Source organism: Notamacropus eugenii, chromosome 2 (assembly GCF_028372415.1).
Source record: "Notamacropus eugenii isolate mMacEug1 chromosome 2, mMacEug1.pri_v2, whole genome shotgun sequence".
NCBI lineage: Eukaryota > Metazoa > Chordata > Mammalia > Diprotodontia > Macropodidae > Notamacropus > Notamacropus eugenii.
Window position 1 is genome coordinate 221,178,682 of NC_092873.1, and position 72,089 is coordinate 221,250,770.

Consider the following 72,089-nt stretch of genomic DNA (forward strand, 5'->3'; position numbering starts at 1 on the left):
TCTTCACAAGGCTTCCTATCTTTCAGTCTTCTCTTTGTACCCCTGTCTATTCTGCAACCCAGGCATACTGGCCTATTCATCATAGAACACTTCATTTCCAGCCTCTGTGTTTTCATATCTCCTTACCTCCAACACTTAATATCTCTGGTTTCTTTCAAGACTCTGACCAAATTACACCTTCTTTAAGAGGTCTTCCCCTAAAGAATTTTTACGGCTAAGCTCGGGGATAAAGGCCTCATTTCTAGAATATATAGATAACTGATTCAAATGTATAATCATACAAGTCATTCCCCAATTGATAAATGGTCAAAGGATATGAACAGGCAATTTTTGGAAGAAGAAATTAAAGATATCTATAATCATATGAAAAAAGGCTCTAAATCACTTTTGATTAGAGAGATGCAAATCAAAACAACTCTGAGGTACCATATCACACCTATAAGATTGGCAAACATGACAGAACAAGAAAATGATAAATGCTGGAGAGGATGTGGGAGAGTTGGAACACTAATTCATTGTTGGTGGAGCTGTGAGCTCATCCAACCATTCTGGAGAGCAATTTGGAACTATGCCCAAAGGGCTACAAAAATGTGCATACCCTTTAACCCAGAAATATCGCTACTAGGACTGTATCCCCAAAAGATTATAAAAATGGGAAAGGGTCCCACATGTACAAAAATATTTATAGCAGCACTCTTTGTAGTTGCCAAAAACTGGAAGTCAAGGGGATGCCCATCAATTGGGGAATGGCTGAATAAATTATGGTATATGAATGTAATGGAGTACTATTGTGCCATAAGAAATGATGAACAAGAAGACTTCAGAGATGCCTGGAAGGACTTATATGATCTGATGCTGAGTGAAAGGAGCAGAACCAGGAGAACTTTGTGCACAGCAACAACCACAGTGTGTGAGAGTTTTTTCTGGTAGACTTGGAATTTCGTAATAATGCAAGAACTTATTAAAAAAAAAAAATCCCAATGGTGGATTTCTAAGGCAAAATGCCTTCCAAACTCAGAGAAAGAAATATGGAACTCATTCGCAGAATGTAGCAGATCATGTTTGTGTGCATGCGTGTTTTTATGTATCATGTTTTGATTTGTTATATGATTTCTTCCATTTATTTTAGTTTGACTACATAGCATGACTATAGTGAAAATGTACTCAACAGGAAAGTATATGTAGAACCTATACAGAATTGTATGCAGTCATGGTGGGGGAGGGAGGTAGTGGGGGGTAGGTGTGGGGGGGAATAAAATCTCAATTGCCTGGCAGTGATTGTTAAACATTAAAAATAATAATAAAAAAAGTTAAAAAAAAAGAGGTCTTCCCCTGTCAGATCTCTCAGATTATTTGTATGTATTTTGTATTTACACATATATTATATATATTTATACAAACATACACTCTCTCTCTATATATACATATATATACATATATAATGTTTCTCTAATTAGCATATAAAAATGCAGAAGGGAACAAACATTTATTAAGTACCTACTGTGTTCCAGGTACTATGTTAAACACTTTACAAATATTATCTTATTTGATTGTAACAACCACCCTATGAAGCAAGGTACTATTATCAATACCACCACCACCATTTTACAGATGAGGAAACTGAGGCATACAGAAGTTGAATGACTTGACCAGTCTGAAGCTGAATTTGAACTCAGGACTTCCAGGCCCAGTACTCTACCCATTATACTACCTAGCTGTCCTAAGTAGCTTTGAGCTTCTTGAGGGCAGGAATAGTTTTAATTTGAATCCCTTCTGCTTAGGACAATGCTTGGCACATAGTAACAGTTTAATAAGTGGGTACTGGTTGAAATTTCAGTAATCCTTGAAAGATTGATAAGGGCTTGAACTAGGACAGGAGTGGGAAACCTGTGGCCTTGAGGCCACATATGGCCCTCTAGGGCCTCAAGTGTGGCCCTTTGACTGAATCCAAACTACCCAACAAAAGTATTTGTTCTGTGAAGTTTGGATTCAGTCAAAAGGTCACAGTTGAGGACCTAGAGGACCACATGTGGCCTCGAGGCTGTAGGTTCCCCACCCCTGAACTAGGATCTTGGCCATTTGAGTAGATAGAAAAGAGATATTGTGCAGGTAGAATCAACAATACTTGGAAACTGATTACATATTGAGGAGGTCCATGAGGGAGAAGAAAGATTTAAAGGTGACTTTAAGGTTGTGAACCTGGAGGGAAGATGACAGCATTCTAGGACGCAGAGAATACTAGATCTCCCAAAAACACTCCATCAGGGTTTACAGACCCATCCCTCTGGTAAGAGATAGAAAGAATCACTTCTAGACTCCCCTACTCCAACCAGACATCCACAGATGGATCCTTGAACTGCTGGAGAGATCCTGGGATAGATTGACTGTGGCAGATCTAATGCAAAATGCAAAGGGTACAGTGCAGAGCCCAGCCAGTCAGCCAGCCATTCCCTAGAGTCATGGGATAATTCTAGGTCTCTGAGTGTAGCTTAGTAGAATGCAATGCCAATCCAGCCAGAGCCTTATGTAAGGCTGGAACTATAAGAGAGTGGTTTGGGGGCATTCTGGGCCAGTCTAGTGAAGCACTCCCTGTCTGACCCATATAGCAACAGAACTTAACCTTCCCCAAACATGGATTATTGTCTGAGTGGAGAGAGAGAGAGAGACAGAGAGAGAAAAAGAGACAGACAGAGAGACAGAGATAAAGAGAGACAGAGAAAGAGAACAGCCTTTTAAGTTGAGAGGAAAAGGGCAGACCAGGGCAGTGTTTCTGAACCAAGTCAAATGAACCTAAGACTTACCTAGTGCAACAGCAGTCAAACTCAGTCCTAACCTAGCACAGAAAGCCACCTTGGAGTATTCTGGATAGGATCCTGTATGACCCCTGTAGCCTGAGCTCAGTTGCAGGAGAAAGGCTCTAGGTGAAATCTAGCCCAAACAGTCCCTGAAGCCTGTGGAGGGAACCCTGAATAAATATCCGTAATCCTAGCAACAGAAGGAAAGACCCCAGTCTGAGTATATAGCAGGGAGATTTCCTGAAACATTGTAACAATAGAGAGCTCCCAGAAAGAACCCAGAATTGGAGTAGCCTGAGTCCTTACTATTCTTAGACCTAGATAAGCTTTGATCATGCTATTCAGTTGTAGAGGCAGATTCAATCTCATCGGTTAGAAAACCAAGGAAAACTGAACACAATAAGGAAATACAGTGAATTAAGAGATACTTAGAGGACAAATCCCTGAAGAAGACGGAGACCCCATGACAAATACAGATAAAGCTTCAGAGGAAAAAAAATACCCTGGACATAGAGGCTGCAGGAATACCTGCAGAAAATGGAACAGGAGATAGAGAATGGAAAAACAGAAGAGGAAAAAATAGCAAAGAAAAATAACTTGTTAGAACAGCGGATGGAAAACCTCTCTCAACAAATGAATGCCCTGAAAATCAAAAGGGAATAGAGAAAAAGCAACAATTCAAGAAGACAACAAGATATATCAAAACAAAACCAAGAGATTGAAACAAAAATTATAAAAATCTAAGAAATACAATATAAAATAAAACATCTGACCTCAAAAACAGGTGAAGGATAGAAAATTTAAGGATCATTGGACTACCTGAAAACAATATCAGAAAGAAGTATGGATATCATGTTACAGGAAATTAGAATCAGAGAACAAAAGGAGAATAGAAAGAATTCACTAGTCACTTCAGGAAAGAAACTCAACAATGAAACCCCCTGTTATATCATAGACTAAATCCAGAGTCTGAAAGCAAAGGAAAAAAAAATACTTCAAACAACCAAAAATAAGAAGCTGTACCAAAGAGCCACAACAAGGACCGCCTAAGACTTAGTAGTTGCCGTTATAAAAAAGAAAACTCTGAATACAAAGTCCTGAAAGGCAAGAGATAAACCTAACTGACAAAGTTAAATATAATCATATAGGGGAAAAATGGATATTCAATGGAAAAGAGGATTTCCAAGTATTTCTTATGGAAAGGGCAGAACCAAGTAGACATTTTGATATGGAAATGCAAGTCCTAGGAGAAAATACAAAGGTGCACATATGTGTTTAATTGAAAAAGAACATCTGTGGATTAACTGTTTATATGTTAATATGAGGATAAGAAGCAAATGTCTTCTTAGAACCTCAATATCTTTAAGATTCATTGAAAAAAGTTAAAATGACAGAAACATCCATAGATGGGTTTGTTATGTTTTAGTGTTCTTATAAGAAAAAAAATTTGAGGACAGAGTACCATACTGGGAAGTAAAGAAGGAAGAAGATTATGGAAATCGCTATTCTATAATAAAAATGCATAAGGTAAATATATGTTAATAAAGAAAGGAGGGGGGATTGGCATTCCACAAACCTCACTTTCATCATAGTTGGATAAAGAAAAATTGAACACAATTATACACACACATACACATGAAATTTTAAGTATAAAAACATATTAAATTCAAAAAGAAACCACGAAGTAATAGGGACAAGGGAGGGATAGAGAGGTGTATAAGATGGAGGAAAAGATAGGTAAGGAATCAGTCATCAGGCAAAAAAACCTGAATGCTCATAAGAAGAACATGAAGGAATAATTAAAAGAAAGGAAGAAAGAGTAAAATTCTTGGATAAAGGGCATAGTGAGAGAAGAACTGTAATAGAGAGCAAACAGCCTATGTTACTTATAAGATCACAAATATTAGGCAAACCTCCTCTCTTCTACTACCTTCCAGTTTATAAGGAGGAAGCTCTGAGTAGAAAGAGAGGCACAGGAAGACAAAATGAAGGAAAATACACAATTACATAAATGGAATGAACTCACCCATAAAATGGAAGAGAACAGCAGAATCTGATATTATGTTGTTTGTCAGAAACTCACTAGAAAAGCATAGATTTAAATATAACTAAAATGAAGGACTAGAATAAAACTGTTTATGCTTTAGCTGAACTTCGGCTTAAAGGTATCATAGATAATGAATCAATACAAATAATATGTGCTAGTGCTTTCTCTCTGTTATTTCTTATTTATTCTGAATAAAGCTTGCTTTATTTATATTTGTTTACATATCTCCTCGATTACATTGTTAGATCCATGAGGATAGGGACTATCATTTGCCTCCTTTGTATCCCCTGCGCTCAGCACCATGTTTAACACATAGTAGGGACTTAATAAGTGTTTATTGATTGATTAATATATACGCCTAATGGCAGAGCATCTAAATATGTAAAGAAAAAATTAATCAAATTGAAGGGGAAAAGTAGATAGCAATACTATAATAGTGAAGGAATTTAATATACTTCATTTCAGACCTTGACAAATTTAGGCAAAAGGTCAACAAGACAGAAATTAAATTCATTAATAGAACTTTTAAAAATTAGAGGTTATAGCTCTCTGGCCATTATTGAATGGGAAAGGAAATGACCCAGATATACATGACACTTTAACAGAAAATGACCATATATTAGTCCATAGAGTTCTCCCCCAAAATATAAAAAAGAGAAATACTAAGCACATTACTTAGTGATCACAATACAAAAATTCTTACAAGAATTCTTAAATAAAGAATTTTAAAGTAATTAGTTAAATAATATTATTCTAAAGAAGTGGTGTGTCAAAGAACAAATTAAAGAAACAATAGCAAATATAAAAGAAAATGGCAATGATTTAGATAATATATAAAAACTTATGCCATGCAGCTAAAGTAGCTTTGAGGGGAAAATTTATATCTTTAAATATTTTAATAAATAAAAATTTATGAGTCAATGAATTGGGCATATAATTTTGTAAAAAAAAAATGAACAACAAATCAAAAATCTCCAACTAAAGTAGAAATTATGAAAATTAAAGAACAGATAAGCAAAACTGAAATCAAACAATGATTAGACAGATAAATAAAATTAGAGGGGTTTTTTTGGGGGGAAAACTAACAATATGAAAAAATTGCTAGTATAATTTTATCTCTATCCAGGAGCAAACATTTTACATAATTCAGAGAAGTTAGAAGCCTTTCTAATAATATCACTGGTGAGGTAAGCATCTCCATTGCGATGATAATATCTCCACAACTGTTTAACATATTGCTAGAAATGCTAGCTATCACAATAAGATAAGAAAAAGAAACTGAAGAAATAAGTAAGGGCAAAGTGGAAACAAAATTATTGCTTTTTGCAGGGGACATTAGGATTGACTTAGAAAACCCTAGAGAGTCATCTAAAAAATTAATGGAAATAGTTAAAAACTTCAGCAAAGTTACAAAATATAAGATAAGTCTATACAATTCACCAGAATTCCTATATATAACCACCAAAACCAAGCAGGAAGAGCTAGAAAGGGAAATACTACTAAAAATAACAACAGAAGTCTTGAAATATTTGGGAGTATTTTTATGGATATTCATTCAGGAACTTTATGAAATTAATTACAAATAACTCTGTGTAAATACAGACTTAGACTATCTAAATTAATGTACTTGTTCAGGATTGCAACAATTATACTCCCCAAACAATAGTTTATAGACCTAGAAAAATAATTTTAAAAATTCATATAGAGAAACAAAATCTCAAGAATCTCAAGGGTAATAGTGAAAAAAGTGGCAAGAAAGGCAGTTGATAAGTAGAAGATCTCAAACTGTACCACAAAGGAGTAATCATTAAAAACCATCTGGTGAGAGAGAGAGATCAATGGAGCAGATTAGGTAAACAACATATAGGATCAAGCACAGTATAGTATCTGATTAACTAAAAGATTATAGTTATTGAAAGATTCACTATTTGACAAAAGCTTTAGGGAAAACTGGACAGAAGTTTGGGAGAAACTGGGTTTAGACCAACAACTTATACCATACATCAACATAAGCTCCAAATGGATGTTTGACAAAGCCACATCATAAACAAATTAGAAATCAAGGAAGAATTATCTTTCATATCTTTGACTAGGGCAAGACTCCATCATTAAAAGTGATCAAAAGACAAGATAAAATGGGTAATATTCATGATACAGGATTTAAAAGATTTTGCACAAATCTACTGAAATAAAAATTTGGAAAGGAACAAGTAAGCTTAAAAAAAAAAACTTTGCAACAAGTTTCTCTGTTGAAGGTTGTATATTTATGATAGATTTATCCTAATTTCTTAATCTCAATTTATAAGACTAAGAGGCATTCCCAATAGATAAACTGTCAATGAACGTGTACTAGTAATTTTCAAAGGAAGAAATCCAAGCTATCAACAACTACATGAAATAATGTTCTAAATACTTGATCATTAAAGAAATTCATATTAAAAGAACTTTAAGGTTTTTTTCACATCTATCAGGCTGGCAAAGATGACAAAAGAAGAAAATCATAGATCTTGGAAAGATTGTGGGAAAACAGGTATACTAGTGCACTATTGACATATCTATGAATTAGTCCAGCCATTCCAGAAAGCAATTTAGAACTATGCCCGGAATGTTATCAAACTGTGTATTCCCTTTGACCCAAATAAACCACTACTAGGTCTATACACCCAAAAGAAAGAAAATAAAGAAGCAAAGGATCTAGATATACAAAAATATTTGTAGCAGCTCTTTTCATGGTGGTATGCCCTCCTACTGAGGAATGGCTAAAGAAATTGTGGTGTATTAATGTAATGAAATATTATTGTGCCATGAGAAATGGTCAAATGGACCATTTCAGATGTAATTGGGAAGATCTATATGAACTTACACAAATTGAATTAAACAAAAATAAAACAATTTATAAAATGATAACATTATGGACACCTTTGAAAGACTTTAGAATTTACATCAGCACAATAATAAACCACAGGGCCTAAAGAATGGAGATGAAATATGCTACTCATCTCCTGACAGAGAAGGGATTAATTTAAAATGGAGAAAGAGACATGTATTTTCAGTTATGCCTAATGTGGGAATTTGTTTTCAGACCATGTAGCTATGTATTGAAGGCTTTATTTTGGGGTGGTTTTAAAAACAAATTGTTCAGTGACCAGAGGTGGGGGTAATGGGATAGATTACTTAAAAAAGAAACTTATTAATTTAAAAAACAAAAATAATAAACTGTTTTTAAAGGTTTTGAACCAAAGTGACTAGAAGGATGTCAGTTCTCTCAATAGGAAATGGGGGGGGTTATTCCATTTCGAACCTATTGAATTTGATAGACTAATGGAATCTAGATCTATGTGTCTAGCAGACACATAGGGGGTTTTTTCCATTTTGAACCTATTGAATTTTATAGACTAATGGAATCTAGATCTATGTGTCCAGCAGACAGCTTGCAATGTATGATTAATTTTCAGTAGAGAGATTAAGTTTGCATATATATATGTGCAGAGATAATCACTGAGCACTTGAAAGCAGATTCAATCCCAGAGAGCATAGAAGGACCAGGACAAAGCCTTGGGAGACACCTACATTTACCGTATGGTAGCCAGCAAAGGAAACTGATAAGGAGCCATCAGACAGTAGGAGCACCAGGAGAGAATTGCATCAAAAAAGTCAGAAGCAGAAAGAGAAACCAGGAAGATGGAATAACCTACAATGTCAAGAGCTGCAAAAGTCAAGTAAGATGAGGACTGAGGCAAGGTCATTAGATTTAGCAGTTAAGACAGCAATGGTAAACTTGGAGAAAGTGGTTTCAACTGAATAGTGAGAAAAATCAGTGTAATATTAAATCAGTGGGGCAGCTAGGTGGTACAATGGATAGAGTGCCAGGCTTGGAGTCAGGAGGACCTAAGTTCAAATTCAGCCTCATACACTTATTAGCTGTGTAATCCTGGGGAAGTAATTTAACTTTGTTTGCCTCGGTTCCTCATCTGTAAAATGAGCTGCAGAAGGAAATGACAAACCACTCCAGTATCTTTTGCCAAGAAAACCCCAAATGGGGTCACAGAGTTGGACATGACTGAAATAACTCAACAATAACAACGGTATTAAATCAAAAGGGTTCAGGACATTTAAAACAACATAATCACCTAGAAATATTCAATTCAATAACTTAAAGGTAATATTACATTGCCAAGCTATGTTACATAAAAATAACTTTTTGAACTATTATTTTAGGATGACTTTCTAAAATGATGAAAAATTGTCTTTCTATTCTCACATATATAGGGTTTCTCAAAAGTTCCAGGCTATTATTAATATAATATCCTATAAATATGTTCTGAAAGGTGTTTCAGATGATCCCTTTATTCCAGCATACTTTTTCTTTGAGAATTTCAGAGGTCTTGAAAAAATTTTAGATTAACCATTACCAATCACATGCAAGGACTCTCTGAAGGTATAAGGCAGAGATAGAATATTAGAAACTTAATAGAATAAATTTTGCTCCACCCTCCTTCCAAAGAAGGAAGAAAGACATGCACTCCTATGAAGTGAGATGCTGAAAGTGGTTATAACAGGAGATACTCTGGCAGATAAACTTGCTACTATAAGGCTAATACACACACATGTATATATGTTTGTATAATTATACCTGCTTAGTGACTATTTTTTAACAAACTTTTTAAAAAGGCACACCAATTTACCACTGTCCTCTTATTATAAAGTAATTTGAAGAACTGATTTTTCTTACAATCTAATTAAAAGTTAACTTTGGAGTAAGAGGACTTGGAGGTCTAAGCTCACCTCTACCGTTTATGGTTTGTGTGACCTCAGACAAACTTTCCTTTTCTGGGCCTTTGTTTCCTTATCTGTAAAATAAAGGGATTAGACTAATTGGCCTCTGAGATCCATTCTATTTATGACCTTCATCCTATTTTTAAAAATGCTTAACTTTTAGCCAGATCCATAATAACCTTTGTTTCTTCTTTGTATCCTTAACAATCTCTTTCTCTTTCTCCTGCCTTGTTAAGGTAAACATTATCCAAGTGCATGTCTTAGACCTTTTTTTTCTTTCTCTACATGTCAGGTAAATGGTCTCTATCTCTATTTTTATCCCCACCTCACATGGTTGTTGGGAGGAAATCATTCTGTAAGCCTTGAGATGCTACAAGAATGATCATTAGCCAGAGATTGCCATGCCAAAGAATTGGTCATTAAACCAGAAGAAGTTGAATGACAGGCATTCAGTCTATTTTTCAAAGCCCATAGTTAAAGCCTTTCTAGCTTAGTAGAATACCTTTTACTCTCATGACATAGGCTTCAGAAATGAAGGGTTACCTCCATGTTATGATGAGGCATCAGAGTAGGTAGGATGTTGTAGAGAAAAGCTCAAACCCATGATCCTAGGATTAAAAGTCTTATGTTCTTCTGACATGCATGACTGGAAAGGGAGGTAGGCTGGTCATGAGGTAGATATGAGGGATAATAGATGGACAGAATTATTGTTCTGATAGCTAACAAATATGAAAAGATCAAGAAGGCTTTCAGTATGTTGGATGGATTCTCTGTGGAGGGAAGTGGACAAGAACTACAAAGGATGAGAAGGCTCAGACAGCTGACCAGTGGAGGAACATCCACGCTACTACCATTCAGAAAGAGCTTGTTGTACATATGCCATATGTATGGCAATGATCTAGGGTCCATGGGGTAGGTAGGTGGTGCAGTGGACAAAGTACCAGGCCTGGAGTCAGGAAGACTCATCTTCCTGAGTTCAAATCTGGCCATAGAAACTTTCTAGCTGTGACCCTGGACAAGTCATTCAACCCTGTTTGCTTTAGTTTCCTCATTTATAAAATGAGCTGGAGAAGGAGATAGCAAACCACTCCAGTAACTCTACCAAGAAAACCCCAAAGAGGATCATGAAGAGTTGGACACAACTGATATGACTCAACAACAACAGCAAAAGACTCTGTGGGGATTCAAAATACATGAAATAATAATAATAGCATTTATGTAGCATTTTTAAAAGGTTTACAAAGCACTTTCAGGTGATCTAATTTTAATCCTCACAACAATCCTTTAGGATTCAAAATTAGGTCTTCTTGGTTTCAAGTTCAGCGCTAACAAACTGCTACAATTCAGCTGAGGGTAGGTGAGGGAGAGACATTCAAAAAGTTTGGGTACCAGGGTAAGTGAATAAAAGTACCGGCAAATATACTCAAGGACTGAGGAAATGTCAAATAAAATGACCAGGGAAGACTTTTCAGAGATGAATCTATGTGGAGCCTTGAATATTACATTAAGGCAGGGGTGGGGAACCTGCAGCCTCAGGGCCACATGTGACCCTCTAGGTCCTCAAGTGTGACCCTTTGACCAAATTCAAACTTCACATAATCAGTCAAAGGGCTGCACTTGTGGACCTAAAGGGCCACGTGTGGCCCTAAGGCCTAAGGCTCCCTACCCCTGGACCAAGGTGGTACAATTTTAATTCAAAGAGCATAAGGAGCTACTGAAAGTTCTTGATTATGAGGCTAAGATGCTGGACATAGAGCTTTCAAAAGTTAAGGTCTGGTGAACTGAAGATGAGAAAGCTTGGAGACATGGAAACATTCTGAAGAATGTTATATATTGAAGAAGTATGAAGTTGTGATGCTCTATAGTACTATGAAAGTGACTATGAAAACAGAAGGACTGAATCTGAGAGATATTTGAAGGGAAAGAGTTATAGGATATGTTGACTAAATATGTAAGAACTATTGCTCCATGAAGCACCATCGTTGGCACCCTTAGATGCATCAGTCCTACTGGGTTAAAATGGTTAGCAAGAAAGGTTGAAGTCATTCCCTAACATGAGTTGATAACGCATTTCAATTGTACAGACCATATATATTCTCCTTTTTCAGAGATGATAAAAAAATCACTATTTATTAGTTCTCATAATCAGTTTTCACTTCTACCTGTTTTCAAATGGGGTGGCAGTGGAAGTGACAGAACTAGGAAGGAAATTATATAAGCATACAGGTGCCATCTTTGGCAACATTCATTCATCTTTGATATATTTGCTCTAGTTGGGGCAGCTAGGTGGTGCAGTAAATAGAGCACCAGTGCAGGAGTCAGGAGGACCTGAGGTCAAATCTCACCTCAGACACTTGATACTCACTAGCTGTGTGACCTTGGGCAAGTCACTTAATCCCAGTTGCCTCATCCTGGGTCATCTCCAGTCATCCTGATGAATATCTGGTCACTGGATTCAGATGGCTCTGGAGGAGAAGTGAGGCTGGTGACCTGTACAGCCCTCCCTCACTCAAAACAAAGTCAAGTGCAAGTCATGTTGTCATTTCTCTGATGGCATGATCTTCCACAATGAAGGATGAACACACACATTTGCTCTAGTTAGTGACTCATATAGAATTACAAAACAATCAGTGGCAAAGTTTTATGAACTTAGACATTCAATATATCTTCTTTTCTTCTAGTTATCCTGAATGACTAGAGTGAAACAGTCTTACCTCCTCCATGCACACAGAGAGATGGAATCAAAGAGAGGAAGAGAGGGGGAAAAGGAGAAGAAGAGATTGAAAGTGACAGCAAAAGAGAGAGAAAGAGAGAGGCAGAGAGAGAGAGAGAGAGAGAGAGAGAGAGAGAGAGAGAGAGAGAGAGAGAGAGAGAGAGAGAATGGTCCCTGTAAGGTCTGTGATTTGTGAATGATTTCTTTCAAGTTTAGAGCTTGTATACATTTTGTTCATAAGGGGAAAAAAAGAATCAGAAACTCCCAACACACTCAGCTCATTGGCAGAATCTCTCTATAGATTTGGAGGTGAATTGGGAAAGCTAATGATCCTGAATATCCAGTCTAGGGGAGGTGAAAAGGAGACAAATAAAAAGGGAAGTCTGGGCTAGTTATCCCTTCAACCCAGCCAATGGCAAGCAGCCACCTGCTCCTTTAAGCAAGTTATTTTCCTGTCCTATTAAGGATAAAGCAAATAACAAGTTTTTTTCCCCCCTTAAGGCAAAACAAAATTTAGGATTAGTAAGTAGATATTCAAGGAAATAATTATTTTTTTTGTTTTTCTCCTCTTAAAAAAAACTGTGTAGGTAATTTAAATATGCTAATTATAAGAACCTGAATGAGAGGCATCACAGTAGGGGGCCTGCCCTGAAGTCAGGAAGGCCTGAATTTAAAAATCTGCCTCTGATACATACTAGTTGAGTGAACATAAGTAACTTATTTCTCAGTGACCCAAGAAATTTTCTAAGACTGTGAACTACACATCTACATCAGCTGAGGTTTCCATGCCAGTGACTTCTGTACTCCTACACAAATGAAGCATTTTGGTGCGTGTGTGTGTGTGTCTGTCTGTCTCTGTGTGTGTATTTACCCTCAATTTTTTTTATGAACAGACCAATCTAAATAGCTGTATGCAAAAGTATAAGGATTGGACAATAGGGACATCCGAGACGTGGAAACTTCTAATTCAGAATCTGTTCTGCAATTACTGGTCTTAGAGACTCTGAACTTGCAAGTTAAATGACTTGCCCAGGGTCACATAGTAAGTACTTGAACTTCAAGACTCTAAAGCTAGCCAAGTCCCTTACAATAATGTACATAAAATTCAATTTTAATTATACAAGTATGTGAATATATGGCCTTTTCTTTTATATGGAAGATATTGCCTATGATGAAATCATAAATAATGTACCCAAAAGTGTTACCTTGTCCATCTCCCTTCCCTCAAAGGAATAAATAAATTTGGAAACAATATACAGAAAGAATAAGTTTACTAAGGAAATAACATGCAAACGTTAGATCTTTCTACTATTAGTGTTTTAAGAGTGGTACATCAGTTCCACTTCACTGAGAATATTAGAAAATAGGTTGTGAATTCAATTCCAGCACGGCCCTGGTTTCATTCAGTGCCAAAGAAGCTTAGTGTTTGGGGGAACATGCCATTCAATTAGATTCCTAAAGGAATTCTTCAGCCTAATATTGTGGTTCCTTTAGGTCTACTTTCTAGATGTTTATTTTAGATGTTTGTTCTTTGTTTTTATTGGTTTGGGGTGAAGGAAGAGAAAGGGTTTCCTTTTTATTGTAGAATGTAGAAATAAATATTGAATTTTAAAACATTATATTTGGGAGTGACTTACTTTTGAGAGCTTGTAAAACAGAAAGCATTCCTGATAACTTTGTTTCATTGTCAGAATAAAGGAAAGAGCTAAAAGACTTTACCAGCAGCTAGAGCTAGACTCTGTTGAAAGATTAAAAACTAAATAGCGAAGCTAAAGAAACAAAGTTTAAAACTGCAGATAAAGGTAAGAAACTTTGCATGTTTCACCATTTTTCAAAATTGTGACTCATTTTAGTAACAAAAATGTTTTCTGAGCTAAGTTTGAACTGCTGGAGCAGATCGGACACCCACAAACTCAGTCAGTAACAGCCTCGGGCTCGTATGAGATAAAAGGAAAAATAAACTTGGGTATGAGAGAAAGAAAAAAAAAATCCCTAATGAGACTAGCTTATAAACGGAAGTAAAACCAAAACTCCCCTGAAATCCCCCAATCAGCAATCCTTATAAATTAATAATTCGTCCTTTTCCTCAGCTTTTTTGGCGGCCTCCTGTTAGATAAGAATGATTGTCTCGATTTTCATCTTTTAAGGCAGGCTGATTTCATCCGCTGCCCCTTCAGTGTCACGAAATGCATGTCCAAAGGCGTACCCAAATGCTTTGACCTTTCAGAAGCGGTCTGCGCAAATGCGGTGCTTTCTGACTGCTCCACACGTGCATGCTGTTTGGTGGGGTCATGTATTTGTAGTTGTGTGCATTTCTGCAGGTGTGCAGTGGCAAACATGCGCTGCTGCATGCTGCTGAAATGTGCCTAGATGTGTGAATGTAGTCTGCCCTTCTTGGCAGGGTTGGGATGGGGCGGTGTATGTGTGAATGAGTGTAAAGGGTACAGAACAGTGGCTGGGATTCTAACATGTGACACATGTGGGTGGTGTGGTGTGTCAGGTTGCATGATCAGTGCATGTGAATGAGGGCACTGGAGAACTGTGATGTGCGTAGGGGTGAAGGAAGGGTGATTCTGGGAGAAGTCCCCCCCACCTCGTCATTTAGGGGAGTCTGCCTCTGGCGCTTTGAATAGACTAATAGTCTTTGTAAAAACTGACAATAAGAAAACCTCTTAGAAACATCTCTGAAATCTAACAGGCAAAAATCCTCTGGCCTCAGAGAGGGAGCTAAGACTTAAAACATGCCCGTAAAGCTAATTCCAAAGCAGGGAGTTACCCCGCTACTTCCCCCCAGTCCAGACCTTCTTTCTCTTCACTCACTACAAAGAGTCCGACTCCCGGGCAAGCTCTGGTCCTAGTGACCGGGAGCAGTCAGGGAGATGAGGAAGCAGCGGGACTGGCTCGGGGCAGAAAGCGTAGCAGCAGCCCTTGAGCGGGGTTTGGGCTAGAAAAGGCGCCGGTCCTCCTTCCCCCGCCACCTCCCCCTCCCCCTGCCCAGTCCTTGCTCCCCGCCTTTGCGCGCTTCCCGGGGCCGCCGCGGCGGGCAGGGAGCCCCAGCGCCAGCGCGAGGGGCAGAATGGAAGCAGGAGCGAGAGCAGGAGCAACAACAGGGACCTGCGAGCAGCAGAGGCGGGGGTGGGGGGTGGGGGTGGGGTGGGGGGGCTAGGACGCGTGCGCACTGCAGGGGCGCCAGATTTGGCGGGAGGGGGAGTGTCCAAAAGCTCTTTGTTTGATGGCATCTCTGTTTACAGAGTTTACTCTTTAATATCAACCTGTTTCCTCCTCCTCCTTCTCCTCCTCCTCCTCCTTCTCCTCCTCCTCCTTCTCCTGAGAAACTTCATTCGGGCGGTGTGGAGCTCCGTTCAGCAGCCGGTGAAGGCAGGGGCAGCCCCCCTCCCCGTCCAGTCCGGCTTCCCGGTGCTAAGTGCCTAGCAGCAGGATGGCCAGGAGACCCAGGCACAGGTAACTTGGAGCCAGTCCGCGAGTGAGCGGCGAGTGCGCGAGCTGTGGGTGCCGAGTGTGTGTTGGGAAGAGAGTGTGTTTAGCAGCCTGTGGGTGAGGTTCTTGCAGGAGTAGCAGGGAACTCGGTGCGTCGCTCAGGGACTGTCAGTCCGTGCCAAGCAACCGAAGCACGAACGCTGCAAGGAAGCTGGAAAAGCCAATGAATGGAAGTGTGGAAAGGAGAAATGGATGAAGAGGTTGGGAAGGACTCCTTGCGATCCTTTCGGCAAGTTGCGCAGGGAGGAATTGTTCTTTAAAAAAAAAACCAAGCAAATTATCTTCAAACGCTGGCACAATCTAGCACACCAACTCCTAGGATTGTACCAGATGATATGCTGGATTCAGCGGCTGTCCGCGAGTTAGTCTCTACATAATTGCTGGATGCATTATGATGTGTTTGGGATTGGATAAGTAGAGCATATGGCAGATATAAAAAAATGTCGGACTTGTTTAGTAGCTGCAGGTAGTTCATTTAAATTTCATTCATTCTTTGTAGAGGTGAAGGATAATGTCAGCTGACAGGTAGCAGGAAAAAAAGACGATTTTAGGGGCAGAAGAAAAAGAGGCTTTTTGCGTTTTCAGATCTTTCCTTTTTGATTCCATTCAGCCCCTAGCGTTGATGCCCCCTTTAATCGCTTTTCTTGGGAAGGCTTTTATTTTTAATGCAAAGTACACACACACACACACACACACACACACACACACACACACACACACACACACAACTAGCAGCACTCTGCATACATCACATCCCTGGCTCTTCAGGGCTCTCGTTTCCAAGGATGATGTGATGAACTGTTTAGCTTTTGAGACTGGGGAAGGGGCCATAGTATTACAGGCATGGAGGACTTGTCAGGAGCTGTCACTTGTTTCCTTCCTGAAGCTTCCCAGTTTCTGCAATTCTGGGGATCTAGGTGTCCCAGACTTTAAGCCCAGGAGCGAGTGGACGTTTCCCGAGTTATTGTTAACCTTCAGGACGAACTAATTTGCTGCAGCCTTTTTTTTTTTTTTAATAAAGTGTTTCTTGGAGGCAGCATGCAGCCAGCAGTTTAAAAAGAGAGAGGAGAGGAAACGCCTCGTGGTTGCTGCTGCTATGGAACACAGATACTATCCTGGATCCTACCCACCCACCCTTCCCTTCCTGAATGATCCAGGGAGTTGTAGTTCACACACGTGGACTGCGCTCCCGGCTCCCTTCTACTTTGGCTCTCTTCCCCAGCTTCTGAAACCTTCTGCTTTCTGGGGCTGTGATTGGGGGACAAAGTATACAAGTCCGATTGTAGAAGTGTGTGGAAGCCTCCCGCTGAAGCGGTGGGAAACCTCTCCCCTTTCCTTTTTCCTTTGGGATTTATTTTTGGAGGGATGCTTTCTTTTTTCCTTCTTTCTTCCTCTTTTTTTTTTTTTTTTTTTAAAGATCACTGTAAGTATGGAAAGTGAGTGGGTGTAGGAACTCAATCTTGAGAGCGGTTCCTATCAAGAGTGTTCCTGGGTCAGGGGTGGGGTGAGAAAGGGAAGGGTAGGCGAGGACTTAGAGTGACCCTGGGGCGGAGAGAGGCTCCGGAAGAATTGCAACCTGCGCCTCTGCTCACCGGCATGTTTCTCCCTGGGGCTAGAGTGGAGACTGCAGCCCAGAACTGTCCTAGGAAAGAATTGTGGAGAGAAGAAACGGGAGGGAAGGCGAGAGGCAGGGGAGGGAGCCCTGGGGCTCGGAGGGTTTCTGTTCTCTCCTTCCTCCTCCCCCTTCCTCCGCCTCTTCCCTTTTCGTTTTGTTTTAGTTTTAGGAAAACTGGAGTCGCATTTTTTCTGAACACTGTGGAGAGGAGTATAGGGACCTAGAGGAAAGGAAAGAGGGAGGGAAAGAGACAGTTGGAGCCAAGGCAGCTCTAAGGAATGCTCTATTATGAGGTGAAGGAAGCAAGTGCGCCCAGGTCTCCTTGACCCCTCCTGGCGCGCGGGTCGCCTGGAGGGTGGCGACACCGCCTCAGGTCCTTTGAGGTCCCCCAGGTAGCAGAGCTGGGAGGGAGGGCCGAGGGGGAGGAGAGGTAGCCGGGGGAGGGGCAGGGAGGAGCGCGAAGCGGAATCAGCTAAGGAGAGTGGAGAGGAGAAAACGGGCGGGTTGCGGAAGGGACTTGGGAACTGGTAATTCATCAGGTCCGCCAAAGGAGTCTGAACCCCATTTCTAGAATCACAGTGGCGGCCACAAGTCACTTCCTCCTGTTCCCCTCCCTCTTTCTATCTCTACCCCCACTCCTCTTTTTTATGGTATGGTTGCACGGTTTGTTTCCTTGACAGAATGTCATATTCATAGTTGTATAGCCTTTTAACCGCACTTCGGGCTAGCAGGTGGGGAACTTTGTGCATTAACCCTTTCAGGCGGCCTTTGAAAGTGCTTTCTGCCTGCCAGTTGGTTCTGAGATCTTGTCAAGTAGATAAGGGGAGGGGGGAGTTATTTCAGGTTCTTAGTAGAAATTAATCATGCTACAGATGCGGGCTCTGGAGCATCTCTCAGCAAGGAGATGACTGCAAGAAGTCAATTTAGTACAGCCGTTCCTCTTAAACTGTTCATTTCTTTTAGGACTACTGTCTTTCTGAGGGAGCTGATTCTAAGGCAGTCAAGGCCCCGAGCTCAGAAATCATCTAGCCCAATCGGCCCATTTCACAGTTCGGGAGACAAAAACCCAAAGGGGCGAAATGATTTGCCCAAATTCACACACCTAAAGGGGATTTGAACCCAGATCTTCTCTTTTAAAAATCCAGCATCATTTCTACTGCATCATGCTGCCTCCCAAGGACCTACTAGGTTTGTCACCAGAGAGCCCAACCAAGTAGAGGAATTTCTTCATATAGTTTCCTCCTGCCTCGGCATACCAACTTGGTTTTCACGGTCACTTCTAATTCCAATTTGTTACAAATGAATTCGGTATACAGAATTATGGAATATTAGAGTTGGATAGGACCTTAGAGATTATTTAGAAGAAAACCAATTTTACAGATGAGGAAACTGAGGCACTGAGTGCTAACATGACTTTCCACATAACCTTTGAGTGGAAGAATAACTTAGGTGTCTAAATCTTAATCCACTGTTCTTTTCACAGCACTGTCTCTCCTTTCTGTCTCTCCTCATGGTTGCCCCCTCCAGCTTAGGGTGTATTTACTTATTATCTGGGTGCTTTTTATTTCCAAGGGAGAAAGGTATTTATGCACATTTCTTAGTTTGGCAAGCAAGGCTTTGAGTTCTGAAGACTGAGTTCTTAAGTGCAAACAAACTGGAGAGGAAAGTTAAGAAGTGAAGTTGCTTAAATTGTAATGCTTTCAAATTACCTTGGTCATTTTAATTATGCATAAATTTTGCCACAGGTACTAGATAGGAATGGTGAGTGATAGCAAAGAATTAAAGTTTGAGGTCACCATCTTGACCTGTGAATTCCTGAGGTTGAACCTTAGTTTCCATAACTTCATAGATTTGGACCTGAAAGGGACCTGAGAAGTTATTTAGATTCTCCCCCCCCCCCCACTTTTTACAGATGAGGAAATTGAAGCCCACAGAGATTAAGGGACTGCCTAAGATAACCCTATAATAGAGCAAGAATTTAGGTCTGTAACTCCAAGTTTAGCACTTTGTTCAGGATCCTACCAAGTATTTAACTATTTTTTTTTTTTGTTTAGTGAACATCAATTATTATGTTTTATATGAAAAGAATACAGTTATAATTGGACAACATTTATTGAGTTCCAACAACGTACGAAGGGCAGCATTGAGTCTGGTCAATTGTATTTCAGTAGGCATTTTTCTTCTTTCTAAATTTGCTTTGTGGTAGCAGTTAAAAGTTAAATCATGTTTCTTTTCTCACCTTGCATGCTGATCTTGAGGTTTTTTTTGTCAGAAAAAGGGAACATTAGAACCTCAAATTCATATTTTTTTCCCCCTGGAAAACACATTAGCTTGAATTATAGTGACAATATTCATTCATGTTTTTGCTTAACAATACAAACATTTGTGTTGATACAAAGTCCCATTTTTGTAATTGGCAGTGTTGCTTTATAGTGTCATTCTTTACTAGTCCCTGCCAGGTATGTTTTTCTCTTTTTTTGGTACCATAAATACTATCAATTTAGTGAGGTATGTGAAATAGTGCATTCTTTCTTACTCCTTAAGGTTTTAAAACAAAAATATTAGCCAGAAAAGCCAAAAAGTATCCTATAATGACAAAAATACAGAGAGAATCAATGTGGTGTAGTGAAAAGACCATTTGAGTTGGAGTCAATAATTCAGTTGGATTTGAATCTTGGCTTTGAAATTTATTTGCTGTGTCACCATAGGCAAGTCACTTCACCTCTCTCTGAGCCTTGGTTTCACAGTCAGTACAATGGATATATAATCATACATTAGCTAATGTATTATTATACATTAATGTAACCACCTCACAGGGTTGTTGTGAGGAAAGTGCTTTATATAAATGTGAGCTATTACTACAATCATTTGAGCACATAAATAAACATTAAGTATAATGTACTTCAAAAGAAATCAGAAATTTTTAATTTTGGTTAACTAGATAAGTTGAGAGCTCTTTTGAAAGCAGTTATAGGTTCCTTTTAAACTTAAAGATTGCCTCTGGGGGAAATCCCTTAGTCATGAATTAGGTGAGTTATAGGATATCTAAAGCTCAATTTGAGGTAGTAATTGGTTAGAAGCAGAAAAGTGTAAGTAGAATCTAAATACTAAGTAGCTTAGTAAATCACTTGGTTGCTATAGAAGCAGCATTATAAATTTCCTCACAGTTTGACTTTTCTGACCAGCAGATCTGGTCAGATTTGGTATTAATATTTATTTACAATGCAGATTGCTTGTTGGCTGTGTTTTCCTTAGCTTTTTAAATTCTATCCACTCAGATGTTTCCTAATCTTCCAAATCTAAAGGTATGACTATTATTACATTATTGAAAAATGTTACTACTTGAACCTTTTCCCCCTTTCAGTAAGATGGGATCTCCATTGGAATAAAATAATAGGTTGTTTATTGTGTTTGAGAAAATATTCTTTAAGAGATGTGGCATATGGGGCTAAAGGAGTTGAATGTGCACTACATAAAGGACATGGGCTCTTGTTCTCTTTATTGTCCCAAGCTCTATTTTAAATTTAAACTTCCATTGGTTGAAAGGTTGCCAAATGGGTAATTTGTCACTGATCTAACAGAAGCAACAGGTCTCAACATGTACGGTAATAAGAAAGGTGCCAGTTCTTTGCCTGTATCTGTGGATACCCAAAACAGCAGAACCAGTTCACAATACTTAAACAACAAAATGCAGAACAAAATCTCGTTGTGCAAGTTTTCAAAGTTTTATCTTTATAACCTTTGAAAAGATTGTTGAGAAGTTTTTGTGTGTTTTGCAATTCAGTACTTTAATTCCTCTTGTTCCATCTTATATCTGCTCACATTTATTTCTGTAGCATATACAGTAGTGATGAGGATGAAGAAGATATTGAGATGTATGACCATGACTACGATGGATTACTTCCCAAGACTGGGAAACGTCACTTAGGAAAAACAAGGTGGACCCGAGAGGAGGTAACTGCTAGATGTTATTGAGTTATTAGAAAACATAAATAGAATTAAACTACAGGTACTTAAATGACTCCAGAAAAAGAGATAGACTACCTCTTGACATAATGTTGGTCAACCATTCAAAACCCTTAGCAATGCAAAAATCTCTGAGAAATAGCATCTATACCTCTTAACATCCAATAACTAGGAGAGAGACACTGTTGCTTCTTGCATACACTCAAAGAGTTTAATGGAAGCTTGATTTTTCTATTAGTATAATAATAGTATTTAAATTGACCAAATTTGGTATTCTTGGATAAGAAGTTCATAATTTAGTACTAGAAGCACTTTGGTTTCACTATGGTACAGAATGTAGGAACTTCTGTAAATTGTCATCATTTTGCTTTATTTAACCTAGTAACTCACATAGAGACTCCAGGATATACGTAGCTATGTTAGGGGGAAGAGGCATAGTGGGGAGGGGAAGAGACTCAGAAATTCATCTCCTTTACCTATTATGCACTTGCATTTGGTTGCTCCTAGGAAACATCTATATATTGTATTTGAGTTGTTCTTAGAGGTTTAGATCAGTATTGTGCTAATGTTTTAACCCAAAGCAAATTTTGTTATATTATGTTATACTTGCAAAAGTATAAAGGCTATCATACTGTTAGAGGTACAGATTTAGAAAGGGATGAATACCAAAGCCCTGCATATTTGTGGGTTAGTTTCAGTTGTAGGTATATTAATCCCCCATTGCATCCAATGCTTATACTACAAGAATATAATAAAGTTTAAGAAACACAAAATCTTCCACTCCTTAGATGAAAGAGATCCAATTGAGTAATTAAGTATTTTTACTTTTTTTCCCTCTCAATTCAATGAGCATTTTATAAAAGTGCCTGCTGTGTACAAGGTATTCTCCTAGGAAAAGATGAAAAACAGCACAGTCTCCACCTGCAAAATGCTTATAATTTAATAATTTGAGATACTATCTATAGTCATAGAAAAAGTTAAAACTGAATTCACTGTTGAATGTCATTTTTTTTTGGTAATTCTGGAAGATTTGTTACATTTGAGGAGTCTGAGAGATTTAAAAATAATTTTTATTATTGATTTTTTTCCACTTTAACTTAATTACAACTGTACAACTAATTGCCTGATGAACATTATTTCTTTTGATTGTCTCAGGATGAAAAGCTAAAGAAGCTAGTGGAACAAAATGGAACAGATGACTGGAAAATTATTGCTAATTTTCTGCCTGTGAGTAATCAATTGCTTATACTCTTCAAAAGCAAAGCAAGATTCTTTGATAGGGTATATCACATTCTAATGTGTTCAGTCACATAATAGGTAAACAATTTGGGAGAAACACTTTGATCCATAACTCATTTTTTGTGAGGTGTAACATGAGATTTTACTGTTAGCTTTCTGAAGGGTATCATTTTGAACAATTTTATTATGTCATCTTATAATCAAACTACCATCAATATGGTAAGAATATTTTACTTAAATGTATCATTTAATTAAACAATGAACATTTATCAGGTATCTACTAACATGCAAGAAACTTAATGTGCTTGGGATACAAATGCAAAAATGAAACAGATTTTGTCCCCAAGGAGAGTGGGGGTGGTATAGCCTATATACAGATAAGTGAACAAAATGTATAGATAGTAATTTCAAGTAGAAAGCACCAACCAACATCTAGGGGTAGGGGATCAAGAATTAAGTAAAACCTTAGTTATTTTGGAGGTAAATCTTCAACTGTGCTTAGAAGGAAGTTCCTTGGCTCCAAAAAACACCTCTAGGGGAAATGAGTGGAAATAGTAGTTAGATTTAAGCTTGATAGAAGGAAGAGACATCCTAATAACATATATTGTCACAAAGTGGAATGGGGCTTCCCCTGGAGGTGGAGCATACTTCCTCTTTGAAGGTCTTCAAGCAGAATCTGGGTGACTACTTGTCATCTTTATTTAATTTGAGGGAATTGTGAAATACCATTGGTGATTTGTTGCATAATAGATGGTTAATTTAACAATGAAGTACAAATCTCTCAGTTCAGAAGAGAAATTAATTTTAGTTAATTATGATGGTTGTCCACAAAGCATGACATTTCTTTTGATTTCTTTAACTTCTAGTAAGTCATTGCAGGTGTGTCACTACTGATGTAACCACTAGTTACTTAATATCCAGTTATCATATTGATTGATGTAAAAGGAGAAGTTTCCTTAGGCCATAAAAGGGTTCTTAACAATTTAGTAACTGTGGATCTGCATTTTAAACTTACTTTTAGTTTTTTTGTTTATTCGTTAGTTGTTTTCGGCAATTAATGATAAGAGAAAGAATTCCAGTTATGTAATTATGCCTAGAAATGCTCTTGATTGTTCATTAAATATAATTACACATAAAATTGAGTATAAAATTGTCTTTAGGTACTTTCAAAGTAATATTAAAATTATACTTTATCTTTATTGCCTTTTTATCTAGAATCGAACAGACGTACAGTGCCAGCATCGATGGCAAAAAGTACTAAATCCTGAGCTAATCAAGGGACCATGGACAAAAGAAGAAGATCAGCGAGTAAGTGCATCCTTTTCTTCTGTTTGAACTGTTATGTAGAACATTTTTCAGTACATTGCTATAAGTTATAGAACTTGAGGTAAAATGCGCAGTAGAAAATATATGGTACTTTGCCCACATTTCCAGTCAATCAAAACAGTTTTGTAGAAATTTCACTGAAGATATTTCAATACTGCAGAATGATTGCCCTGATTTATTATATAGCACTAACACATCAGGTGATTTTTGTATGTTTATCTGAAGGTGATAGAACTTGTACAGAAATATGGTCCGAAACGTTGGTCTGTTATTGCCAAGCACTTGAAGGGAAGAATTGGAAAGCAATGTAGGGAGAGGTGGCACAACCATTTAAATCCAGAAGTTAAGAAAACCTCCTGGACTGAAGAGGAAGACAGAATAATATACCAGGCACACAAGAGACTGGGGAACAGATGGGCAGAAATCGCAAAACTACTGCCGGGACGGTAACATCATCAGATTTATTTATTAAATGGAAAAGGAAAAGGAGTGGGTGTTGAGCATTCTGTTTTAAATATTGAAAAATGGCTTAATTACATAGCACCAGTCATAAGTGTTATGTAGCATACAACAGAAGCATAGACGTCTTTACCTGGAAGGGACCTAAGAGATCATCTAGTACCACATCCTCTTTTTACAGATGAGGAAACTGAGACCCAGACATATTAAGTGACTTTCCCAAGATTACACAACTAGGTATTTGCACAGTCAAGACTTGAACCCAGGTCTCCTGAATACAAGCCTAGAACTTTCACCTTAAAATACTTCCAAGGTATTTTCTTTTAGCTACAGTAGCATGTCTATGAATTATTGCTTACGTAGTGTTATTCAAGTAACAAAATAAAGTTTAAAAGAACTAAAAGCAAAAATTTAACTCTTCACTAGGGCAGAAGCAAATTTTACCGGAAAAAAAGGATTTATAACAGATCTATTATTTGGAACATAACATTTCTACCACACATTAAAATAACTGTGAAGATGGATGACTTACAAGTATACAGCACATTGAAATTTCTTCCAGAGCTCCAATTTCTCTAGCACCCTGTGGTGTACAAAGATTTTTCCTCATAATAACCCTGTGAAGTATATAGGTAGACATGATTATTTTACAATAGGGAAATTGAGGTTCACAAAGCCTCACATATGTCTGGTTCAATGTTATGCAGAACTTCATCCCAGGCTTTCTGACTCCCAAGGTCATTACTCTTTCCACTACCCCACACTATTCAAGGCACTCTCCGTTTATCCCTTGCTCTCTTTCCTATGATCTTTCAAAGACATTTAACAGAAACAACAGAGTTAAGGGAAGGGCTAATGGTGAATATGTTCAAACCCTTGTGCAATAGAATTGTTTCTCATCATCAGATAGATTGTTGATTGTATGTTTCCTGAGCTGCATAAGCTAGAAGTAGTCCTTAGAGAAGAGAAAAGTCACAGGAAAGCCTAATCTTCTCTAAAGTTCCATTTCGTCTCTAACATTCTTTGAGTCAAACAAGAAATTGTGTGACTCTTATGACTTTGATGTGGCTCTTCTTTACTGGTAGATGTAGAGTTGGCCACCTTAGAATATCCAGGTGGCAAAGGGGAAAGGTAAACCCATCTATTCTCTGTGACTTGAGTAGGGTGTGGAGGTAGGCTTTGTTACTGGTTATCACAAATGAAGGGACAATTGAGTTCCCTTTCCCCTCAAAATATCTTCCCTCCCCTTCACCAAGATGAATTGGAAGGAGGGCTTCAGACTACTTGATATATTCAGAACCTATGATTGCCTGAAAATTATGAAGCATCAGCCATATAGTGAGACAGATTCTATCTTTCTTTACAACCTCTATCCAATTGAAGAACAAGTGTTTTTCGTTTTAAAAGATGAATTTTACAAATCTCATTTCCAGGGCTGCTGGTTCCCTAAGGTTGCTAAGGAATCCTCAGTGATCACCATCAACAAATATTTCTTGAGGATCTGCTATGTGTAAAGGTGCTGAATGCTAGAAAATGGAATTCAAGTGATCAATTCTCTACCATGGCAGAAACTTTCAGAACAATGCCACTGCACCACAAATTTATTTGATGAAAATGTTCTTTTCTTGAGAAGATAAAATACCTAATGATTTGTTGAAAGTAATTAGTGGTAGTTAACATCTTAAAAAATATGGACATTCAGGTGGTAGGAAGTGAAGAGGATTTCAATTTTGTTATAAAATTAAGAATGAAGCAGAAGAAATGCTTTCTGCAGTTTTCTGTCAATTGGTTTTATTCTGAATATAAACTTTTGCTTGTACAAATATTTATATGCATATATTTCTGTGCAGAACTGATAATGCTATCAAGAACCACTGGAATTCTACAATGCGTCGAAAGGTTGAACAAGAAGGTTATCTTCAGGAGTCTCCCAAGGCCAACCAACCAACAGTAGCCACAAGTTTTCAGAAGAACAATCATTTAATGGGTTTTGCCCACACGCCACCTTCTGCACAGCTCCCATCAACTGCCCAGGCCCCAGTTAGCAACGACTATTCCTATTATCATATCTCTGAAACACAAAATGTAAGCATTGGGAAAAGTTAGCTTGCAAGAGTAATAATTGTATTTGTATAATATAGTTTATTTTAAAACATTTATTGAGGCATTTTATTTTCACATAACATTAATTTCTTCCTCTCTCTTAAACCCAACATACTTTACTTTTAAATGCACTTGCATGTATGCTGTCTCATTTGATTTTCATGAGAATCTTTTGAAATCAGTGGGTAGGGCAAATAATATTATCGTCCTCACTTTAAAAAAATGTGAAACTAAGAAGTTAAGTACTTTGCCCAGGGTCATACCGCTAACAATGAAAGGAGCTGCCTAGAACCTATGCCTGCCGACTTATATTCTAATCATCTCACCACACTAAGCTTTCTGTTAACTGTCTGATTTAAAATAAAACATACTAATTAAGAAAATCAATGATGAATTAATGTAACGTTTTCTTAAGGGATGCTCATTTGACTTTTTGAAAGTTCACCAAGGAAGAAAAGTATACTTTTAGACATTCTTTGTTAATGGTAGGACAGTAATGTCTGAAAACTTCCAATTTTTTTTCTCTTTAGGATTTATGGAACTTCCTCCCCTTTGATGAATATTGATTTTTAGGGAAATAAGTCATTGATAATGGGTAGAAAAAGAAACACTGAAAGCAAACAATTGAGGTGACAATCTTAAATATAAAACTAACACTTTTTTTAAACTTGAAAATTACCAGAGCCTCTTCAGTAGAGCCTTTAAAGGAATATGAAAATTATCTGCAAAAAAAAATTTCCTTTCCTGACCTGTTAGATAATTGTGATACAGACTCTCCAAAAAGATCACTTTTGAATAAAGAACACTAATGAAAAGCCTCATATTTTCAGTTAAATTTCTATTATTCTAATGATTAAAATGAAAACAATTTTGTTTATCAGTGTATTGATACTATAATCTTTCTACTAAATAACTTTTTTCTCTTTAGCAATGTTTCTTTTTTTTCCAGGAAATTATCCATTATAGTCTTTTAAATTGCTAAGTAAACTTTTTCTTATTCAGAGTTAATGAGCATTTCATATTTCTTTTGCTATGAAAATTTGAATAGCTAGTTACCTTTGAAAATTTGCTTTAATTAAATGAGTTTTTACTTGTGTGTGCATTTTTATCTGCACAAAGTATACTGTTAGCTAAAACTTAGAAAGTAATATAAGCATGTATCACCATGAATTACTTTTTTATTTTAAAAAAACAAACCTTTTTTGGTCTAGGTTTCCGGTCAGATTCCATATCCTGTCGCATTGCATGTAAATATTGTCAATGTCCCTCAGCCAGCTGCTGCAGCTATTCAGGTAGATAATTTAAAGATCGTTTCAGAAAGGCATTAGTTAAACATCAAATGCACGAATTTGGAAATATGAATGTTTTTATCTGTCTCAGAACACTTTTTTCCATCCTGTTGAATGATATAAAGAAAGGAAGGGATGGGGAGGGAGTTCTGACTGAGGAAGCAGGTAGTCAGCTCTTCTGAGGTGATACTGAAACAACACATTAGTCAGCATCTGCTGTGGGGGCCTTTCATTTCACCATAGCATATTGAATTTCATTCCTGATATTAAAACAAGGATTTTTACAGTGGAAAAGTGCAGTTGGTGTTTGTTTCATCTCTGAGACTAATTTGGCTGTGGTGCCACATGACAAAAAGACACAGGCATTTTAGTTACAATCAGTTCCAATCAGACTTTTATCTTTTCTTTTCCCTCAACTCTCAATTTCAGAGACACTATAATGATGAAGACCCTGAGAAAGAAAAACGAATAAAGGAATTAGAGTTGCTACTAAAGTCGACTGAGAATGAACTGAAAGGGCAGCAGGCATTACCAGTAAGAATGTCACTGTGTGCTTGGCTGGAGGGATAGCAGCTTTACCCCAGTGCTTTTCTTTTTTCCTTCTTCTCCCTTCTAATTGTGACACTAATCAAGGCTCTATGTTTCCATTAAAAAGGATTGGACGTTGCACTCACTAAAATGCAACTGTTATTAGACTGGGGTTGTTTTTTCCCTTTCATAATGCAATAGCGACCCCAGAAATTGATAGTAATGGACATTCTTAGCAACAATTTGTTCTGTGGAATTATTGCAAACAATGAAGAATGTAGTAAAGAAAATCAGTAAAATAAAAAGCTAGCTTAGCAACCACAACACTGATTGAAATCAGTTTTTTTTTTAAAAAAAGCAATATTTCTTATAATGAAAATGTGGTGCCTATTTATTAGATTGTTTTTCCTCTCTTTTCAGACCCTCTTTTGCCTGTATATTATATACTTCATAATTTCAGACCTGACTTGATGCATGTTCAACATACATATTATACACACAGTACACATGTATTATTATTTTTCACTTCTCTGTGAATAATGTTAGCCCTTTTAGTTGCATGCATAAAACCAGTGCTGGCTATTACTGAATTCTGACATATTTTGTAGTGATTAGATAGCAAAATTAGCAAAGCAGTTTGTCCTTCGTAATATAGTTAAACCAACAAAAAAATAAAGAAGAGAAGTGATAGCCAGCAGAAACTTTGATGAGTAAATTTTTTTGGTTTAATAATCAAATGATTATATGCATGATGTTAGTTTGACCACTTTTAACTTTAGTTAATATTTTGCAATTTCTTCTGTTGCATGATGCCACTGGAAAGAAACTTCTGTTAATTTGCTCTTCTGCTTTCCTAACCACGTTGATTTGACAGCCTCTTCATTGCATTGGTGTAAGCTGTAGCTTTAGCTAGGGATAGAAAAAAAACAAAGATATATGCAAACAAAAGCAACTCTAACTCTTAAATACTTAGCCTTTTGTAGGGTAATTGAGTAATTTTTTTTTTTTTTAACACACGGCAGAATCTTAACAGGTCCATGGGACAGTACACTAATGCAGATTTTAAAAATATCCTATATACAAGAGACATACTTTTGTACTTATACATACAGACATTTATGCCCACATTACTTGCTCTTTAACTGAATGATGCCCATAAAAGTAAATTGTAAAGCTGACAAAATATACCACTGTTTAAAAGCAGGGTCTTGCATTGATAAAAGGAAACATCTTGACAACTGTTTCATAGGCGTAAGTCTTAGATGATGCAACTACATTTATCTTTCCTCCAACAGCATCTGACACCTTGTGCAATTTCTTTGCTAAGTTCCTTCTTCCTTTTTTTCTCCCCATTCTTTCTTTCTTTTTCCCCTTCTCTTTCCTTAGACACAGAACCACACATCCAGCTACTCAGGCTGGCATAGTACAACAATTGCCGACCATACCAGACCTCATGGTGACAGTGCACCTGTTTCCTGTTTGGGAGAACATCACTCTACTCCTGCTTTACCAGTGGACCATGGTTGTTTACCTGAAGAGAGTGCATCTCCAGCAAGGTGCATGATCGTTCACCAAGGCAATATTCTGGATAATGTTAAGAACCTCTTAGAATTTGCAGAAACACTCCAGTTTATAGATTCTGTAAGTAGAATGGACAAGTCAAGGTAAAATGTTGTTTGTTTGTTTTTCCCATAGAGTTTGGGAAATCTGTACTGCAATCATTTCCATTTTCTACAGTGGTTACACTGTTACTGACATCTGCAATACTAAAAGGGATTTCAGTTTCATACTATTACATCTATTATTTTGAAGGTCTTGGGTATAATTACTTCTTGGACTACTTAGGTAAAATTTAGTTTTGGCTTTTCTAAACAATTGACCTTTAATAACTCATGTTTTGAATAAATGATCATATTAAATATTATAAGCAATTTTGCTGTTTTGAGGGTGGGAGTAATTTATTGATTTTATGCTTCTTTAGGATCCTGTTTTACTTTGGGCTTAAAACCTCAAGAGCTTTATCCAGGCAGATCAAGAGATTGCAGAATGATTACTGAAGCCATGAATCCATTCACTGATAGTACTAAGGGGTGTTATTTCTATAAATCATCAATTTTTATTTACCAGTTCTTCTAGGTGATTGAATGCATTATGTTTGAGACAGATTTGTATAGATGTAGTTCTTAGCAAGCAGTTATTCTTGCATTCATAGTTTTCATTCCTTCTCTTAAACTTTCCAGTTAGTTGTTCAACAAGTAATTATTGAATGCTTTTTAAGATAAAGGCTGAATTTTGCCCAAATGCATCCTTCTCTAGAGCAGGTACTCTCTTTGTTTTATCTTGCACAAATAATTTTTGATAATAATGTAGTACAAGGATAAAAACTCAGAGTTTTCAGTCAGTAGGATTTTCTTTCACTCATTCATTTACTCATTCATTCATTTAACAAATACTTAGTAGGTACTTACTATGTGCCAGAAATATGCTATGATAGTTTCTGGATGGAGCAGGATAGGATTACCTAATATAGCACAATTCAGTAATTGTGAAAGGTGTTAACTGCGCAAATCAAAGTGGACAGGTGTTTGATTTGTATGTGGCATCTCTTTTTTAGTGTTGTGCTTTCACAAGATAGCCCATACCAGACATACGTCATCTCATAGTTCCATCCCTCCGACATTGTTTCAGGATTCTTCATCATGGTGTGACCTCAGCAGTTTTGAATTCTTTGAAGAACCAGATATTTCACCTAGTCAACATAAGTCAAACAAGTCCATACAACTTCAGCAAAGAGAGGGCAGTATTCATAGACCTGAAGGATATATTAGCACTAACTTGAGCAAATGCATGTCAAGTCAGGGTTTACTTGACTCATCCAAGTCCTTACCTACTACCGCAAGGCACAGCACAATTCCACTCGTCATCCTTCGGAAAAAAAGGGGGCATGCCAGCCCCCTACCTACTGGAGACTATAACTCCTTCATATTTGCTGACGTCAGCAGTTCCACTCCCAAGCGTTCCCCTATCAAAAGTCTACCCTTCTCTCCCTCTCAGGTAGTTCAAAATGCTACACAGATGTTACTAATTTTCAACAGTCTCAAGAGTGTTAACAATTTAGAAACTAATCCTTCAGAACAAATGACTAATTACTGTTGCACTCCCTGATTTTATTCCTTGTTTGAATCTAGTCACCGCTGCGTCAGTTTACTATGCAAAGATTAGGCTACCTGCAAACTAACTGATGATTTTATTTTAATTGCCTCTTATTTTTGCTGGTTTTGAAAGGGGAAGATTATTATTTGCATGGCCTTTGCTTTTATTTCCTCTAGCACCAGATTTTAACATTTCCATCTTTCACTCTCTTCCCCTTTAAAAGAAAAAAACACTTTCTGCATCTTTGTCCACTTGTAATATTATTCACTGATTGGGGGAGGAGGGAGGAACAACTGGTGGGAGAAGCAAACTGTGTTTAGATAATATTTAGATATTGAAGTTGTGACTAAAAGCTAGAAAAAGTAAAGGTGCTGCTCTGTCCTTATATAGGAGAGGAAAAAGTTAAATCTTCAACTCATTTCTGAACGTTAGCTATTTTTTACTATAAGCCATAACATTATGTAAACACAGTTTTTGCCTGTTAATTTCTTTGTTTCACTAGGGGGTTTTTCTAGTGATTTTTAAAACTTAAGAAAATATGTCATGGAAGACTAAAACATGCATATTAGAAATTCTATTAATGTAAATAATGGAAAATAATCCAAATAAATTAATAATTTGGCATATATTAATTTACAATTACCTATTAAATTTCTTCGAAGCGCATCTTTAACTATAGAAAAGTGCCTCTGAAACAAAATTGTCTTGAAATCCAATCAGTTTCATTCCAGAATCTTCCATGTATTTTAAATTATTTGGTAATAACAGTTATCTAGTATAAGAAGCTATAGAAGTAGTTTTAGTTAGTATGAAAGAAAAAAATGATTCAATTCTAAAATAATTTGCTTAATTGACCTTAATTAAAAAAAAGAATGCCTCTTACTCCATAAGGTGGCAAGTAGTTGTTATTTGGATAGTCTCTTTGGGATTCATAATTTTATCACCAGAAACCCTGATTTGATTCATGGTGAACATACACAGAATCTTGAGTATGCTCATCTGAAACAATATTCTAATCATGGAACATACAGTTATGGTTAACATTGTAATTATTTTATATTGTAAATCAATAAAATCTACTTAATAGTTGCCAAAATGGGATTTCTTTTGATTTGACTGAATTTAAAAGACAGTATTTTAATCTAGGCTTGATTCTTTTTTCATATTTACAGTTCTTAAACACTCCCAATAACCCTGAAAATATGGATATGGATATGCCTACTTTAACTTCCACCCCACTCAATGGTCATAAGTTGACTGTTACAACACCATTTCACAGAGACCAAACTGTTAAACCTCAAAAGGAAAATAATATGTAAGTCCTTTAATATTGAAATTTATTTTTCAGTTCTGTAACATTTATAGAATATGATCATATTCCCTAGAATTCTTGAACTATGTTATCCACAGGTAAAACATATATGTTATGTCTTGAGTACTCTCCAGGATTTAGAGGTTCATAATCATAGGAGAGCAAGGGTGATGTGGAGTTCTTGGAGTCAAGAGCACCCTTGTTTTCAGTCCTATTTTTGATAATTACTGTGTGATCATAAATAAGTCACTTAACTTATCTCACCTTCAGTTTTCTCATTTGTAAAATGAAGTTAGCAATACTTATAACTCTATTATAGGATTACTGTGGGAGTCAAATAAAAAATGCAAACTTCTTTTAAAGTATTATATGGGATATCAAAACTATCCAAACTTTAAAATGTGCTAAGATTTTTGAGATACACTGTGTAAAATCAACAGGTATTATCATCACAAATAAATGAGTAACTAGAATTCACAAGGTTGTTTCTTGATGCTCATTCTAAGGTTTGATTGCCCTGTGTTGATAAAGGTTATTTTACATATCAGTTTCAGCTTTTCTTGTGGGAACAAAGGCTTTCTTTCCTCTTTAAGTATAAAAAGATCTTCAACTTTTGTTCCTTATTACTTAGCTTGAGGCTGATTATCTGTTTCAAATTTAAGAATCTTTTTCCTCCTTTCACTATGTATGAATACATATTATTTTTGCATTTGTGTGAGTTTTTCATGACTAGGTAGATAAAACATCAACTCACATACAAGAAACCTTGCTAATTCAATCATGATGGGAGAATTTTAGAAAAAGTAGCATGCAGCGATTGAATCCAAGTACGTCTTATCACTAGAAATAAGTTAGCAAAATATTTCCTGGTAGAGATCCTGCTTAGATTAATAGATAAAAATTTGTTTTAAAATGTTCAAGTCTAAGCATCACATTCCCTTTTATACTGTATTTATAAATAACTTGAAAAAAGTTTATCTTCTTAAGAAGACATGCACTCTGCTTGTGACCTGAATTCACATAGTAAGCCCTTTTTACATAGCCCAGGTATTGTGGAATTAGTACAGATTCTTAGTTATCCAATTCATTTTACCACGTGGATGCCATGATCTCTTTTTTTCCTAAATGTTGCGTTTCTTCCCCTCCCTCCCACTAGTAGTCATTGCTTACATAAAAATAAGAGAAGATTCATTTTAAAAGATATTAGTCTCAGATTGCTAAAATATATATCTGCAAAAATGTACATCTTTTAAATCTATTAATATCATCCTGCATTTGTAACATGATGGTAAAATTATTTTTGTATGACCTTATCATTAAGGATATTATATTGTATTCTAATTCTTTAAATATTGGTATCCATATATGATAGTTCTTTGGAATATTTTTTTAGCCAAAATTTTCTCCAACTACATCAGATAAAAGAGATGAAATCTAGAGCTAGAAGGGACTCCCATAGTCTATCTACTCCAATGTCTTCATTTTACACATAAGGAAATCCAGGCTCAGAGAGCTCAAGGGGCTTGCCCAAAATCACATTGGTAGTATTCATCAAAGGTGAGGATTGAATCTAGGTCAACTTACTACAGAGCCAGTGTTCTTTTCATTGTAACATACTGCCTCTCAGTGATCACACTAAAGAGATGCTAAAACTCATTAAGAGAAAAATTAATCAATTTAATGGGTATATTAATGATAAATATATGGGTTCTTTTACACTAAAGCATTACCTTTTTCTTTTTTAAAGTTTCAGAACTCCAGCAATCAAAAGGTCAATATTAGAGAGCTCTCCAAGAACTCCTACTCCGTTCAAACATGCTCTTGCTGCACAAGAAATAAAATATGGTCCTTTGAAGATGCTAGTAAGTATGGGGAGATATCTCTAGTTAATGGATTTGTCCTTAGAGAATGAACCTGTCTTCTGACATCATTCTCCTTTTTCAGCCTCAGACACCATCTCATCTTGTAGAAGACCTACAAGATGTGATCAAACAGGAATCTGATGAATCAGGAATTGTATCAGGTTTTCATGAAAATGGTCCACCTTTGTTAAAGAAGATCAAGCAAGAGGTGAGCAGAAAAATTGTTGGAGAGAGCCAACCGACATCATAATCTACCATTTTTTCTCCTGGTTTCTTTGACCTTCTTTCTCTTAGAGAAATGCTTGGTTGTACTATGATATTAGGCTATGCAGGGCATCTCATGAATAATGCAGGTCTTTATAAACTGCTGATGGCCCATGCTGATTTCATACTTTGTTCCTCAGGCATCTCCTTAATTTTCCTACTGTCACACAATAAATAATTTTGTCAGAAGAAATACATCAGGACATAAAGGATCCATGATTCTGTTGGCATGAGTACTGCCTCCACTGATATAGATTACAATCCTTTTTTATAGGTTGGTAGAGTCTTCATGAGTTTCCAGTTAGGTGGTGCAGTGAGTATAATGGTGGACCTGGAGACAGAAAGACCTGAGTTCAAATCCAGTCTCAGACACTTATTAGCAGTATGATTCTGGGCAAGTCACTTGACTTCTCTCTGCCTCAGTTTCCTCATTTGGAAAATGGGAATGATAATAATAGCACCTACCTCATAGGATTGTTGTGAGAATGAAATAATTGTAAAGTACCTTGTTAACCTTAAAGTATTATGTGAATGCTTCTTCATCTTCTTTTTTTCTCCTCCTCCTCCTTCTGTTCTTCTTCTCCTTCTCCTCCTTCTTATTCAATGATCACAACAATTTACCACTCACCACACTGGCCAAAATTCTGGTAAAGAGCTCTTTGACTTTTGTTCTACTGATTCTTAGACAGTCAGTACTCAGAGCCCTTCTTGTTTTGTAGGACCTGCTGGAGCTTATGCACTGGTGGTATATTTTAAAAAGCCCAAGGTTGTTTCTGCACTGCAATTGGGCAGCAGAAAGGGATTTTAATAGATACACAGAAAGAAAAAAGGGAAAGGAAGAGAAGCCAGACTAGCTATGCCAACCATTTCCTCTGCCTTCCAATTCTGTCCTAAGAGATTTTCCTTCTTTTATTCCAAGCCACCAAGGATATCTGGAAATTCAGAAAATTGAGATTTAGATAAAAAAGATAAAAACATTAGTGTTTTCTATATGCTAAACATCAAAAGGCAAATGTTAATAAGCCTAACCTTTCAAAGGCCAAGATATTTGGGATGGTAAAGAGAATGTTTCTGAATAGAAGAGTTAGAGCTTCTGGACATAAATACCTGAACTCATGCTGATTGAAAATTTGATCAGAAATCAGTTGTTTCCTTGTGTTTAAACAAGTAAAAGCCTTTAGAAAATGTTTCTTTTTCTTTTTTTTTTTTACTCCTAGGCAGAATCTCCAACTACTAAAGCAGAAAACTTCTTCTGGGAAGGGGACAGTTTAAACACTCAGCTATTCACACAGGCATCTCCTATGGAAGATGTACCAGTATGTATATACAATTAAATCTTAACTTTTCGAATTTTCCACTGGTGAGCTTAAGACTAGTGACAGCAGTCTAACTGTTCCTACCAACATGCACTTCATTTCCAAACTTGTCCTTTTTTGTGTACCCTCTGTCAGGCAGTTGTTTTGGGATAGTTCTTGGCTTTCATTCCTATTATTAATGGACTACATCTGTGGTTGACATGTTTATATAACAGAAACTAATCCTGTTCAAATTCAGAATTTTTCATTTTCTGTTGTTTTGTTATGTTTCAATAGTCACTGTGGGTCTTTTTTTGGTTCTTCAGTTTCCAGAAAATAAGAATAGTAAGAAATACGGATTAGGATTAATAATTTTTACCTAAGGTTTTCCTGTTTTCTTTTCATTGACATTTCTTTTCTTTGATCTTATGGTGTGCCTTGCAATGAATAGGTACACAATTAAAATATTTGTTGATTGATTTGGTTGCTGCAATTATTTAAATTTTGTATTCATCTCCCTCCTAGCATCAACAAAAGTATAATTTGTGGAGAGGGTTCTCTTCCCTCTCCAAAGTGCATAAAATTACACACGGAGAGAAATCAGATCCTCTTATCATTTAGTACTTGATATGGTATATCCAGGGATGTGTGAATAACAACTGGTTGTTAACAACTGGTTGGGGGAAGGGATTGTATGTACAACACACTTTTAAGTTTAATCTACATTTTAAAACATTTTCTTTATCACTTTCCTAAATTTAAACACTCAACAAAACAAGAAGTCAAACCCTGATTTGTAGCATTTGCTAATTTTGGAGGTGTAAATGTTCACGCTGAAATTTTCACAATCAGCCCTCATGAGCCAGAACAAGCTGGCTCCAGCACACCACTGGTAAGAATTACATGGCAAGAAACAAAGGTGCCATTTACCATGACTTAGAAACTATTAAAGAAATTCTATTGGAACTGTAGTACTGAGATATTTCCTATACTTGTAAATCATAACGTGAGAGGATTTAGAACTGAAATAGACAGTATAGAAATGTCAGCTAGTTCAGATCTCCATTTAGCTCATTAGGAAGAGAATTTGCTGTAGACGTATACTTTTTCCAGAGGAGTTCATAGTGGGACACTCTCTAAAAATGCTATAATCTTGTTTTATATTCGGATTTCATTGCATATTATCTAATCTTGAAAACATCCAATTTTTCTTGTTCTTTTTAGAATCTTCTTACAAGTTCTGTTTTAATGATGCCAGTGTCAGAAGATGACGTCCTCAAAACGTTTACAGTACCTAGAAATAGATCCTTGGCTAGCCCTTTACAGGTAATTTCTATTCTAGCATTAGTATCTTTTTATATTTTTACTGAAAAAAAACTTGCTGGCCAGTATTTTTTGCCTTATTTTAGACATAGTCAAAAAACATCCTGGTTTGGAAAAAAACAAAAGAATACAAAACACCTCATTGATATTTGTATAATATAAGGCTGAGTAACCATGGAGAACTCATAGCCACCCAAGTGAGTCCCAGTAGGAGAAGGAATTGGCATAGCTCCAGTGGTGGCCTGAGAATAAGATCATGTTTTATATGTTGTTATCAATGTCTGCTTCCTAAATTTTTTGACATTATAGAAACGAATTGGTCTGTATAGATTCCTCTTTGACAGTTCTTTTGAAGCTTGCTCTTTTTCATAGAGAGTTCAGACACTGTAAAGTTCAGATTCCAAACAGAGTTTGAAATTAACCAAATGGAAAATAATTCTAACATCTCTGACTCCCAAGGGAAAAAAAAAGAGTCAATTCTCAGTGATGATTTGTATGGCAGCCACTGTTGGCAAATTTTATGCTAGATAGGCTTTCCCCTTTAAGCCTGCATACCTTGATCCTGTTCTCTCCTCCAGTGACCAAACAGTATGTGCAATGGAAATGCCAATTACTCTAATAGTCTAAGAAAGAAATGATTAGGAAAGCTAATTTGCAAAAAAAAAAAAAAAACCAAAAAAACAAAACAACAGATAATCTCAGTTGGTTTTTTTTTTTTTAATTATACAAATAAATGACTCTGACCTTACCTGCACAGTACCATAACTTCTGTTACCCTAGGACCTGTTTTTAATAATTGTACTTTTAAAGACTCAGTGGGCTTGGAAATAAAGGAAGAGCAGAGACTATGAAAAACAAGGAAGGTTTAGGGGAGTCAATCTAGGTATATTGCAATTATTTTCCAATTGAATAATTTCAAACTCTATTTGAAATCTGGACATTATAGAATCTAACATCTTGTTTGGTGGTAGAATGTGAAAAAGAAAAAAACTCTCCTAAACTCTCAACCAGAAGTGGCAGGCTATTTTCTGGCCCTCTTCATAATCTTTCCCCATCTGCCAATTCCAAAATATCTTACCTTCATTGCCTGTTTTTCATTATAGACAGTACTGCTTGAAATTATGCCAATTAGAAATTCACATAGATTATTAGAAATAATACTCCTTTAAAAATGTGAACAGGGAGAATTGTCCTTCATATATTAGTATAAATTGGTTGTGTCAGTTTGCTTTTCTCCTGACACCTAACAAATTTAGCAGCACTAAGAGAATGGGAGTTTTGATCAAAGGCAGAGCTAGCAAACTTTAGAGCATGGAATATGTTTAGGAACCGGAATAGGACAGCTCTGAATATATTGTTAACATATAAGACTTAGAACAGAATGAAAGTACTAGGCTCCCATTAGCTTGCAGAAAGTGTCATTAAGAACTTGAAGGATGCCAATGATAAACTTTTTCTATTTCATAATTATGCCAAAGATTGTCCATTCATCCAGAAAAGGAAGAGGAAAAATTTCCCTTTTTTCTACTTTTCCTTCTACATTGCATGGCTCTCTGTTCCCAGGATGTAGAATATAGGCTAATACAATTGTAGTCTATCTACATTATAGGTTAAATAGGCTTTAATTGGCTAGCTTGGGAACCTGACCAACATTTATATCATTGTTTCTATGGGAAATAGGATTTGCAAGGTCAATGAATTTTTTATTTATTTGCAAGTGGAGGACTCCGGAATATATCCAAATTCAAGTGCAAATAGCTATTAGGTTACCCATTTTGGGGGGAAGGTGTTGTTGCCATTGCTTCCTTCAATTATCACAGAAAATTGAGCTATTATTTTTTAAAATGTATTTTTATTTATTTCATTATGTACTTTTCCAATTACATTTTTTAAAAACTTTAATGGTCATTTTTAAAAATTTTGAGTTTTAAATTCTCTACCTTCCTTCTGCCCCTTCCCTACCCTTTGAAAAGGCAAGCAAATGATATTGATTATACATTTGAAGTCACGTAAAGCATATTTCAATATTAGCCATGTTGCAAAAGAAAATACATTTTAAAAACTAAGAAAAATAAAGTGAAAAACATATGCTTTGATCTGTATTCAGACTCCATCAGTTGTCTCTCTGGAGATGCACAGCATTTTTCATTATGGGTCTTAGATTATTGTCTTGATCAGAGTAACCAAGTCTTTCCCAGCTGACCATCATTACAATATTGCTATTACTGTGTACAATGTTCTCCTGGGTCCTCTCACTTCACTTTGCATCAGTTCATATAAAACTTCCCAGGTTTTTCTGAAACCATCATGCTCATCATTACTTATGTGAGCTATTAGTTTTAAAAATTATTATATAAAATTTGACCATATTTTCAACATTTATAGAAAAGCAGCAACACATCCATAGATTACATTTAGTTTTATGTTAAAAATGATCATAGGTTTTTCATAATATAGAAATCTTTTCAATGTATTCTTAAATTTTAACTAATAGAAATTCCAATTATTTTAAATCATTATTTTATTTGATCAAATCCATTGATTATTCACATCCAAAACATCATACCTAGGATTTGATTTAGTAAACTAAGGTCAGTTAGGTCATGTATACAAAGTTCAATGCAAAAAAAGTTTCATGATATACCAGTTTATTTAATCAATGTAGACCATCCTACTAGGTAATTCAAAACCTGCCTAATCAAAAACAAAAGTCAATACATTTTAAGGCTTGAGTTGTCTCATTTTATCTGGCCTGAATTATATAATCTAATACCTATGCTGATTAAACTGGATAGCTGTCAAAACTTTACTTCAATTTTTGCATATTGCCTTAGTCCAGAAATGTGATTTGTTAAATCAGTCCCAAATTCTTGTGTGTTAAACATTTGAAATTGCTTCTGGTAAATTCTGTGATAACATTTAATTTTAGAAGTCTCCCAAGCCTATGTAAACCTACTTATAATAACTTAATACAACATTTTGCTTTTGACATAAATCTGTTGCAAAAAAATCCTAATTGGCAGTTAGAATCTATTCATTTCCTAAACTTTACGGTCTATCTCCTGTCATACTCACTTATTATAACAGCATTTTGTTATCAGGAGAACAGAATTCATCTATTTAACTTCAGATTGTGTCTTGCATATAACCATACAACTTGTAAGAAATTTGTATTTAAAATAAGAGATGTCAATATGGTCTCAAAGAGTTATTACATAGAACAGAGCATTCCACTGTGCATATACTAGGTGCTTAATAAGTGCTTGGTGACTGAGTGACTGACAAAGAATTTTCATTGGGACTGGCTAAATATTATTCCCAAAGATATTTTGAGATTCCTTAAGAAGAAATGTTATAATTTCTTAAAACCAACAAATACTCTTTGAATTAAATTTAATTAAGATATGAATCACTATTATGATATTATACTTAATTTTCAAACCTATAGCATACTGCCAAAAATTACACTAAATACCTAAAAAAACTCCACTGTTGTACATATTTTTGTCAAGTTTTATGCATATAAGTTGCATAAAGTGTAAATAATACATATAAAGCAAATACTTTCACAATTAAATGGTTGAGGTTGTCATAAATTGAAAATACATCTGTCTTGACTAGTTATATGATTACATAGTGTCTGTTCCAGTTTTGTCTGGTTTAGCCACATATAAACCTTTTAGGCAAAGTTGCCATTTTAAAAACAAGGCAAAATTTAAGGACTGAAAGAGTAGGCCAAAAGATTGCTTTGTAATGTGTGTATGTGTATGTGTGTGTGTGTGTGTGTCTGTCTGTCTGTCTGTACGTATATATGTATGTATTTATTTTAGATGCATGTATGTGTGGTAACTTTGGCATATACATGTACGCACACATGTTCATAGAATTCATTGATTTTTCTTCTTAAAATTGGATCTGTAAGAAATAATGGATTTTGATGAAACTCCCCAACAATCTTAAGTCATAAATAATTCTGCTTAAAAGAATAGCTTTTTTCAAATGATTAACGCATAAAATAAGGTTGGGCTTTAAAAAATTGTTTGCTATAATCTCAACCCATTAAAGTTAACCTGGGTACTTTTATAATAAAAATATTATGAGAAATTTCTTAGATCTGAGTTTTTATCTTCAGGCATATGAGATGTATGCATCATGCTACAAATTATGCATTCAGCTTTGGGGTCCCCCCTGTATTTGAAATGGAAAAAGGAGTACACTATCACAAAATCATGTCAGAATGTCTTGAGTGTGGAGGTAGAAAGAGGGTATGGTGGGGACAGAGCCACTGTAGAAAAACTGATAAAACTCTATATGATGTAGTGGGAAAAGCAGTGGATTTGGAGTCAGAGAAATGTGGGTTTGAATCTCAGGTCTTCCATTTAATTGTGTAAACTTGGGCAAGTCACTTAACTTTCCTGGGTCTCAGTTTCCTTATCTAGACAACTGAGGTGTTGAACTAGATTATTGCTTGCTGTAGTGGGTAGAAAGTTACATTTAGAAGCAGAAAGACCTGGGTTCAAATTCTACCTTAGATAATTACCATCTGTGTAGCCATTGGCAAGTCACTTAACATCTCTCAGACTTGGTTTCCTAATCTGAAAAATGGGAATTCTAATCAAACCCACATCTCTGGATTGTTGTGAGGGTCAAATGGGAGAACAAACGTAAAGCACTGTGTAAACTTTAAGACACTAGACAAACATTAACTTCCACTCTTCTTACATTTTAAAATCCCATGACCCTAAATTATTCCATGACTTTGCTTCACTTAAGAAAAAGATATACTAAGGCAGGACGTTCCTGTAATCTGATGCCTTTGTTTCTGTACTTTCCTTCCTCCATGCAAGGTTCCTGTGAGAGGGCATCTGGGATTCTCAGGGTAACTCAGCTCTTTTCCAGTGAGGAGGACATTGAACTAATGCCATCCTGAGTAAAAGAGGAAAATAGAACTGAATTTTTTCAGTGTTTTCCTTTCATAGAGAAAAATATTTCTGTTAACCCAAATATATCATTTAAAACTTAGAAATAACTTGTGTTCCTGAACTATAATTATTAATTATATAATTAAATTAAAACTCTGGAATTGAACCATATTTAAGTTACAAACCTTCTGAACTCTATTTTTCTCTTATTTTATACTTTTCTTTTATTTCCTATTTAAAACCTTAGTTTGAAAGATGTATTCATATACATTTAACTCACTCACTTTCCTCTTTTTTTTGTAACCACAGAATGACAGCCTTAAATTTGAATTTCCTGACTTGTTGGTTTGTCACAATCTTAACTTTTTTTTAACAACAAGTTTAATTTAAGCAAATTTCCCAGCTATTTTTATATAAATATTTCACCCAAGAGTTTTGGAGTACTGCTGATGGCTGCACCAACCCTGCTTTACACTTTCCTAATTTTTTAATATATTCTGAGTCATTCATCTATGTATTTATATTACTTATGTTTCTGATAGTTTACACATTTTTAAATGATTTAATGACCATTTAAATATTTCACAACATTATAGCCAAAACTAGCTTAGCACCGTTGGTAGCATACCATAGAATTGTTCATAGGTAAATAGGGCTGAGAAACTGGTTGCTTCATTTTACAGTAAAGGAAACTGTGGCCTGGATAAAATGTCTTGCCTAAGTTCACAAGAGTATTAAGTAGCAAAACAGGGAATATGTACGTTCAGCATTCTTTCCCCTATCTTGGAGCTTCACCAATGACTCAGTAGCTTTTATAGTATCATGAGATTTAGATCTGGAAGAGACCTCAGATATTATCTAGTCTGGCCCCCTCAATTTACAAATGAGAAAACTTCTCAGTGAGGAAATGACTTTTTCAGAGTTTTCATCATGCATTCGTTTCCTCTCCCCACCACCCCACCCTGCTTAAGTGTTATGATGTTCCTTTCCTGTAGCACATATAATTATCCCCAAAGAAGAGCCCAAAGATGCTAAAATATGATTGATTTAGTCAACTTAGTGGATAAAATCAATTAAGCCCATTTGACATCATGTTGGTTGATTGATTTTTCCATCTTCCCACTATTGTGTTGCATAAAGATAGTCTACCTGAGATGTTCTGACATCATTCAGGTGCTTTTAATTTCCCTTTTCTCTGCATCCAGGAGGTTCTCAGTATTGGTCACCTATTCCCCCTTCACCTGAGAAAAATTTACTTTGGCATCATTAATATTTCAGTGACCTATACCAATATATCTTCTATAGTAAGCAAGCACACTGTACCTTTTGAGTTTAATTAAGAATGACTAATTAAGGAAGGAAAGGGGTTAGAACTCAGTCAGGACACCCTGCTCCAGGCAATCTTAACAAGACATGATGACTTGGTTATTATTTAATGATACCTGGGGCAATAAACATTCTGAGACTGATTATTCCCCAGACCTGGCAAGGCAGAATTGATTTAGAGCAACTTGGACCTTGTATTCATTTTTGTTTATTAAGCTGTAACCAACAAAGTGACTGGTGAAAGAACTTGCTGTCTTTCTGAATAATGATGACACAAGAGATCGGAGAGGTGTGGTAGTCTAGGTGATGATCACATTTTTAGAATTAAAAGAATAGAAGCCGCTGCTTTCAGAAGACATTTAAGGCACTCCATCCAGGAAGGATTTAGCTTAACCAGTGATTATTAAAATTGGATTGAATCAAAAGGAAATGAATTTATCGACCCATCTGCACCTCTTTGTACCACTGCTTCCCCCTGGGGACAAAAAAACCTTCCACAAACCAACAACCAAAAATTGTAATGCTTTTTTTTTTTTTTATGAATAACACAGTAATTGGCTACTCTAGGTCTGGCAATGGAGGGAGTGAGTTTCAATGGACTATGTGGGGCAGTTAAGGCGAATGTATTATATATACATGGGAATAATTAGAGAACTATTTAACTCATCAAGAAGATATTTTCCTCAATGATTAGGATTTCTTTAGCATCACCTATTCACTAATAACCTATATATCTTTTGGAAATAACTCTGATATCCCAAATCTTAATTTTCAAAGATATCATTTTTAGGTAAGTCAAGTAGAACAAATAGTTAATTTCCTTCTTTCCTCTAAAATAACTGCTACTTTTTTCTTTTGGATTAACATTACTGCTTAAGAGTAGTTTGGGTTTCCAGAAAATGGTAAAATTGATTAGCTTTCATATGTACATATGCGTGAGTGATAACATAGTAGAATAGATGGAGAGCTGGCCGTGAAGCCAGGAAGATCCAGGAGCAAATCCCACTTCTGACACTGACTCTCTGGTAAACTCTCTTAGCCACTCAGGGTTCTCTGGGTAACTCTCGAAGGCTAAAAATCACAGAGAAAGTGTCAACCTGCATTGGTAGAGTGAGTTTCCTTGCTTAAGAAGTTCCCTATCCCAATGAAATCTTAGGTCTTGCTCCTACCTGGCCTAGGCATATTCATGTCTACATATGTATCACTTTATAATCATCATAATCCAGTAGGACTTCAAGATATGGAGGATGTAATTACTTAGGTTATTGCTAATCCAAATTCTCAGCTGTCATTGTATAGGACAGCTGTGTAGATATAACAACAATAAAGCAACAACAGTATAAGTACAAGGCAATAAAAACAATTCATATTCTGGATGAGAATGTGAAGAAAAAACTAGTTCTGGCAGAAAACCACCTTTAGACATAGTCTTCTCTTGTCTTACTGTTCTGGCTTCTACATGGGGTCCAAGTATTTATTTAATGTACTTTTCCAGGATATCCCAGTTAAAGCTTTGACAGATTGTTTACATTTCTTTCCTGCCCAGGGGCAGCTAAAGACACATTACAGGATAAGTGAGACGATTTGGCTGCCAGGAGAAGGATATGCTAGTCAGATTATTAATGTAAAAATGAACTAAGAAGAGTGACAACCTGGAAACTGTACTATGGTCAGTAATTAGAGTGGTATTCGTATTCAGACTTCTCATGAATAACTGTAGTGTAAATGAATTGACAATTTATCAACAAAAAAGGAATAATGAAAGTGCATAAACATGTATGGGATGATATTGAAAAATATCCTTTACACAGAAAGACTCCCTGCCTACAATCATCCTTAGTCTGTCAGAACTCCCACTGACTTCTTGAAATGCAATATTGGGCGCCTAGGGCTTCAGGTTAAAAATGAGATCTGAAAGAGGAAAACAAGACGGCGTCTGCCACAGTGCCATTTCAGTTGTTAGAATATGGATTTCTTCTTCTGTAGCTAGATACTTAAGCTTCTGCTCTTTCTTTAGTGCCTCTTATTATCTGGAAAGGCAGTATACTTATGTGTCTGTTGCTCTGCTAATCTTCATCACCCAGTGTTACCATATTGTCAAAAGAAACTACAATGGTATTCTACCACTGCACTCCCTTCTGTCCCCCCTATAAGAATAGCTATTCCTCACATCCTCTGTACCTTTGTTCCTTCACAACATGGCTTCTATGAGTGTGTGTCCTAGTGTTATGCCAATATAGGGAGACTTAGCAAGTTATCCTAAGGCTGAAGCAGACCTTTTTTTTAGATTGATCTCATGAACTCTGAGTTTCAGAGCTTATAGGACATTGCCTTTTGTTGGAAGCTCTGATATTTTAGATAATTAGGGTTATGTTCAGCCTGGAATAAATTGATTATTGAATAGTAAAAGACTCTATACAAATACATATATGATGTATATATACACATATGCTTGTATTCATATTTGGTTCCTCAATCATATTCTTTCAGGGGAAACATATTGTCGTGGAGGAATCATTAAATATTTTTGAATGATCGTTATTTAGGCATGAGTGGCACTGAGATATGCAGGGTAGAAGTAGTATTTTAATATTAAAAATAATTTCATATAAACATTAATGATGCTAATGATTCTGAGATCTGCATTGTTATTAGAATTGTGCTTAGTTAGGTTCAGAGAACCAGCTTTATGAGTACAACATGGGAGAGGTTTGGTTGCATGGAAGTTTCTCTGAAATAGATCTGTGGGTTTTAGTGGAGAGTAAATTCCATATGATTTAGCAGGATGATATTGCATCCAAATAAACTAATTGGCTCTTAGACACATGAAGAGAGCCATACCTTTCAGGAACAAGAAGATGACAGTCACTATTCTGCCCTGGTCATGTTTCATTTGATGTATTGTGTTCAGTTCTGGGTACCATAGGTGAGAAAAAAAATATTGCTCAACTGGAGACCATCCAGAGGAAGGCAATCTGGATGGTGAACAGCTTTGATCCAATGCTAAATGAGGATCCCTTGAAGAAATGGTTGTTGTTTAGTCAGGAGAAGATTCACAGGACACGCAATAGCTTTTTTAATATGTTTAAAGGTTTTTCATGTGGAAGAGGGATTTGACTTTGGGGGCAGAACCTATGAGCCCTGGGAGGCTCATACTATTACTCAATAAACTACAGTGAATTCTGCCTCATTGGAGGTCTTCTTTCTGTGATTGGATGCCTGCTTGTTTGGTATATTATGGTAAGGAATTCCTTTTGTGAAGTAGTTGGAGGAGATAGCTTTTGAGAGCCCTTCTAACTCTGAAATTTTGATACTGTGATCCTCCTGAAGAGATCTTATAAACTCTGAAACTCTAGGCAGTGTTGTTTTCTACATGATTATCACTTTCTCTTCATCAAGGAAGTGAAGGCCAGAATGAGTTAGTCCAAAGATAATTGTTTTCAGAACAGTTAGACTGTGAGCTCCTTGCAGGCATGGGACATTTGGGGGTTTTTATTTATTTTATTTTTGTTTTGTTTTTTGCTTTTCTTTGAATCTTCAACCTTAGCATAGTACTTGATAGATAATAATCACTTAATAAATTCTTGTTGATTTGACTTAAGAAATTTTCCTTGAAGTATTATCTATCAATCCATCAATATTTATCAAGTGTTACCTTGTACATCAGTGATGTCAAACTCAAAAAAGGAACTAGGACCACTAATCTAGCCATAAGGATCCCTGCGGGGAGCGTATTGACTTAGTTTTCAAGTGTAATGTTATTTTTGTTTTATTCTATTTTATTTCTTTTGTCAGATATTTCCTATTTGAATTTTAATTTGGTTCAGGTAGCTCTCAGGAGTGTTGTGGATCTCATGGGGCCTGTGAATGTTTGATACTTTTTTTTGATATGAGCTTATGTGGAACTCAACTGCTTTCAAACTACCTTGTATTTAATTACTTTATATTATTCTCTTTATATTTATTCTCTGTATATTTATATATGTCCTAGTGGACTCCAACATTAGCATGAAAATCCCCTGTACAAAAAAAAAATGTTTTTTTTTTTTTCCAGACACTTTTCTAGGGGCTGGGGAAACCAGTACAATGAATGAAATAATTTCTATTCAGAAGGAGTTTATAGTCTAAGAGAAGAGGAAAACCCAGCTTTATGGAATAGCTTCCTTAGATATACTGCTATTCAAGGAACTAAATGGCACATTAGGTAGCACTAAGCACAGTGCCTGTCACATATAGGTCACAATGTTTGATTGACTGATTGGTTGAATAATAGATCTCTGGGTCTACAGTCAGGAAAACCTGAGTTCAAGTCCAGCTTCTGAGACTTACTAGCCATGCGACCCTTGGCAAGTCACTTAACCTCTATTTGCCTGTTTCTTTATTTGTAAAATAAGAAAATAACAGTACCTATCTTAGATGGTTGTTGTGAGGACCAAATGAGATAATATCTATAAAGCACTTAACACATTACTTGGCACATAGTAGCCACTATCTAAATGTTATTCCTTTCCCCTGCTCAACTCAGTAAAAAAACTAACAGAAAATTGTTTATTCATATAGTACAATGTAGATCCCATTACCTCTCAAGGTCTTAGTTTTCTTATCTAGAAAAGGAGGAAGTTGAATAATATTTTCTTTTTCCCAATTACATGTAAAGACAATTTTTAACCTTTTTTAAAATTTGAGTTCCAAATTTTTTCCCTCCTGCCCTCCTCACCCCCCCACCTCCTTAAGACAGTAAGCAATTTGATATAGGCTATATGTGTGTAAAACATATTTCCATATTAGTCATGTTGTGAACAAAGAAACAGACCAAACCAAAAAAGTGAAAAATAGTATGTTTCGATCTACATTCAGACTCTAGCAGTTCTTTCTCTATATGTGGACAGCATTTTTCATCATGAGCCCTTTAGAATTGTTTTGGATCATCGTATTGCTGAGAGTAGCTAAGTCATTCACAGTTGATTATCATACAATATTGCTATTACTGTTCACACAGTTCTTCTGGTTCTGCTCACTGGAAGTTCTTTAAAAAAAAAAATTCAAAAGATTCCAAAGTATTGTAACATCCAGCTGGTATGGCGCTCTCTCTCTCTCTCTCTCTCTCTCTGTCTCCCCCTCTGTGTGTGTATGTGCGCATGTACATGCCGTCTTTCAACTAAGCAGGTGGGAGAGGGGGGTATGATTCTTGTGCTGAGCCACTGCAAAGGAAATTATAACTATCCTGGTAATTTTTTTAGGAGAACAACAAATGACTTCGCACTGCATTCAGCACAGAACTCTGTCATCTTTAGCCTTTTCAAGATATATGGTGATCCAGAAAATATCAAGATGATCTGCCTTGCTGTAGCATTGCAAATTATTTATTTGACTCTGTGCTTCCAGAATAAAGCATACCTATTTTAAACCATGTTATTTACACTTGAGATGAGACCATGGATCAGATCAGGATGAAAATTAAATGAGGAGCCCAATTAAATTTTTTTTGTATTCATTGAGCCTTGTAAAAAGTCAGAAGCTCAAAGCTGCCTAACCTTGGTCATCTTCCAGCCCAAATTTCAGCAGCTAATTAGGAAATATCATTGCCAGACCGATCTTTCTCAAATTTTGTTACCATTATGTTATGGTTCCCCATTTCTAATTGTATTTAGTCTAAGTCTTATTCCTGGTCCCACTTTTTTACCTGTCCCATCCCATCTATGATATTCTATCTGCCAGTACTACACAACATTAACTTTTTGCTGTAGTCTGAACTAAACCTGTTGCCATGCTCATTCCCACATCTATGCATATACTTATACTTCTCTTTTCTGGTCTAGAAACCTGTTCTCTGTGGCTGCCCAATTCAAACTCTTCCTCCTCCTGAAGGCTTTTCCCAAATATTCCTATCCCTAGTGATCCCTCCTTTCTTTAAAATTCCTGCCCTCTTTGTGTTATGTATTAAGGTGTTGTTTAGTACTCATTGTTTTATGTGATGGAGCAGAGCACTGGACCTGGAGTCAGAAGACCTGAGTTCAAATGTAGCCACAGACACTTATACATGACCCAGGGGAAGTCACAATTTCTGGCTGTTTCAGTTTACTCATTGGTAAAATAAGGCTAATGGCACCTACTTCCCAGGATTGTTGGGAGGATAAAATGAGATAATCAATGAAACATTTGGCAAACTTAAGGCATTACATAAATGGTAGCTATTATTATTCCTGTTTCTATTATCAGATTTTGAAGTCATAGGATCACAGTTCTATACTTAATTGGGACTTCAGAGACTACCCAATCTGAACCCGTCATTTTCAGATGAGGAAACTAGGACCCAAGGAAGTTAAGTGATTTACCCAAGGGCACATATGCAGAAAGCATTAGAGATAGAATTTGAACTAACTCTTTCAATTCCAAAGTTGGTTCATCATTCCACTGTACAACATTGCCTCTTCAGGGTCAAGGATGTTTTGGGGTTTTCTTTTTTAATCTCCTATAATGCCTAGCACAGTGCTAGCATACATCTATAGGTGCTCAATAAACCTTAGTTGATAGAGTTAGGTTTCTCTTACATTGGTTTTAATTGGCTTGCTAAAATTAGCATTTTCAAGTGACTGATAATAATCTCTAAATACTTGTGTGATCTTGGGCAAATTTACTTCCCCTTCTGTGGGCCTCAGTTTTTTTCATCTGTAAAACAGAGATTGTACCTAGATCATTTCCAAGGTGCTTTTTTTCCTCACTCTAAATTCTACTATCCTTCTTACTATGGAGAGTGAGAATTGAGTGTTGTGAAGTCTTCTGTTCTCAACTAAGATTTATATTCATTGAGGCTAAGCAACACTGTGGATGCGAAACAAGTTGTGACTTCTGCTACATGATAAATAGTAACAGCTGTGCAATTAGATAACAAACTATGGTAGTAAAAATGAAGTCTAAATTAACTGAAAGAACAGATATAATGTATTTAGATTACTAAGTTCCAGCATGACTGCAAATTTTACACTTCACACAGCTCAAGGCAATGATAAATTTGCCTAGTGAGTAAATTACATGTGCACACTTAATATCACCTGTCTGGACTATCACTTGATTTCTGCCTCCCATTGAATTATATGATTTAGAACAACAAAAAAAACATCAAAAATCTTGAGTAATAAAGACTTGATTTATTTCAGATAAATTATGGTGTGGTTCTCTACCCCCTTCAGAAAGAAATCTTCTGTTATACACACACACATGCATATATATGTATATACCTATATATACACACACATATATATGTGCATATAAGTACATATCTATGTTTGTGTGTACGCATGCTTGTATATACACATACTCTATATACATATCTACATATGTATACGTGTGTGTATATACACATATTTTAAATGTATATGAACATATCTGGGCAGCTAGGTGCCACAGTGGATAGAGATTCAGACTTAGAGTCGGGAAGACTTATCTTCCTGAGTTCAAATTTGGCCTCAGACACTTACTAACTGTGTGACCTTGAGTAAGTCACTTAACCCTGTTTGTCTCAGTTTCCTTATATGTCAAATGAGCTGGAGAAGGAAATGGCAAACCACTCCATTATCTTTGCCGAGAAAACCCTAATAGGTCACAAAGAGTTGGAAGTGACTGAAAAATGACCAAACAACATTATGCAAATGTATACACATGTGTGTATAATATACATCACAATCTTTATATTTCTCTGGGATTTAAAATGGTTAAGAATGCTGAGTTGTACTTTTTGTTATAGAGATGTAACCAAAATGACAATGTATCTAAATAATGCATACTAAATCATCAGTAATGCATTTTCCCTTTAAAATACTTGATTGATGACCTTGAAGAGAGGAAAGGTAAAACTTTGTGATCTTTTTCCTGCAGCATCTTAGTAATGCCTGGGAATCTGTGTCCTGTGGGAAGACAGAAGATCAAATGATGACCTCTGATCAGGGACGGAAGTATATAAATGCGTTCTCCGCCAGGACTCTGGTCATGTGAGACTCTTTCAGACAAGCATTATGGTTTTCAGAACACTTCGGAATGACTTGAGATTTACCATTCCTCTACATGAAACTCTTCATGAATGGGAGAAGGACCTATTTTTGTTGTGGTACAACAGTTGGGAGCAGCACCAAGTGCATCTTTGGTCACTGAGCATATTCTTGTTGGATTTCACCCAACTAAAATAATTTTTATATAAATAACAGTTTTACCTAAATTATTAGGTAATAAATTATAATCAGTTATTAAATATCTTAATGCAGAATTTTTTTAAAAAAATTAAATGATTTTACCCTCCTGTATTTTTGAAGATCCAGCAGAACAGTATTGTTTTCCTGTGATGACTTGCTTTGGAATTTTGTATAAAGAAGAGGTACTCAAATATTTCTTTTTCTAAATCACTAAACATAATGCATTGATAGGAGGCAAGTCAATAAAAGCATTACTATTAATGTTAGTTTAATACCAAGGGAAAACTAGTCAAAACTGTAAGTGCTCATGGTGACAAAGTTTGAAGTACTCTGATTTTGTTACTGTACTAAATCTTATTTTGTGTGTTTTGTTTTTGGTTAGCTTGCTTTAAAAATTATTACTGTATGAAACATAGTTTTATGAGAACAAATTATATTTTTATTCAGTAATTTAATTTTGTAAATGCCAAATGAATAATGTGTTTTGCTGCTACGGATTTTTAGCATATAGACATGCTGCTAGTGTAAAGGAGGCAGTAGAGCTTAATACAAAAAGAAAACAAACTTTGTTTTTAGCTAATTGGCCTTGCCTTAGCATTTCTGACTTTTTATTTTTATTTTTTTATATATACTTACTTACTTTCCTTTTGTAATGCATTGGGAGTTTTTTTTTTTTTTCTGGGAGATTCTGTGTTTGTTTGGTTTTTTGTTGGTTTAAAAAGCATGTGTTGCACCTTCTTTTATTTTTGGGAGATCTCTGTGTTGTTCATGTTGTCTGTTCTGTTTCAGTCAGTAAGTCAATCAACAAGAATTGATATCATGCACCTGCTATGTGCCAGGCACTGTGCTAATCACCAGGGATACAAAGAAAGGCAAAAAAAAAAAGAAAAGAAAACCAAACTACAAACCCCCAGGTCCTGTCCTCAAGAAGCTCACATTCTAATGGGGAAGACAATGTGCAAATGACATGTACAAACAAGACAGAGACAGGATTAAATTGGAGATAATCATCTGAGGGAAGGCACTAGAATTAAGGGGGGTGGGGAAGGGCTTCTCTTTCTGTGTTCAGCCTGACTGTTCTTTAATTTGAATTTTACATATGTGATTGGTGACCCCATTGTTTCACAGTGTATGGTTCTGAATACTGCCATACTTAGCCTTCACAGATCTGCAGCTCTAGAGGTAGAACACTGGTATTGATAGCTAAGCCTGACTTTGCTGCCTTAATAACATTGGTGCAGGCTGATCTGCACTTAACTTTTGATATGACAATGTACTTAACTGCCTTGTAGAAAAATAAAGTTGTGTCCCTATTTTACTTACCTTTGATTTTTCTCTCAATTTCTTCCTTAGATAATATATGGTATAGAAGAATGGAACTGCTCTTTGGTATTTCCTTTTTAATAGGCAAGGAACTCAAAATACTTTCTAAACAGCTGATAATCTGTATAACACTTGAGTAAGTTATGTGGACCTCAAGTCTCATCCTCATTTTAGAGAATGAGGCACCAAGGCATAAAGAAGTTAAGTAATAGTTCAAAAAATAAGAATGGGAAAAATCATGGACTATTAGAACTGGAAAGGACATTGGGAATCATTTGGCCCAACCCTCTCATTTTGTGACTGAGGAAACTGGGGCATAGATAAGATGACTTGACCTAGGTCGTAGAGAGCTAATAATATAGCCAGACAAGTAATCACATCTGCCCACTGCCAAACCTTTTTTATTACACCACACTTCCTAGCCCAAATTTCTCAATATTCTCATCAATCGTTCAAGCTTAATTTAAAGCTCACATATCTCATTTTAAATTACGAGTCTCACAATGAATGACAATGTCTCTACATTTAGGGCATATATCACAGTTAATTACTATGCACTGATATTATTATTATTCAACATACTTCAATTATTCTATCAGATGCAATGCTAATAAACTATCCTACTAATAGTATTTAAAAATATTCTTGCATTGAGAATACATTTTTAAAATTCCATTTTAGTTCCTCCACTTCCTGGAATTAAGTAGCCGATACGATGTTACACATTGGTCAAATAATATGGAGTCAAAATTAGACATCATATAGCAATTATCAAAATGAATAAATAATAAATATGAATAAATAATAAAAATAAGGTAAATATATAAATTAAAATACCAATTACATTGGTACTTCATGCTATACAGAACAGAAATAAGATTATCCTTGCTCAATATACTTGAAATCAAAATATCTCTTTACTACAAATACCTAAATTAATCAATAGAAGTATAAGTTGTCATTTCACATGAAAACACAACATATAGATTTAAACTTATATGATGTACACATGGAGGAAATATTGAGTATCTCTCTGGCAAATGCATATGAAAATTACACTAGTCCTAACTTAATATCTTTTTTGTTCAACTAAATACCTCTAAAATGGGCACATATGTAGTAAGATTAGTAAAATCAAAATTGTTCACTAGTCACAGATGGTTAACTTCTCCAAATGGTTATTTGCAAGACTCATGAACATAGGTGAATCATACGAATGTGAGATACTGATAGAACTATAATTTATTTCCATGCTTCTAGTTAATTTAGACTACACTAAAATACATACAGGATAGATAAATATGATGTTATTCAGTCATTTTTCAGTTGTATCTGACACTTCATCACTCCATGTGGAGTTTTGTTGGCAAAGGTACTAGAATGGTTGCCCATTTCCTTCTCCAAGATAAATATGTACATATTTAAAAGACCTCCTAGAAAGAGATTTCATAGTTTCCTTGGAAATTATACAGTTGTTGAACTGGAAGGATGTGTTAGAGACCTAGCACAATCCTGAAACTCCAGAGACGTTGTCACTCAATGTCTCTGAACTAATGACATCCATAATTCCTGGCTTCTATTCCAGGACTTTTTCTATTATAGCCACATGTCCAACTATTCCAATCTGTTCTACTGATTAATAACTTTGACTGGATGAAAGATAAGCACTAGGACATGGAACTTGAACTCAATTTTTATCAAAGCAAGTAGAAGACTTAAGCTTCATTAACAAACACCATTCAAAGATCCAAGATGGAGTTTTTTCACAAACAAAAACAATGCAGTTAAAGTTAGAAGAATAGTTAAACCAGCAAATTCTTTTACAGCAAGTTTCTCTGATGAAGGTTTCATATCCAAGATATCTAAGGAACCAATTGAAATTTTCAAGAACAAAACCTGTTCCCAATAGATAAATGACCAAAGTATAATAGTTTTCAAAGGAAGAAATCCAAGCTCACCAATAATATGAAAAATGCTTCAAATCATTAATAATTTGACAAATTTAAATTGAAACAACTTTGAAGCTTTGCTGCATAGCCATTAGAGTAATAAAATAAAGATGACAAAAATATAATTGACAAATGTGGGAGAGTAATGCAGGAAAAGCAAAGACACAAATGTACTATAGGAAGACCTATCAATTGATCCTACCATTCTGGAAAAAAATTTGGAATTATGTCTCCAAATCAAGTAAACTATGCATACCATTTGACTCAGTGATAATACTACTTGGAATGAAAGAAAGAGGAAAAAGACTTGTGTAAATCTGTTTCAGTTATGGCAAAGAACAAAAACTATGGAGGTAATCATCAGTTGGGAAATGGTTGAACAAATTAAACTAGAGTAGGAATGTAGTAGAATATTATTATACTGTAAGAAATAACAAAAGGAACAACTTTGGAGAAACCTAAGAAGACTTGTATGAATTGATGCATGAATTGAGCAGAACCAGAAGAACAACTTCTACAATGACGACACTGTAAAAACAACCTTGAAAATATCAATGAAACAACCAGCCACAATTACAGAAGACAAATAATGAATCATATTACTTACCTTCTGACAGAGAGGTGATGACCTCAAGGTGCAAACTGAAACATTGGCTGTTTGGGACATGGCCAATGGAGGAATTTGTTTTCCTTGATTATGCATTTTTATTACAAAGGGTTTCCCCCTCCCCTTTTTATTTCCAAAGCTGGAGTGGGGGAAGAACAGGGATATAGTAGACAAAAAAGAAAATGAAAAGAAAAGAGAGTTATTTAAGCATTTTTAAAAATACCAAAGATAACAGAAGAAAGATCAGAAGGAATAGTAGACAACCAGGGCAGCTATGAAAGTTACATGTTGAATTGATTCAATGTTTTAAAAGAAAAGCTTATTGAACATAATAGAGATTCTTAGTTTCATGTATAATTCTCTTTTTCTGTTCTACTAGGTATATGGAAAGTCCACTTTATTTGGTGTTTGTTAAATTCACACAATAAAATGTCAAAATTTAAAAAAATTAAAATTCTATTATCATTTCCATTGACCATGTGAACCTATATTTCTATAAAATGTGGCCAATATATATGTGGAAGGTGGGGAGGGAGAAGCCCCTTTTGTAGCAATATAGAAGCAAATGTCATTGGGAATCATCAACATTTACTAAGAATCAAAGGAAAGTTTCCAGAGCCTTGTATAGATAGCTACCCCATGGAGGGTTTATGGAATGACACTGACAAGAAACTCAGAATGAGATAATGTAGAAAACTTGTGATATCTTTAGTAATGGAGGGATTCTCTTCATGAAGGAAATCACAAATTCACCAGATCACCATAGCATGCACATACATTAGCCAAAAGAACTAAATTAAACTTAATTTGAATTTGACCTTCCCTAAATAATACTTCCAAAAAGTATTGTTCTTCGGGAAACAGCTATGTAAAACAGGAAAGATACATTTTTTCCTTTTCAGTCCTCAATTAAAAAAAACAAAGTACCCAGTAGATTTAATGTGAATTGCATACCTCTGCCCATCTTTCAATCACAGTTCCTAGTGCCTCGAGTTTGTACTGTATTGATTATTCACCTTTCAATCTTTGTTTCCATACAATCAGAGTTCACTGATTTACCTTCTTTGGAGAAGTAGATTGGGGAAGTCAATTTATTGAATTAGAGAGCTAATTCATTTAGAAAACTAATGAATTAAAGGAAGGAAGTCTAATTTTCTTTTTTACTGGTGCAAATAGCAGTGCTGAAAAGGAAGAAAAGTGAGAGGCAAACTATATACTGTATAATTTACAAAATCTTCTCAAATTTTTTTTTCCAGGTAATAAGAATAATTTCTAATGAACTCACAGTATTGTTTAAATGCAAATGTTAAGGAAGTATTTGAAAGTGTTTGCCTATCTTTCTTCTTAAAAAGGCAAAATATTTCTCTTGTTGATACTATTAATTTGCTTAGCAAATCCTCTTACCTAGTTATAGTGTAAAATTTAACTTCTACTTAGTTGGTCCAAATTATTATAAATTTTGGCTTACTATAGTCAACTGGGCTTTAAATTTTGTAATTTTTTTCTTTCTCACTAAAATAGGTATATCACTTCCATCAAACTAATTTGAATGAGAAGTATTAGTATCTTTAAAATACTGGAATATTTATGAAGGAATTCAATAGTCCTCCTGTAAAAAAAAATATCCTTTAATTATGTAGGTTTTAGTGAAGAAAACAATTGGCAAAAAGAAAAAAGCAGGTAACAACAACAAAACCCTAAGCACTTCATAAACCTTGAAAGATCTAACCCTATATATATAGGAATTGTAATCATCATCATCATCATCATTATTGTCTCAGTTTAACCTTAGTCTAGCATTGAGCTGGTGATGGTGATATAGGCTGGGTTTGTTTTGGTTTTTGGTTTGGTTTGTTTTTGAACCTCAGCACTCCTCAGTAGTCCTGACAGTCAGCAGGGAAGTCAGTGCTAAGGTTGATTGCTGGAATAGTGATTGATTCAGAATCTAATACCCCTGATTCAGAACATAAATATAATTATTGATTGCTGTCTCTCCCATTAGAAGTGAAACCCAGGAAGACAAGAATTCTCCATTTGCCTGTCATTGTATTTTCAGCACTTGGTACAGGATCTGGAGTATTCTAGGTACTTAATAATGCTTGTTGACTTCTATAGCATATAGTATCTTTTCCCTGCCTTGTTTCAAACCCTGATATAACAAAAACTGATATAAAATAACATATGCAATTCATTTAACAGGGGCAGATATGCATTTTTAAAATTGTGTATGAGCATGTGTGTGTGTGTGTGTGTGTGTTTGTGTGTGTGTATTCCTATCAGATCTCTGATTTCATCAGTAGAAGAGATCCTCAGCAGAGGAATTCCTTCTACTAGTTCAGAGGGACATTTTATCTACAGTTTTCCTTTTCCTTTTTAAGAGACTTGCTCAGAATGAAACAGCTGGGCCTTATATGTAGGGGTGGAAAGATCTGAACCTAGGTCTTGCTAATGGTAAGGCAGGTTCTCAGGTCACAATGTCACCTAGACTTTCTATATTCTGTCTCGATAGAATTTAGAAAAGGTAAACTGAGGTGCAGTATTCTGGGCTTTATCGGTTTATTAGCAGGGTGCAAACCTGTTAATAAAGTGGGTCAAATGGCTGCCTCAGTTAGGCCAAAGACCCAGGAGAGGAAACACACCTCCTTTTTATAAGCATAGAACTAAGTAGAATTGGGTAGATTAGGAAAATAATGCACTTGGTTACAGGACTGGCAGCATCAAGGGGGTGAAAACAATACAATTGTTTGGAAATTGGGAATGCAGGGCTAACAACAACTCCCTCCTTCCTTCCTGTGATTAAGATATGTTCATTGTTTGAGCCCACCTACAAAGCTGGAGATAGTAAGCCATAGTTCTTTGGAAAATAAACCAGATATCCTTGAAGGATGACTTGGTGGTATAAAGATATTAGAACTTTCCTGGTGTCCACCTGCATCCTTCTGGGATGACAGATTTTTTTTAAAAGCAAGAATAGAACGGTGATTAGCAGGAGAACTAAACTTCTAAATTTAGCTCATAGTCAAAGAGAAAAAGAAACATGGCTTACGTAATGACACCAAATGAGGCAGGAATACAGATTAGGATCAGTTACAGAGTAGAATCAATTATACAATGATACATACTCAATTTAATTTCTTCAGTTCTTTCATGGCTACAAAAAGCAATCAATAAACAAAGAAACATTAATGCTAAGGGCTAATCATTCTTATTTGTGATTATACTTGAATACTTCAAAGCTCCATTATTCCATTACTCTAGGCTTGCTGTACTACTAAGATATACCATGAAATTTAGGGGAGTAGGTTATTTATTTTTTGTTTTACTAAATCCCTGCTCTAGTTAGTTTTCTTTTTATCCAGTTTGTTCACTGGCTTTGTTCTCCTAGTAGAAGATACAGTTCTTTCTCAGAGTGCACATTGCCTGAGGAAAGAACCTTCTTTCTCCAGTGTCCAAACCCTTGAATTCAAGCATTCTTGAATCTGGGATTACCCCCAAGGCCACTCCTGAAGCTGGAACTCGCTTCTCAAGCCCAATACAGAAATGTCTGCTTTTGGTATGTGACTTTGTAAGAAACCTCTCGGTGCCCTAGTTCCTACCAGCTTTTCATCTAGGAAAATTCCCCCTTCAAATGTCTAATTTCCTACTTGTGCTCAGAATTGGAAACAGAAAAGCAAAAGATGGCATGAAACTTGAAGTTTAGAAACTCCCCTTTCAGGTCTCCTGGGGAATTACATACAGACTGCCATGTGCTTTTGCCAAAAGTCCATATTACCTGCTACTTGGAGAAAGAAACCACATGGCCATAAGTTTCTTCTCAGGCTGAGTGCCAGTACATGTCTTATCTTCACTATGAGATTCTGACACAAGTCATGTCAATTACTCATGGTGAAGATGGAGGAAAAGAGAAAATCCCTCCTTCCTCTCACTGCATTCCAGAAAGAGGCATAAGGAAAAAAAAGTAAAGAGGGAGCTCTGAATAATTTAAGAGAAAAGGATATAAGTGTATATCCTAAAGCCATGATGGCTCTCTGTAATTACTACTTCTTTTTCTCAACTCTCACTAATACTAAATTCTGACTCTCTTCGAGAATTTTCTTAGGAAGTGGAATGAAGGTCACTTGTTTATACTTTTATACCCTATTCTCATTTTCTTTTCTTTTTTCCCCCCAAAATTCAAACACTGGTCATAGGATGTGAAGTCCAAAAGAACAAAGATTTAGAACTGGAAGGAGCCTCAGAGGCTCTCTAACTGAACCTTCTCATTTCAATGATGAGAAAATTAAGCATCCCAGAAAGTAAGTGATTTGCCAAAGGTTAATGCATTATGAGTGGCAGAGCCAGGTCCTCTGGCTTAAAATCCAGAAGCTTTTTCACTGAATTATGTTATCTCCCACTTCTGTGTTTTTTTTCTCTCATTTTTATTGATCTTTCAGATATCACTAATAGTGGCTCAACAATCACAGCTGCCACTTCTTTTGGTAACTGAAAATGTAGTTCATCTGGGCCATGTGACTTAAATTTGTCAAGACTGCTTGATGCTTCTGTATATCCTTACTTTTCTTGAGTATCACTTTCCTGTTAGCCATTTTCATGCTCTTATTTCCAGGCCCAAAGTCATTATCCTTGGCAGAGAAAGCAGAAAACAAATGAGAATTGAATAGCCCTAGTAGACTTTGTTGTCAATTATGATTGCCCCACTTTACCCCCAAGTAGTGGAGTGGTGGGGGAAGGGAGAGGTATTTGGTCTCTTGCTTAATTTTCCCCTTTCCCCCAATTTAGCTTAAAAACAAAACAAAAAAACCCACCCTTTTTCTTGTCCTTAGTTTTCCTTACCAATTTTAGTGCCTTCTCATCTTTAGCAATCCTGACATTATTTTAGAGAACAATGCCATTGTTCTTATATTCATCCTCTGTTACTTGCCCCCCTTCCATTTTCTGTACATATCTTTTGAAATTCTAAGTTAGTTATTTCCTATAAATTCATGTGAGTCTCAGGATATATACCACTTTCCTCCTTATTGAGATTCTTTTCATCTTTGTCTTTAGAATCTTATTCTTCAGAATTTCCCATTGTTCTTGGAGTGATTTTTCCCTGTAATTTTAATCAATGGAATCCTACCAATCTTTTTTCTGAAACTTTTGAATAAATAAATCAATCAACCAATCAGTCAGCACATATTGATATATAAAACTATGTGCCAAGCACTGTGGTAAGGCCATTTTAATTATATTTGTAAGATCAGGCAAATAAATTCTTACCACCCACCATATAGTTTACTCCATTACCAGCAGTTCATCATCTCTGTATTTTAAGTTGAATTCCAAAGTTCAAAATCTCATCTCAATCACCATCTTATTTGCCAGCGGCTTACTTACCAAATCAAAATCACCACCTTATTAGCCAAACTATTTTTTTTATCAAATCAATTTTTCTCTTCTGTATCCAGTGGTTTCAATGGACAGTATTGTGAAAAATACAAACTGTGGTATTCAGTTTCTAGACAAGACTCCATAATCTTTAATAATACTATTTAGGTTCCTTCTGGCAGTACTGTTGTGTCCTCATAAATGGATAGTAATCATAAATTTTGAATTCAATAATTGATAAATTGTAATCATATCTTGGTTCAGAACTTGCAAAATAACTTTCATATGAATTAAAGTTTTTAGATCTATAAAGAGTACTGATTCAGAATCAAGGGATAAAAATGAGAATATATGCAAAGTGTTTTGCAAAGTTTAAAGTGATATATAAGAGCTAGGTATTATTACCTAGGTATTATTACCTCAGTATTAAGACCTTGGTTCTTCAGCAAGTCATTTAACCTCCTTGGGCCTCAGTTTCCTTATATATAAAATAAAAGGGTTGGATTAAGTGCCTTCTGAGATACCTTACAGCTTCAAATAATGATATTATGATAATATGAATGATAGTAAATATTATTCATATAGCACTTCAAGGTTTTCACAGTCCTTTACAAATAATATCTCATTCTATTTTGAAAACAACCCTAGAATATAGACACTATTTTGAGGCTGAGAAAGGAGACATCAAGTCAGATCTTTCTTACTCCAGAAACAGTGTTCTATCCACTGCACCTCTGAGCTATCAGGTATAGATTGTATGAGGTTGCTTCCCAAGTCCCTTTCATCTCTGAGTTTTTGTGATTTGGAATTTGTGATTATTTGTACATATTTCTCTTGCATTTGTACATGTTTTTTTTTCATTGTATCTGAATTTTCTCTTTTCTATCACAAACCCAGTAAAGAATACCTTTGTATTGGACTCCTGTTGCAGAGAAGAGAATGACATGAAGGGAACGAATGCTTGGAGTTATGAACATCTCAAAGAGATGTGGAGTTTGGAGCTAGTAATCAGTGTAGTGTAGAGCGTAGTCAGCTTAGAGCTTTGCTCTAACTAGCACCTAAGATATTTAAATATTTTAAAGAAAGAGGAAACAAGACTACATTAATAGTTCCCCTTTGGGGCAGATTGAGTTGTTGATGTGAGTACCCAGGGGACAGTAGAGGTTTTCAGTAAAGTTCCTGATCATCTTTCCCATAATCCTCCAAGGTCAAATAAATTATTTTTTTAAAAATGTTTATTTATTTATTTTTAGTTTTCAACATTCATTTCCACAAAATTTTGGGTTCTAAATTTTCTCCCCATCTCTCCCTTGCCCCCACCCCATAATGCCTTGCATTCTGATTACCCATTCCCTCAATATACCCTCCCTTCTATCACAGTCCTCCCTTCCCTTATCCCCATCTTCTTTCTTTTCTTGTAGGGCAAGATAGATTTCTATACCCCATTACCTGTATTTCTTATTTTCCAGTTATATGCAATAATATTTCTCAACCTTTGTTTCTAATACTTTGAATTCCAACTTCTCTCCCTTCCTCCCTCCCCACCCATCCCCACTGAGAAGGCAAGCAATTCAATACAGGCTATATATATGTGTCATTTTGCAAAAGACTTCCATAATAATCATGTTGTATAAGACTATTTCCCTCCATCCTATCTTGCCCCCCATTTCTTCTATTCTCTCTTTTGACTTTGTCCCTACCCTAAAGTGCTTACTTCTAATTACTCCCTTCTCCCATTTGCTCTCCCTTCTATCATCACGCCCACCCTACTTGTCCCCTTCTCCCCTACTTTCCTATAGTGTAAGATAGATTTTTCATACCAAATTGAGTGTGCATGTTATTCCTTCCTTAAGTCAAATGTGATGAGAGTAAGCTTCACTTTTTCCCTCTCACCTCCTCCCTTTTCTACTTCATTGAAAAAGCTTTTTCTTGCCTCTCTCATGAGAGATAATTTGCCCCATTCCATTTCTCCCTTTCTCCTCCCATTATATTCCTCTCTCACCCCTTAATTTTATTTTTTTAGATATTATCCCTTCTTATTCAACTCACCCTGTGCTCTCTGTCTCTCTGTCTCTCTCTCTCTATATATATATTTATGTATATATGCATGTGTGTGTGTGTGTAATCCCCCCAACTACCCAAATACTTAGAAAAGTCTCAAGAGTTACAAATATTATCTTTCCATGTAGGAAAGTAAACAGTTCAACTTCAGAAAATCTCTTATGACTTCTCTTCCCTGTTTACCTTTTCATGCTTCTCTTGATTCTTGTGTTTGAAAGTCAAATTTTCTATTCAGTTCTGGTCTTTTCATTAAGAATGCTTGAAAGTCCTCTATTTCATTGAATGACCATTTTTCCCCCTGAAGTATTATACTCAGTTTTGCTGGGTAAGTGATTCTTGGTTTTAATCCTAGCTCTTTTAACTTCGGGAATATCATATTCCAAGTCTTTCAATCCCTTAATGTAGAAGCTGCTAGATCTTGTGTTATCCTGATTGTATTATATGGGCTATGTGGGGGAGCTTCTACAGGTCCATCTTTCTACTCCACCATCTTGGCTCCACCCTGTGAAATAAATTCTTAACTAAAATCCTTATAAGTTACTAATTAGTCATTCTACACCATAGAGGAAAGATATAAGACTTCTTTGCAGATCTACCTTTGTGAAATTGAGATTTCTTTCATGCTCAGAGTTTTGATTCTCATTCACAGATCTTTACCTTTAGACCTGACCTCTCTTCTGAACTCCAGTCCTATATTTTCAACTATCTTTTGGATAAATCCACTGGGGTGTCCTATGATCCTTTCAAAGTCAAAATGTCCAAAACAGAAACCATTCATCACCCCTGTTTCTGAATTTCTGCTCTCGGTGCCGCCACCTTCCCTATAAGCTACATTAGAAACTTTTCAGTCGTTGATAACATCTGACATTTATATAAAGCTTAATTATCTTTAAGCTTCAGGAGCATAAAAGCTGCACTAAGTGTTTTGGGACACACTATACAGTATTTTGCTTTACACATATTGATTGCACAGCATCCCTACATGGTAGGTCCTACAGATATTAGTATCCTTATTTGACAGATGTGGAAACTAAGTAAGGCACTGAGAGATGAGTGAATTTTCTGTGACCACACATCTAGTAACTGTGTGGAAACTAAGTAATGCACTGAGAGATGAGTGACTTTTCTGTGACTACAAATCCAGTAACTGTCTGGATTTGAATTCAGATTTCTGCTAATACTAAGTGCAGAACTTTAAAAAAAATGATGTTTTCTGTTTTTACACCATAATAATTTCCCAATGTAGCCCAAAACTATACCCATAAGCACTGCCTATGCCCATACATGCTCTATTGTAAGAAAATAAACAGTCAAACCCCTTAATTGTTTCCCCTTGCCTACAGATTAAGGTTCGAATTGAAGGGTCCCTGATACTCAAACTATGCTTTCAGCCTTCTCTCCTGAACTACTGATCATAGAACTTCTCTGTTTCACTTTTGCAATAGCAACAAAATTCTTAAAAAAAAAAAAAAGGAGGGAGAGAGAGAGAGAAAAGAAAAACACACCACACTTTGAAACCCTTAAGGCTTCTCATCAATACAATTACCAACCATGATTCTAAAAAGATTCATTAAAAGCATACTACCTGCCTCCTGACCGAGAAGTGAAGAACACAGGGCACAGAATGAGATATTTTTTGGACATGGCTGAGACTCATTTTACTTGACGATGCACATATATTATAAGAGTTTTGTTTTTTTTTTTTTCCCCAGTAGTAGGGGGAGGTGAGGAGAGAAAATAAATTTTTGTTAAATAAAAAAAATTTGATGTAAAAATAAAACTGTCTTTTCTATCCACATTGATTTGTATCCTAAACTTTGTTTGCAGTTTCTTGCCTCTGCCTTTTATTAAGCTTTTCCTGCTATCTCTATAAATACCTTCTTTCCTGTCCTCAATGAATCTTAATCCCAATGGTCCTTCAATGAGTTCAAATCTCAACTATTCTTAGCTTTGTCTGTAACTTTAAAAAATCTTCACTAGACCTTACTATCCTCTCAAACTACTGCCTTACATCTTTCATCCCCCTTTTGGCAAACTCCTAGAAAAAGTGGTTTAAGGTCATTGCTTCCCTTATCTCTATTCTGACCCTCTTCTTAACCCCTTGAAATCTGGCTTCCCATCTAATCATTCAACTGAAACTGCTCCCTTCAACATTACCAATGCTCTACTAATTGCCATATCTGATGGCATTTTCTGGGTCTTCATTCTTCTGTATCTCTGTACCCTATTTGACACTGATGACCAACCTCTTTTCCTGGATATTTTCCTCTCTCTGAGTGATGATGACCCAGATCTTTCATGGTTCTCCACCTACTTGTCTGAAAATTTCTCATTGTTTTAGTTTTCTTTGTTTCCTTGGCTGAATTACCAAGAATATCATGCCACCTAAATGTGATTGCACTACAGGGTTCTGTTGTGGGCCTTCCTCACTTTCTACAATCTCTCTTGGTGACCTCATCAGTGGCTATGAATATAAGTATCATCTTTATGCCCATGGTTCACAGATCTATATATTAAGACCCATTTCCCTCTTGAACTCCAGTCCCATATTACCAACTACCTATTGGACATCTTGAATTAGATGTTCCAAAGACATATCAACCTCAATATGTTCAAAATAGAACTTATTCTTTTGTACAAACATTCTCCTCTACTAAACTTCCTAATTTCTGTAGAGGGTACCATCATTCTCCCAGTTTCTCAGATTTATAACCTCTTCCCCACAGCTGGGGTGAGGGTGGGGAATTACAGCACGTTCTCATTTCTCAAATGTATAGAGGACTTATTTAAATTTATAAAAATATAAGTAATTTCCCAATAGATAAATGATCAAAGGATATGAACAGGCAGTTCTCAGAAGAAGAAATCAAAGCTCTGTATAGTCATTATCAGCACTATTACTCAATAGTGTATGATTTTTATGATATATTGCTGTAATCTCTTTGCTAGTATTTTATTTAATGTTTGCATCAATATTCTTTAGGGAAATTAGTCTATAATTTTTTTCCTCTGTTTTTATTCTTCATGGATTATGTACCAGCACTACATTTGTGTCATAAATAGAATTTGGTAGGACTTTTTCAATATCTATTTATCCAGATAGTTTATGTAGTATGAAAATTAATTGTTCTTTAAATGTTTGGTTCCCTTGTGACTCTATTTGGTCCTTGAGATTTTTCCTAGGGAGCTTATTGATGGATAGTTCAATTTCTTTTTCTTTTATGATAAAGCTATTTAAACATTCTATTTCTTCTATTAATCTGAGTTTATATTTTTGTAAACATGCATTCATTTCCTTTAGATTGTTAGATTTATTGACATATAATTGGGCAAAAAAATTCCTAATAATTGCTTTCATTTCATTTTTATTGGTGGCATATTCACTTTTTTTCAATTTTAATACTAGTAATTTGGTTTTCTTCTTTTTTTAAAAAAAATCAAACTAATCAATGGTTTATATATTTCATTGTTTGTTTATTTTTTTCACAAAACCCCTTCATATTTTGTTTATTAATGTAATACTTTTTTTAACTTTCAATTTTATTGTCTCCTTTGATTTCCAGAATTTCTATTTTTTTATTTAATTGTGAGGGTTATTTTTCTTTTTCTAGGCTTTTTTTAGTTGCATGCCTGACCCACTGATCTGCTCCTTTTCTTTTTTGTTGATTATATACTTAGAGATATAATTTCCCCTCAAGTATTGCTTTGATGGTATTCCACAAATTTTGGAACGTTTTCTCATTGTTGTCATTCTCTTTAATGAAATTTTTGATTGTTTCTATGATTTGTTCTTTACCCACTCTTTAGGATCAGATTGGTTAACTTTCCATTAATTTTTAATCTATATTTCTATAGCCTTTTATCAAATATAATTTTTATTTCATTGTGACTGAAAAGGTGAATTTGATATTTCTGCTTTTCTGTATTTGAATGTGAGGTTTTTATGTCCTAATATGTAATCTTTTTTTGTAAAGATGTCATGTATACCTCAGGAAAAAGGTATACTCCTTTCTATTTCCATTCAATTTTCTCCAAAGGTCTATCATATGTTACTTTTCTAAAATTCTCTTCATCTCTTTAACTTCTTTCTTGTTTATTTTTTTGGTTAGATTTATCTACTTCTGAGAGAGGAAAGTTGAGGTTACTTTTTATTTCTTCCAGTAACTCACTTAACCTTTCCTTTAAGAATTTGGATGCTGTACCATTTCATACATATATGTGGTATTTATATTACTTCATTGTCTATGGTACCTTTTAGTAAGATGTAATTTCCCTACTTATCTCCTTTAATTAGATCTATTTTTGCTACCCCTACCTTTTTTACCTCAACTGAAGCATAATAGATTCTACTCTAGCCCCTTATTTTTACCCTGTGTCTTTCTGTCTCAACTGTGTTCCATATAAACAGTATGTTGTTAGATTTTGGTTACTAATTCATTCTGCTGTCTGCTTCTGTTTTAAGGGGGAATTTATCCCCTTCACATCCACAGTTATAATTACTACCTTTGCATTTCTCTCTATCCTATTTTCCCCTGTTTTTCCTTCTCTTTTTACCTCATCCCTCCTCAAAAGTCTCTTTTGCTTCTGACTACTGTCTTATTTGCCCTCCCTTTTATCAACCCTTCCTTTTCTTATGCCCTTCACTTCTTGCTTCCCATTGAGTAAGACAGATTTCTCTGCCCAACTCAGCATGTATATTATTCCCTCCTTGAGCCAATTCTCATGAAAATGAAGTTCAAGTATTACTCATCATTCCCCTCTGCCATGCCCTACCTCCTGTAAAAGCTCTTCCTTGTCTACCTCTTTTATGTGAGATTAATTTCCCTATTTTTCCTCTCCCTTTGTCCTTTTCCTGGTGAATCTCTCTTTCATATATATATATATATGTATATATATATATATATATACATATATATATATATATATACACACACACATACATACATATATATATATACACATATATAGATAGATAGATACACATATAAGAGAGAGAGAGAGATCTTCCCATCATAGTCAACTCACACCCATGTCCTCTGTCTATGTATATTCCTTCTAACTGCTCTAATAATGATAAAGATCTTAGAGGTTACAAGTATCATCTTCACATAAAAGAATGTAAACAATTTAATCTTATTGAATCCCTTATGATTTCTCTTTCACCTTTGCCTTCCTGTGATTCTCTTGAGTATTATATTTGAAAGTCAAATTTTCTATTCAGCTCTGGTCTTTTCATCAGGAATGCTAGAAAATTCTCTATTTCATGAAATATTCCTTTTTCCCCCGAAGGATCATACTCAGTTTTGCTATACAGATTATTCTTGGTTGTTATCCTAGCTCCTTTGCCTTGCAGAATATCTTATTATTAGCCCTTTGTCCCTTTAACGTGGAAGCTGTTAAATCTTGTGTGATCTTGACTCTTTCTGCATGATGTTTGAATTGAATTGTTACGTCTGGCTACTTGTAATATTTTCTCCTTGACCTAGGAGCTCTGGAATTTGGCTATGATATTACTCGAGTTTTCATTTTGAGATCTCTTAATAGATCATTGATGGATTCTTTCAATTTCTATTTTACCCTCTGGTTCTAGAATATTATGGCAGTCTTCTCTGATAGTTTCTTGGAATATAATATCTAGGCTCTTTTTTTTTAATCATAGCTTTCAAGTAAGTAGTCCATAATTTATCTCTCCCTGATTTATTTTCCAGGTCAGTTGTTTTTCCAATGAGATATTTCACATTTTCTTATATGTTTTCATGCTTTTGGCTTTACTTTATTGTTTTCTACTTATCTCATGTAGTCATGATCTTCCAGTTTCTCAATTCTAATTTTTAAGGAATTATTTTCTTCAGTGAATTTTTATACCTCTTTTACCATTTGGCCAATTTTATTTTTTTCAGGTGTTATTTTCTTCAGTATTTTTTTGTGTGTGCCTCTTTTACCAAGCTATTGGCTCTCTTTTCATAACTTTCTTGTATGAGTTTTATTTCTTTTCCCAATTTTCCTCTACTTCTCTTATTTGATTTCTAAAATCTCTTCTGAGCTCTTCCACGAATTCCTATTTGACATATCCCAATTCACATTTACTTGAGGATTTGCTTGTAGCTCTTTTGACATCAATATTTTCTTCTGAGTTTGTATCTTGATCTTTCCATAGTAGCTTTTTATGATCAGGTTCTTTTTGTAGTTGTTGTTATTTGCTTATTTTTTTCCAGCCTATTTCTTGACTTTCAACTTGATGTTAAAGTTGGGCACTGCTCCTGGGATTGAGCGGGCACCATCCCAAGCTTCAGGTTGGTTGTGCTGCTGCTTTCAGAGTTAATTCTTGGAGTACTTAAGTTTTTGGTGCTTTTAAGATGGTGTGATCCCAGAAGAGTTATGGTCACTGTACTTCTAACCTGTGCTCTGATCTTTATCCAGGAAGAGACCTTGCTCCCCTGCAACCTGGGTGCTAGTGCTCTTCTTGGCCCTGGAATTATGACCTGGTCCCCTGGTCTGCAACTATAAGTACTAATGCTCCTTTTTGCCTGTAAACTGAAACTAGGGCCTGTACTCTTTTGTGATCATCACCACTCTTTTCTATCCTGGGACTGTGAGGGTCATCATCATTTCTTTTGGCCCTAGAACATCCACTTGAAACTGCACATGGGCAATGCAACAAGGTCCAGCACCTAATGCCAGCAAGGGTTCCCCATAATTTCTTTCTGATCAGCTTTCTAACTCCCCCTTACCATCTTTGGGCTGAGAGCTTCCACAGGTGCTGCTGCTTTCAAAGCCACCTCCCAGGACTGCTGCTTGTGTTGTCATTCTGTGTTAACCCCCACTCCAGGATCACAGACCTCTTCTGCCAATCTCCTAAGTTGTCTTGGTCTGGAAAAATGTCTCACTCTAACCTTTTGTTGACTTTGCTGTTTTTCACTTTCACTTGAAGTGTTATTTTAAAGTTGTTTTGTGGGGAATACTGGGAGAGTTCAGCTGAGTTGCTGCCTGTACTTAGCCATCTTGACTCAACACACCCACTCCACCCCACCCCAACTTAAATTCTTAAATAATTGTTTAAGGTACTGAAGGTTTAATTGATATACCCAGTCACATATCTGACATGTGCCTGTAGTAGGACTTAATCCCTGGTCTTTCTGACTCCAAGGTAGGCAGTTAATTCACTAAACCAAGCCATATAACAGTCTAATAAATACTCATTGACTGACTGATTATTACCAACAATGAGTGTGTGACTCTATTTCCTAAAATAGGGTCAGTCCCCTAGGGCCATTCACTACTTGGAAAAAGAGGGTTGTGGATTAAAGCCCTACAATTCCTCATCCACCTCCTCAATGTAAAACAAATGTTATACATGCTGGGATTGGCATAGGATGAGGCATAGGATGATTATTCTTATGCGATCTTGAGCAAATCCCTTCTTCTCTCTGGGTCAGTCTCTTTATCAGGGAGGAAAAGTCATTATGTCTGCTGATTCCTAAGGTCCCTCTCTGTCAGTACTAATATCTTGAGGTTCCCAGGGCATTTCTAGTTGCACAAACCACCATTTCACATGTTGAGTTTGGCAGTAACTGACATGCTATGCAGGGAGAGTTGTACATTCCAACCTAAAATCAGTAATCCAGACAAAAGAAGCAATGATTTACTTATGCTGACAGATTAATTACATGAGGTAACCCTACTTCTCCCTACTTCTCCATTCTATCTTCTCTTCCCTCTCCATCCCCCTAAAAAACCCAGAAGTTCCTTGTGCCCAAGCACTAGTCTCATATCTTTTTGTAGTTCCTACAATACTAAGCACAGAGCTTTGCTTATAGTTGGTGCCTTCTAGTTCAGTCCTGGTTCTGAAATATGCTACTTGTGTGACTTTTTGGCAGGTCACTAGACTCTCCAAGCTTAAATAGGACAATTGACATCCAAGATGCTTTCCTATGATACTATCAAACCAAAGCTAGGAGACACAGTTGACCTGCCTACTAGTGCAGTCTGTACAACCTGAAGCCCACCAAAGAATTTCAGGTGACCTGTGAAAAATGTAGAGGATAACCTGAAATTTTTTGGTGTGCTTGGGGCCACAGGTTGTACAGGCCTTCGTAGTGGGAGGAAAGTTGTTATGTTCAGTCATGCTCGACTCTTTGTGATCTCATAGGGGATTTTCTTGGCACAGATACTAAAGTAGTTTGCTACTTCCTTCTCTAGTGGATTAAGGCAAACAGAGGTTAAATAACTTGTGTGAGGTCACATAACTAGTGAATGTGAGGCCAGACTTGAACTCAAGCCTTCCTGATTGCAGGTCCAGCTCTCTATCTACTGAGCTGCTTGGGGTTTTTAAAAGTCTCTGGACTTAGAGTCTAATAGCCTAGATTTGAGTCCTAGCTTTGGCTTTAATTAACTTTTTGAATTTGGCCAAGTCACTTAACCTTGTGAGCCTCAGTTGTTTGTATGTAAAATAGAGATAATGTTTATTCTTCCTGGGGTTAGTATGAGGATCCAGTGAGAAAATATGTGTAAGACTTCTTTCTGAACCAAACAGCTTTTTATAAATACAATTTTCTTTGAAATTAAAAAGTATTCTAACAAGGAAAATTAGCAGGATATTATGAAAAGGACACTAGATAGACAGATATACAGACAGACAGAGACAGACAGACAGACAGACAGACAGACAGACAGACAGACAGACAGATAGATAGATAGATAGATAGATAGATAGATAGATAGATAGATAAAATTGAGGGTGAGAAGGGCCCTCACTGACCATCTACTCCAAATTATCTTTTTAAAG

At 35.9% G+C, this 72,089-nt stretch overlaps 1 protein-coding gene across 6 annotated transcripts; it reads left to right on the top strand.

Annotated features, from left to right (window-relative positions):
* The first annotated feature begins 15,525 nt into the window (after positions 1–15,525).
* MYB (MYB proto-oncogene, transcription factor) lies at positions 15,526–53,319 on the top strand. 6 transcript variants are annotated; one of them, XM_072643407.1, is made up of 16 exons: positions 15,526–15,793; positions 21,281–21,398; positions 22,566–22,637; positions 23,865–23,957; positions 24,201–24,421; positions 26,285–26,519; positions 27,749–27,829; positions 28,256–28,360; positions 29,741–29,995; positions 31,043–31,408; positions 32,680–32,822; positions 34,567–34,681; positions 34,764–34,889; positions 36,163–36,261; positions 37,465–37,566; positions 51,687–53,319. In XM_072643407.1, the coding sequence occupies exons 1-16, from the start codon at positions 15,771–15,773 to the stop codon at positions 51,801–51,803; spliced, it is 2,271 nt and encodes a 756-aa protein (XP_072499508.1). In that variant the 5' UTR covers positions 15,526–15,770; the 3' UTR covers positions 51,804–53,319. The 6 variants fall into 6 exon arrangements, with proteins under 6 accessions (XP_072499508.1, XP_072499510.1, XP_072499509.1 ...); XM_072643409.1 differs by lacking the exon at positions 28,256–28,360; XM_072643408.1 differs by lacking the exon at positions 27,749–27,829.
* Positions 53,320–72,089: the final 18,770 nt, after the last annotated feature.

Coding starts and splice junctions, on each gene's coding strand:
- MYB (XM_072643407.1), top strand. CDS start 15,771: ATGGCCAGGAGACCCAGGCACAG. Junction 26,520..27,748: donor ATATCTCTGAAACACAAAAT/GTAAGCATTGGG, acceptor TTTTTGGTCTAG/GTTTCCGGTCAGATTCCATA. Junction 36,262..37,464: donor CTCCTATGGAAGATGTACCA/GTATGTATATAC, acceptor TGTTCTTTTTAG/AATCTTCTTACAAGTTCTGT.